General features: G+C 39.9%; 1 pseudogene; it reads left to right on the forward strand.

Moving 5' to 3' along the window:
* Positions 1-7,149: 7,149 nt before the first annotated feature.
* On the forward strand, positions 7,150-56,186 carry LOC127421650 (eukaryotic translation initiation factor 3 subunit H-B-like; annotated as a pseudogene).
* The last annotated feature ends 15,903 nt before the right edge of the window (positions 56,187-72,089 follow it).

Below are 72,089 nucleotides of genomic sequence, written 5' to 3' on the forward strand. Positions count from 1 at the left end.
AAATACACTGAGCCTTTAGTCTTTACTACATGACAATTTAAAAGTTTGAAAAAAATTTGACCCTTTTGCAGAAAAGCTGTTTTATTGCTTTACAAGTTGGTTTTGTTCTGATGGTTAACTGCAACTTGACAGCAGGAAGAATTATTTTGGTACTTTCCACTTACGTTAAGCTGGAATGAGCCTGGTCAGTATAGATGGGAGACCTCCTGTGGAAAAGGATACTATAGGTCTTAGTGAGGCCAGCAGGGGGTGCTCAGCCTGCAGTCTTTGTGGATTCTAATGCCCCTAGTATAGTGATGGAGACATTATACTGTAAAAAGGCACTGTCCTTTGGATGAGATGTTAAACTGAGGTCATGAGTCTATGTGGTCATTAGAAATCCAAGGGCTTTTTTTTTTTTTTGTAAAGAGAAGAGGTGTAACCCCAATGTCCTGGCCTAATTTCCCCATTGGCCCTAATCAATTATTCTCTTTAGAATCCCCATCCAGTAATCGGCTCTATCACTCTACACTCCCCTCTCTACCAATAGCTGGTGTTTGTTGAGCGGTGTATGCTGCACACTGGTGGTGGTTGAATAGAGTCCCCTGTTTCCTATGTAAAGTGCTTCATGTCAGAAAAGTGCTATATAAGTGTAAAGTTAATTCATTCATACTTCTCAGGTTGGAGTCAATACAAGACCCTCTAAAACCAGACTTCCTTAGACCCAGTCCCAACAAGACCACACCCCCTAAGGCTTTGAGCAAGACTAGACCCCTTGAAACCCAGACCAAGGACAACAAGTAGTGGGACCGAGACTACAAGTTCAAGATTATTCTAACTCTAGTACTTCCTCTAGATTAGAAAGCACTCGCAAAAGTTCTTTTTTACCCTTTTTTGCAGGATAAAATCAATTTATTAGATTATAGAAAATGCTTCCAGGGTACAGTGTAACAATGCTGGAAACAGGCAGATGAAGAGACGATGGTGAAGTGATGAACCCAAGTGCAGTTTATTTCCAAATGTGAGATCCAAAAACCCTGACTACAAATGTGAACAAAACAAAACATGAACGACTTGACATGACTATAGATTTGACAAAGTTACATGCACAATACCTGACACTAGACAATGGCAAACATGAGGGCTTAAATACAAGGACATGTCAAATCACATGACAGGAACTAAACTTGAAAATAAAAGACATGAAAACAAGAACACATAAACATGACATATCCCCTCCTCTAGGGGCGGCTCCCGACATAATAACAAAAGGTAATTAGGGAGCTGGGGGGGGGGGTGTCCTTGAGACTTGGCCTGACGAGACAGGGCATGGGATGTGGCCTGGGGAGACAGGGCATGGGGCATGGGAACAGGGCAAAGCCAATGGAAAGTGGGGCCCTGAGAGAGTCGATGGGGATGAGGACCAAGGCGGACCTGGACTGTGGAGCAGAGGCAGGCCTGGACTGTGGAGCAGAGGCTTGCTTGTGACATGGCATGGAGCAGACTGAAGCTTGGCTTGTGACATGGCATGGAGCTGACTCTGGCGTGGCGGTGACATGGCCTGGAGCTGACTCTGGCGTGGCGGTGACATGGCCTGGAGCTGACTCTGGCGTGGCGGCTGTGACATGGCCTGGAGCTGACTCTGGCGTGGCGGCTGTGACATGGCCTGGAGCTGACTCTGGCGTGGCGGCTGTGACATGGCCTGGAGCTGACTCTGGCGTGGCGGCTGTGACATGGCCTGGAGCTGACTCTGGCGTGGCGGCTGTGACATGGCCTGGAACTCGGGCTTGGCGGCCGTGACATGGCCTGGAACTCGGGCTTGGCGGCCGTGACGTGGCCTGGAACTCGGGCTTGGCGGCTGTGACGTGGAACTCGGGCTTGGTGGCTGTGACGTGGAGCAATGTCATGGAAGGCGGAGACATGGGAGGCTCCTGGGATGAAGCCATGGCAGGTGGCGCCATAGTAGGCTCGAGGAGCGAAGCCGTAGAAGGCAGAGACGTGGTAGGCTCGAGACTAAGAGTCCTGAATGACTGGGAAAAGACCTCAGTGGTCGTGAACATGAGCAGAGTCTTGGGAGTGACCTCTGTGGTCTTGGGCATGGACTGAGACTCGGGAACAACCTCTGGGGTCGTGGGCATAGACAGAGACTCGGGAATGACCTTCGTGGTCGTGTACATGGACGGAGACTTGGAAACGACCTCCGTGGTCATGTACAGGGGCAGAGACTCGGAAATGACCTCTGTGGTCGTGTACATGTACAGAGACTCAGAAACGACCTCCGTGGTCATGTATATGGGCAGAGACTCGGAGACGACCTCTGTGGTCATGAACATGGGCTGAGAGGTTGGCAGAAACCTTTCTCCTACTCCTCTTCCGGGAGGCCGAAGTTGGAAATGCTGGCTCTGGGACGGACGAGGCTGGCAACGCTGGCTCTGGGACGGACGAGGCTGGCAACGCTGGCTCTGGGACGGACGAGGCTTCCAGCTCGCTGGCCGTGGCAGGCGTGGGCGTTGATTCGTTGGCCATGATGGGTGTGGCCGTTGGCTCATTGGCAGTGGCAGGTGTGGGTGTTGGCTCGTTGGCCGTGGCAGGCATGGGCGTTGGCTCATTGGCCATCTCCCCTATGGTGATTGGAGCACCACCCATCAGTAGGGCAAGGTCGATATACCGAGCAAGGCTGTAGGCACACCAGCCGTCAGGCATCAGAGGAAATTGGCTCATTCAGCCCAAAACGGAAACTGTCCTTGAGGGCCACCTCATTAAAATCCACCCTGCAGGCCAGAGCGAAGAATTCCTCCACATAATCCTCCAGGGGACGACTCCCCTGGCGTAGATGAAGGAGCTGAACTACTGGGTTCATTATGGGCAGTCAGGTATTCTGTAACGATGCTGGAAACAGGCAGACGAAGAGACGATGGTGAAGTGATGAACCCAAGTGCGGTTTATTTCCAAACGTGAGATCCAAAAACCCTGACTACAAACGTGAACAAAACAAAACATAAACATGAATGACTTGACTAGACTTGACATGACTTGACATAAAACATGACTTGACTATAGACTTGACTATAGACTTGACTTGAAAAGATACAACAAAGTTACTTACACAATACCTGACACTAGACAATGGCAAACATGAGGGCTTAAATACAAGGACATGGGTAACAGGTAAACAAGACAACTAATCACTAGACTAAACTATAAACAAGATAACAAGACTAAATGAATTTTAACCAATGATAAGACAAGACTAATAACAAAGTAATCAAACAATGAACCAATGAAAACAAGACACATGAACAGGCGAAACACATGACAAGATCACACGAGGGAACAGGAAATCACATGACATGACAGGAACAGGAACTAAACTTGAAAATAAAAGACATGAAAACAAGAACAAAACACATTAACATGACATCATCTTTTGTTAACCCTACATAATCCTACCCACAACCAGTTCTTTAGAATCCTAGAGTTTTTTGTACCATCCAAGCTTTCTAACAGTTTATATATCCAAGACTTTAATTGCTTATTGCATATTATGAGAAGTCTGCTGGTGTTGTAAACTTTCTAGTCATTCTTGACTATAACATACCCTTTTTCTGGCGCACCCTTCTTTCTTCACAACCCTATTTTGTGCTCTCCAGGGCTCCTTGCCGACTTTGTGGGTCTTGTCATATTGGCTCTGCTCAACTTAAGTGGGCTGACGGAAGGGCACAACATTCTCAAAAAACAGGCTTACCGCCACAGGGGCCCCTCCCTGCCTTCCTCACCATAGGCCTCTCTCTTGCATTGGAACACTGCATGGTGTGTGATTCACTGTTTTATTTTTGAGGGATCCCTTGTTCCATAAAATAGGGTATCTTTCTCAGTGTCTGACAGAAAGCATCTACTAAGTGATGGATATGAGCTTTTTGCTGAGGCTCGCTTTGGTCATTCTTGGCAAGATATCAGCACCAGGTTATCTCTTTAACATCAGGGAATCAGACATCCTTCATATGTCTTCCTTATCGTCCGGATCTCTTGTCTTCCCATTTGCTCTTTTGTGGTCCCCCAACATAGTGGCTTTCGCATTTTCGTACTTATTTTGTCCTCATGCAGACCAGTTTTCATTAATCTCTTATAGAAAAAACCTAAGCTACCCACTTTTTGCCTGTAATATATAATATATAGTTAAGCTGGGCAATATATTGAATACTATGCTATATTTGCAATGATTTTACTGGATACGTAAAATTAAGCAACATTTTAAATATCGTGTTAATGAGCTTTTTTATTTCTACATCCATTAAGTTTCCTTAAGAATATAAATGGAAATCGTTGCAGCGTCATTGAATGGTAGCCCAGTAAACGCTGTCAGAGTATTTTAGTACAGTGTTCTGCATATACATAAGAATGTACGTACGTTTCACAAATGTTAATGGAACCGTAAGAACAATTAAAAAAAACGTTCTGAATAAGAACCGATTCTTGGTTCCCAACCCTACTTAAGAGCGTTATTAGTTTAGTCCTGGGAGTCGCAATCCTTGTCTCGCAACTTGTGTGTATGAGTGCGTTAAGTTTAATGGCATTTCTATTCAAAGTTCAATTAATTTCCGTGAATCAGTTCAAACCGTCTGTTTCAATGAATCGATTTAAAACTGATTCAAGGATTAATTTGCATCATCACTCAAAAATGTTCACAGATGTCTGCATGACTGCTGTGTTTCATATATTAAAATGTTTTAGTAAAAATAAATGCAGGTACAGTACATATTGCTGTTTATTTGTGTGTATTATTATATATGAAATACAAATTTTAATTATTATTAAAATAATAATAAAAAATAATTCACTCTCATTCTTTGTGTTAATTTAATGAAAAACATGCCTTGATTTTTTTTTTTTTTTAAATCAATTAAATTATTTTTGTTCTTTATACATTAAACAATCTAATTGGCAACAATGGCTGTTTGGTTGAAATGATGGTTCCTCTGATTGAAAAAAACAAATCACCCTGACATGCCAGAGCTAATACATAAATATTTGTGATATATCAAATATCAAAAGGCTGAACATTTTAAATATGCTTTTTTTTCTTTGTTGCTATATATCCCTGCCCTCCTATGCATTGACATGTGATGCAGGCATGTTTGATATATAGTGACCTTGAACATTGTGACATAGCTGCTTAGCACCACATAACAACTTTAACAGTACTATTATTTTATTTCAGCAGATGCATCTGCCTTCTTACCATCACAGAGTGAACACACACCCTCTGATTTATGAAGGGTACGATATTGAATCAATAAAATGAATATGACAAGATCGAACTGCAGTAGTGGCGTGAGCTACACACAGAGCTGGAGACACAGAGGGGGGAGTTTGAATGCACAAGCATGCACGTACCTCTTCTATCCAAGCTGACAGATACCACCAGGGAGGAGTAGATCTGCTTTAGCTCTCTTTTTGTCTCCAGCTCCTCAGGGTAGGAGAAACGCCCTGTTGCTCAGCGGAAATATGATTGACAGATCGTCAGGGACTTGTGATGTGAGGTAGATGATTTCTTTGCTGTAATTAAGAGGCAGGGACCATGGAGTAAGGGGGGAGAGAAAGAGTGAGAGAGGAAGAGAGAGAAACACACCTCCCACCCAAAGGGCCATAGCAATCACTGAGGTGGTCGGTTAGTTGAAGGGGTTACAACAGCTTAGTTCAGCCTGCCTAGCAGAGAGAAAGGCCTTAGAACATGTTACTGCTAAGCGTTGGGGACATACTGACACTATGTGTCTTTTGTTGAGGGGCACGTATGGTCTGTGTCAAGCTTAAGACTTACACAAATGGTCAATGTTTGCCTTAAAGGGACAGTTCACCCTAAAATTAAAACTGCCATCATTTACTCACCCTTATGTTTTCCAAACCTATAATACTTTCTTTTTTACAGTGGAACACAAAAGGGAGATGTTGGGCTGAATGACAGCATCAGTCACCATTCACTTTCATTGCAGAATTTTAATTTAACGTGATGTATAGAAACCAGTTACAAAGCTGTTTGATTTATTTGCTAGCCTGATTCCTTGTTTGTTTCTGCATTTATATGTGTGCATTTATGATTGCCTTCAAATCAGACAGATTTGAAAGTGGGTGTTTAGATTCCATAAGCACCCCCCAAAAAAAAAAAAAAAAAAAAAAAAAAAAAAAAGTGCTTACACTAGATGGTGCCATAACTCTTTAGCTAAGCAGTGTTCATGCATGCTGCTTCTCGGCAATGGCTGTGTGCTTGTGTAAAGCATGAATAGTGTATTCAAAGGTGAAGTGCGTATTTTCTGACCACCACCGAGTCACAGTGTTCACATTTTTCAAGGAATTCAACCTTTCAATTGGTTTCTTTTAGATGTTTTTGCATATTAAACTGGGATATGTAGAAGTATTTCTTCATCGAAAATATTACACACTTCACCTTTAATCCTCTACATCCCTGAAGGGGTGCATCATACAAGTACGACTTCAGCTTTGACATAAACTCAGAAAAAAAGAAATGTCCTCTCACTTTCAACTGCTTTTATTTTCAGCAAACTTAACGTGTAAATATTTGTATGAACATAAACAGATTCAACAACTAAGACATAAACTGAACAAGTTTCACAGACATGTGACTAACAGAACAAAGGGGGGGTCAAAATCAAAAGTAACAGTCAGTATCTGGTTTGGCTACCAGCTGCATTAAGTACTGCAGTGCATCTCCTCCTCATGGACTGCACCAGATTTGCCAGTTCTTGCTGTGAGATGTTACCCCACTCTTCCACCAAGGCACTTGCATGATCCTGGACATTTCTGAGGGGAATGGCCCTAGCCCTCACCCTCCGATCCAACAGGTCCCAGACGTGCTTAATGGGACTGAGATCCGGGCTCTTTGCTGGCCATGGCAGAACACTGACATTCCTGTCTTGCAGGAAATCATACACAGAACAAGCAGTATGGCTGGTGGCATTGTCATGCCAGGATGAGCCTGCAGGAAGGGTACCACATGAGGGAGGGGGATGTCTTCCCTGTAACGCACAGCGTTGAGATTGCCTGTAATGACAACAAGCTCAGTCCGATGATGCTGTGACACACCGCCCCACCTCCAAATCGATCCCGCTCCAGAGTACAGGCCTCAGTGCAACGATCATTCCTTAGACGATAAACATGAGTCCGACCATCACCCCTGGTGAGACAAAACCATGACTCATCAGTGAAGAGCACTTTTTGCCAGTCCTGTCTGGTCCAGTGAAGGTGGGTTTGTGCCCATAGGTGACGTTGTTGCCGGTGATGTCTGGTAAGGACCTGCCTTACAACAGTCCTACAAGCCCTCAGTCCAGCCTCTCTCAGCCTATTGTGGACAGTCTGAGCACTGATGGAGGGATTGTGCATTCCTGGTGTAACTCGGGGAGTTGTTGTTGCCATCCTGTACCTGTCCCACAGGTGTGATATTCGGATTTACCGATCCTGTGCAGGTGTTGTTACATGTGGTCTGCCACTGCGAGGATGATCAGCTGTCCTTCCTGTCTCCCTGTAGAGCTGTCTTAGGCGTCTCACAGTACGGACATTGCAATTTATTGCCCTGGCCACATCTGCAGTCCTCATGCCTCCATGCAGCATGCCTAAGGCACGTTCACGCAGATGAGCAGGGACCCTGGGCATCTTTCTTTTGATGTTTTTCAGAGTCAGTAGAAAGGTCCCTTTAGTGTCCTAATTTTTTGTGACCTTAATTGCCTACCGTCCGTTAGCTGTTAGTGTCTTAATGACCGTTCCACAGGTGCATGTTCATTAATTGTTTATGGTTTATTGAACAAGCATGGAAAACATTGTTTAAACCCTTTACAATAAAGATCTGTAAAGTTATTTGGAGTTTTAAAAAATTATCTTTAAAATACAGTGCCCTGAAAAAGGGATGTTTCTTTTTTTGCTGAGTTTATCTACTATTTCTGTGGTATAAGATGGTCGAATGATCAATATTTGAAAGAACATCTTTGGATTGACAGTCAACGCTAGGCATATGCTGTGAAATTGGATTCAGGTAATAAGAAAAAGCAGAAACCAAGGTCCTTGAGCTAAAGTAATCTTCAGTGTTAGCCTAGTCCTTTCCTGATGAAGTCTGAACTAAGGTTTTATCAGCTGAAGGCCATAGACATAGCATCATGTCAAAAGAATAACTCCTGCTTGTTCAGTCTCAAGAGTTAGCACAATGGCTTGTGACATCCTTGCGGTAATGTAGTGCCACAGGAACATGGAGTATATGGGCCTAATCTATAACTTATGAAATGATCTTCATTATTGAACAGCTTTTATCTCTCATAATAACACAAGGGTGTCCACACCAATTGCAGAAACAGTTTTCTGGTGTTTTTAATGGTGGCCACCTCCTTGAAGCCACAGCCTAAATTAAATTATCAGTGTTTGAACATGAGAATAAAAGAAATGACACACCATGGTTCAGGGCTGTCAAATTAAAATTAGAATATTCGTTGAATTAAAAAAAGAAAAAAAAAAAAAAAAAAATAAATGCACATCCGAATGCTAAAACTGTGCATTCGAATTTTGGATGTGTGCCAAGAACTGAGAAGAGTTCAGATCAATCGCATTCTTGTGCTAAAAAGGCTAGACACAGTGCAACAAATACAGTTTAACAGAAAGCAAGTGTCTCAAGATGCTTTTTAAAGTTAATTTTAATTAGACACCACATTTAAAAACAGTGCTACTGCACGAGACGCAAAATAAACCAAAACAAAATGAAACAAAAATGTTCATCTAGCGCACGTTTACAAAGAAAAACAAATGGATGGCTGCAAAAGTAATGCGTTCAGTGTGAACAGCCCCTTACAGTAGGTGAAGGTAGTTGGCCGTTGTGTCTTGCTATCTTAAAAGTGATTCTCAGATTAAGAAATGAGTTTTTTAAACACTTTGTCAGAAAAGATGTTCAACCTGGAAATGTGTGTCTCAAGATCCTTGCGTTCGGTTCCATTCTGTTGTGTTCTGTCTGTTTGAACAGCCCCTGGCCTGTGCTCATATTCTGAGCCGCTTCACCACCGAGTTCAGCCGAATACCTCTGCTATCTGGGAATATTGCTACCCTACATACAACTGTAATGAATAAAAAACAATGTGGTATTTCGCTGTTATAGCTTGTGTCTGGGTAGTATACTGTGACATCAGTGCAAGTGTAACACCATGTGGACTGCCTATTGAAGCACCCCCCCCCCCATTTTACTTTTGACTTAACATTTGAGAATATGGACAGACTAAAACTTTTTATTTATTTATTTTATGCTCATTAGTTGAAAATATAATGCTCTTTTTTAACCGCCAGGAATGTTCTTTGCAATAATATAATGGTGCTGAATGGTTTATGTATTTATTGTGCCCTCTTGTGGACTAAGGAAACAACGTCAGTTTAAAAATCAGCTGACTTTGAAATTCGAATATTTTTCTAATTTTATAAATATTTAAGGTAAAAAATTCAAATTTAGTTTCTCTGCTCAATTGACAGTCCTACCATTGTTGTTTTATTGTTGTTGTTGTTGTTGTCAACATGAGGGTGAGTTAAAAGATGTTGGAATTTTCATTCTTGGGTGAACTATTCCTTTAAGTGTGCTGAGATCTTGAATGTGCAGCTGTCAGAGATTTTTGGTGAGAAGGAAGATCTTAATTTATTTATTTTTTTTCAGGTATCCAGTCGCAGGGACCTGACAAGCTGTCACTGGCCGAATTAATCGAACAAGTCAGTGACACTTGTTTCAGAGGAGAAAGAAGAAATAATAATAATGAAAAAAGGACCAGGAGATGGACACCATGCAGGTGCATTAACAGAGCCAGAGTGAGATAGGGCCTCTCATTAGCACTCCAGGTGCTTAGATGTGGAATCAAGAGCCGCTACCCAGGTTTCAGTCAGTGAAGAAAACACATCGTCTTGACCGCAGATAGCACTAGTCACCTGTAATCCTGCCTCGATGCAGGATTTTATCCAGGATGCAATAAGAAAAAACACATCTATTAAAAAGGAGACAATATAATGCCATTGTGGCCAGGTTCATTTTACGCATTTATATCCATTTTATTCATTCAATTATACGTTTTATTTATAATTATTTTTTTCAAAATGTTAAAGGTAAATTTTTGTTAATTTTTACATATTAAGCTGGGATAGGAGAATAGTTTTTTTTTTTTTTACATTAAAATGAATTGATTAAAAAAAGAAATAATAAAAAATAATTTTAAAATAGTTATAATAAAAAATTAATATTTACTTCAGTTGTTTGGGATTTTTTACATTTTTTTATTTTTATTGCATTTGCTGACTGCCATTGAAAATGTATCACTAATTATGATAATGATTTTGTACTATTTAATCTTACTTGTCTATGATTTGGAATTTCTATTTTGGTACAACATTTACGTTAGCATATTGAAATCGATGAGCCAAGTTTTCTTGTGTAAATTTGCTGTTTTGGGTGTCCTTGTTTTTGTTTATAAACCACAGCATTTGAATAGTCCACAGTCAAAAAGTTAATGTGAGTTTAATGCGAAAAGAGACAGTAGTGCCATGGGGGCCAGGTTCATTTTCCACATCATAAACCATATTATTCAGCAAATCTTTTAAGGTGAAGTGTGTAATTTCTGCATATTGAGATGGTATAGGAGAATACTTTAACATATTTTTTAAATAATAATTAAAAAATAATAATAATGATTGAATAATAAAAATATGTATAATAATTAAAGATAATTTTAATAAAAATTATAACTATTAAATACTTAATATTCATTTTTTTGGGCATTAATTATTATTCTTATTCATTTGTTTGACTATCATTAAACAATTATCACTAATTATCATTAAGAATTTTCAGTTTTATTTAGAAGAAAAGAATCGTGACCTACAAATTTTGATGTAATGAGTTGCTTGCGACCTGTCTATTCATCAGTAGCTAAAATGAAATCTCTTCTATGTAACCTATATGTGTCTATCCCAGACAGTGTATGTGCTCACAGACCTGAGCCCTTTCCATAAGTAGGGGTCCCAGTGTCTCAGGCAGGGACAAATTGAGCTGATTAGCAAAATACAGACCTGGTTTTAAAAGATACACCCCTGTCCTTTGAGTTCCTCTTCATGGCACTGGAGTATTGAGACATAAGTAACACTCACTGATCTGCAAGCTGTAAGCTGACTTATGCTGGGTCTGGTCACTTTCTTCATTCGCATCTGTTGAGGCATTACTTATGTATAAGGCCTAAATTTAGATTGGGGTTGTGTTACAATTACTTTTAGATGACTACAGTTGTAGATGGGTTGCTGTGCACTAGTGGTGGTTTCTAGGTGGTTGCTTACTTGCCAAAGTGAAAAGAGCCAGCCCTTAAGTCTCTATGATATTCTGGTCCTTAGATTTGTCTCCGACCCCTTCTTCAATCAAATATGGGATTTTATGGTTCGGCAAGTGAAAACTGCAAGTTCTTTTACTTGGAATAATAACATACTTTTCCACAAAAAGCTGCATGATTTGAGGTATCATTTGTGTCCTTAGCACAAACTATACTGGACAAGTGACATGCCATAGTTTCATATATAGGATTAGGGGTTTGTTAAAATCCGTAACCGCAAATATGTGCAATCATAATAGTAATGCTTGCTTTAGCAAGCACTACTAATTACATTTACACAAACGTCACAATAAATACATTCTGCCTTGCTACTTTGACCTCGAGGTGACAGGAAGATGATAATGTTGTGCTGTTTAATCTTACTATGATCAGTTGAAATTTCTTTTTTGGTACTTCTTTTACATTAGCATTTTGAAATCAAGGCGCCAAGGCTTCTTGAGCAAATTAGCCATTTTTGGCCTTCATTTTTATGTTTCTAAACCACAACATTTGAAGTGTACACAGAAGAAGTCAAAAAGTTAGTGCAAGGTCTCAGAACGTGCAAAAAATAAAATAAAAAAATAAAAAATTCTTCCATGCAAAAATCTGGTGGGTTTGGCCTTGTTTTTATGTTTTTTTTACCGTGGTGTTTTTTCCCTATGAAAATCCATTTAATTACAGGATGCCATCAGCAAGACTCTCATTATCTTGTTTTTTGTGTTGTTGTTTCAAATGTTTTAGGGGCTTTGGGTTTGTGCTTTTTGTCTTTTTCCTTTTTACTTCTTTTCAGTTTTTTTTTTTTTTATCCTCATGCAACTCATTTGTCCTTGCGAAATCTGGCTTGTGGTTAAAAACTGTACCATGTACTGGAATGTGCGCATTTCCCGCTGCTTTTGATGCCCGTTTTGTATCCACTCTAAAAGAGACACTGTTTTTGTCCCCTCCAAATCTTAAAACACAAATTTCCTCTTAGAGTCAAACTAGAAGTGTTACTTCCAGAGGATTTACCATTTGATTAGTTTACTTTTATATTCCTTTTTTGTGTGTGTGTTTGAGTTACTGATGCCTTGAAGAATTCCATCCCGCTGCTAGTCTGCATATCTCACAGATGTTTTCTCGTGAGAGAAGACCACTTCTTATTTAATGTATTTTATGAGAGCTAAGAGTCTCTGGTTCTTTTAATAAAATTTGACTTGACTTGTTTCCTTTCAAAATAATCCTGCTATCTTCCTTTGCAATTGGGATAAAAGTAAAGGGCCTTTGAATTGTCAGAGGGGGTAATTTCAGGACATTGAGGTTGTAGCTTGGCACACAAGAGTGGAAATTGTCCAGCAAAGCTGAGGAGTAAATATGTCTGTGTTCATGAACTTATTACATGCTGTTGTTACTCGTGCCCATCCCTACTGTGTTTGCATACTTGCTTGAAGTTTATTTCTGGCCTTACACATGCACATATACAGTACTGTGCAGAAGTTTTAGGCACTTGTGAAAAATGTTGCATAGTGAGGATTTCTTCAAAAATAATGCCATAATTAGTTTTCATTTTTCAGTTAACATCATCCAAAGTCCAGTAAACATAAAAAAAAGCTAAATCAATATTTGGTGTGACCACCTTTGCCTTCAAAACAGTACCAATTCTCCTAGGGACACCTGGACACAGTTTTTCTTGGTTGTTGGCAGATAGGATGTTCCACTCTTCTTGGAGAATTTGCCACAGTTCTTCTATCTATTTAGGCTGTCTCAATTGCTTCTGTCTCTTCATGTAATCCCAGACTGACTCAATATTCAGTGGGGGGCTCTGTGGGGCCATGCCATCTGTTGCAGGGCTACATGTTCTTCTATTCTATTCTATTCTATTCTATTCTATTTGCAGAAGGAATGTTTGGGAGTCTAAAATGTATATTACCTACAGCTACACACTACAGCTAAAGATATAAATAACCATCTTAAGACAAATGTTTTTGTTAAACATCTTATGTGCCTAAGACTTTTGCACAGTACTGTATTTTCACACAATGTAACTACATACTACATACTTCTCATATCCAATTGTCACAGCTTTTGAACAAGCCCCATCTTTTCATGGCTTTACTTTGAACCTGCCCCTGCTACTCCACAGCTACTCCACAGTGTCGTCTCAGCCTGTTGCCTTTATCATCCATCCCATCCCATGGCAGACTGGCCATAGGGAGAACTGGGACTTTTCCCGGTGGGCTGGCCGCGAAATGGGGCCGAAAGGGCGGCGATAAGCTGATATGGGCTGGCGCATTATGCTGAACGTGCCGTGACTGGCTGAAGAGGGCTGCAAAATGGCTTCGCGATATGCAGAAAAGGACATTGACCCCGGTCCTTTTTTTCGGTCAACATATACTGATTTTGACGAAAGAAAATTCGGTCTACTCTTACCGATTTCACTGTGCGATCAGGCTGGACTAAGAAGCCACTTCATTTAAATGTTAAAACCCCCATCATGGTTGACTAGGTCTCTCAAATAATATTTTAATGGTAACATGTTGTTACTTGTCAGTGGGTTGTCAAAGGTTTTTACTGACTAGCTTATTATAGTCTACTAAAACAGAAGCACAGGCACATTGGGAACAGTGATAGCTAATAATTTGTGGATTCAAATAAGATTACCTGGTTCTTTCTTTGGTTGTTTTTATTAAACAAATTTATCCTAAAATCCCTCGAATATTACATAAAAAAAGAAAAAAGAAAAAAATCTGTAATTATTTGCTCATGGTTACATCCTTCCATATGGTTACTATGTTCAAAGTAATTTTTCAAAAATGTCTAATTATTCAAAATACATTATTGTAAAACAAGTTTAGACGGACACTGGTTAAAATCAAGTCTATGATTTTGTGCACAATAATAAGCCCAAAATTCCAATTAAGACATGTACATTTTTTCTTTATTTTCTTTATGGTTTATATGGTTATATTCTAGAAATTAATGTTATTTGTTTTTGTTAATGATTTTCAAGTTCAGAACAATTACTTAATGGCCAAAATATCAGCTTCAATTAAAAAGAGTGATCTTCACCACTAAAAGCCACCCAAATTGGTTGAAAATCTGTCCCTAGACTCAAGATCAGGTGGCCTTAATAATTACCATTAACTGCTCTCTAACTGACAATTACTGAAACGTTAAGGACATGATTTAATTTATAAAAATGTTTTTTCCTCTGGGCACTTTGCATTTTCTTCTTGATTGCTGTGACTGTGACCTATTCTTCAAGCGAAGAGCTGCTCTGAGCTCCACATATTGAGAGACCATAATCATCAAGCAAAATGCACTTTTCTGCAATTTAGATATCATATCATCAGCCTTTTTCTACCATTCTGATTCCTTGTCTTTCTCTCTTCTCTTGTAGTTCAATATCAGATGGAGATGATGAGTCTGCATCAGGTAAACATTGATCATCTTCATGTGGGTTGGTACCAGTCAACTTTTTACAACTCTTTTGTCAGCCGGGCCCTTCTGGACTCTCAGTTAAGTTACCAGCATGCCACTGAGGAGTCCGTTGTGCTCATTTATGGTAGGTTTCCCTTTTCCTTTTTCCTTCCATACTCCTTCCTCTGTTTGGGCTAATAAAATATAGAAAAGACAATGTCTACACCAAGGGTCTTCAAGAGGGGATCCGCAAATTATTTTTTAATCCACCATTGGCATTTGTAATAATCACTCACTCACATGCGAACGATAGTGAAAGAGAGGAGTATGCATTTTAATCCATCTACATGTTATTGGCAAGTCCCTTGCACCTGCATGCCAAATCTTAATGTGTGACTAAACTGCGCTTGTCAGCAGAAGCGTGCAGTGTGGATAAACCATTCATGCGACCACTGCTCATTATGAGCCGCTCAAAGCATACGCACATCAGGTTCAGCGGCGCTGCAGTGGAGGCTCGCGTGAGTAAATGTGTCTGCTTGTGTTGGTCGCGTTATGCGGTTGAGCAGATGACAGCCTAGAGTTTATTTTATTATTAGTTACTTTTTGTTTTCAGAACAATAGCTCACTTGTCTGGTGTAAATTTACCACTGAGATTATCAAGCTGGCGTACATGACCTTAACGTTCCACACACACAAGATGGTGACTCCAAAATCAACATAATTAAAGGTGCACTCAGTTATTGATTTCCTCATTACAAATGTTTACTCAATGAAATGAACAGTAATTTTGAAATATATGTATAAAACCGACCACTCAAATGAGATGAAGACTCCATTTTAGTAACCTTATAAAAGTTGTTTTATTCTGCATGGACAGGGTTTGTCTGTTTTTCTGTCTGTCTGCCTGTCTGTCTAACTATCTGTTTGTCTTTTTCTTTCTTTTTGGAGGAGGTTTGGAACAGGGATTAACATGGAAAATTGAAAATGTCACTTCATGTCAAAAATGTTGCAGACCCCTGTTATACACCCTGCTGAAAAGACCAGCTAAAACCAGCCTAAGCTGATTGGCTGGTTTTAGCTGGCTGCCCAGCCTAGCCAGGTTGGTCAGTTAGCTGATTTCAGAGAGGTTTTGAAAACTTTTTAGCTGGTCAGGCTGGGAAACCAGCTAAGACCAGCCTGACCAACTAAGATCAGAATGACCAGCCTGACCAGCTAAAAAAAAGTATTCAAAAACTACTCTAAAACCAGCATGACCAGCTATGACCAGGCTGTGTGGTCTTTTGAGCAGGGCAGTTTTTAATTATTATTTCAATGGCTTTGCAATGTAAACATAATGAAATATGTATATACACTAATATGGTAGCCTACCATACATGCTTTTATAGGCATTAAACAAAACACATTTTATACAGTATGTAACGGGGGTCCCGGCTCCATCTACCAACCAACTGGTCCTTGGCCTGAAAATGGTTGAAGACCCCTGGTCTACACTAATATGTTCACTGAGCCTTGGTGCTTATGTAGGAGATGCTGTTTCGAATCTGGGCAATGTAGTGCCTGATCCTATTCCCGCTCTCTCTCCCCAATAATGACCTGTTTCCTCTCTAGTGTCTCTATAAATAAAAAGAGGTAAAAAGGTAAAAAAATAAAAATACAGATCTTTATTTGTCTCTACATTAGCTCAACCAATGGTGTTGGTTTTTGAGCAAGACTAACTGTTTGATCAAACAGTGGCAGATGTAACTTCTTCTAAAACAATTCTGTTTGGTGATGTTAATGACATGGAAAAAACAGTTTACCTCTACCATTCTTTGTAGGGATGTATCGGCTGCGGATATTTATCAGAGAATTATTGACCAAATTAAAACCATCGGCATGTCGGTTATAAGCATGAAAGTTTAATTATAGTTAATTAGTAACACACATCGTGAAACTCTGTGAATTTAAATGAACAATCCAGATATAATAACATCCACAATATGTTGAAAGGTTGGCACTCCTATGAACATTTCATATAAAATTTTTATTCTTTCTTGTTAATGTGAAAAACCGGCATATACGGACATGACAGTTGTGAAAGCGGCACTTAGCTATCGGCCACAGGCTGAGGGAAATCATCCAAAATGCTTTGAAACCAGCAGACTTTGACTTCTGAGACATTGGTATAATATCCATTAATGCTGTATGGTTGATTAAATTAAGATTGAAATCGGTTATGTTTCAAAATAAGGGCTGAAACATGAGATCACATTAAACTCTAATGATGGCACACAAGAGCAGCACTGCAGCTCGCGCCTGACTGAGGAGAGGAAGAATTACACAGCTCACAGTCCAGATGCACTCTAAACTTTCCAAACAGCTTCAGGTGATGTAGATCGCAAAGTATGAGGGAATTGTACAAAATAAGCGGAGCCGGAAGTGCAGCTCTGCTTAAGCAAAACTTGTGTGTCGAGCCTCTGTAAAGGAAACATCCCAGCATTACATCTTTAATGTAGTTATATTTAATGCATTAGAGCTTAATGAAAAAGTTCAAATAATAAGGAAGCAGGTCATGTAAATAACTACAAACTCATACATTTTTCAGTGTGGTCAATGCCTCTTCTATGAGTTGTGCGAATGTCCCGATCTAAGGAGGAGAGATTGAAACTGCACCTGGCTGATGCACACTCTGTCGCGGGGACACTCATCCCTCGAGCACATGCGCTTAATGCAGCTAGATTATAACGTGATGGCTCACGATTTATTGAATCATAATATATGTGTCACTGTGCATTTCTTATCATGAAGAAAACTGGCAATACACAGCTTTATTAATAAGAGAGAGTTTGTTTTTTGTAGAGCCCGACCGATATGGGATTTTTGAGACCGATGCCGATTTTAGAGGGGGAAAATTCACAGATTACCAATATTATGGCCAATATAGTTAATTTTTGAGCTGGAATGAAAACAGACCTTTTCTATGTGGATTGTTCACCGATTTTGCACCGATATGACTATGCAAAGGTACTCAGAAGGTTGCTTTCTTAAACACTTTTTTTTAATTTTTTTTTTTTTATCAAAGAATATTTTACATTATTATTATACATTGTCAACAAATTCTAGAAATGAACACTGAGAAAATAAAGAAAAAAATACAATAAATAGCTTAAAAAACATCAGTACTGTATGTTCAGTATCAGTCAGTTGCTGACCATTTAAATAAAGTATAAATTCAAATAAAATAAATAGCTAAATAAACAACAGTACTGTTTTGTATCAGTCAAATGGTGACCATTAAAATAAAGAAAAATACAAATAAAATAAATAGCTAAATAAACATAAGTACAGTTTAGTATCAGTCAGTTGCTGACCATTAAAATAAAGAATAAATTCAAATAAAATAAATAGCTAAATAAACATCAGTACAGTTTAGTATCAGTCAGTTGCTGACCATTAAAATAAAGAATAAATTCAAATAAAATAAATAGCTAAATAAACATCAGTACTGTTTAGTATCAGTCAAATGCTGACTATATTAATACTGCCGAGTCAAGATAAACAGCGGCAGCGATGTTACACTGTATTCTGCTATACAAGTTCAGGGGAAACTTTCAACGGTGGAAAACCAGACTTTTAAATATTACATTTTATAAATGCAACAACTAGAATTGTTTGCTTGAAGGGGGCACCAAACTGTGAATCCTGAATGAAACAGTTTGGTGAATACATGTTTACACATTAGCTTCCACTCAGCTGGCAAGCAATGAAAGTAGCTACATGGTTAGCTAGTTAGCTATAAGCTCTTTGTCACGGAGAGTAAAAGATGGACCAGCATTGCGTCTCACCAACTAGGTAACTATGTAGCGTGAAATTAACACTTAACAGACACAATCCACCACCGCACTGTTGTCTTCTGAGCTGCAAAAAGATGCTCTGATGTTTACCTTTCAATATACTACATTACTTACTGCACTGACCAACTATAGCTGGTTAACAGCAAACAGACATGAGTGACGTGGTTGTCAGGGACAGGGCTAACATTATGTTAGTAATATTGAAAAGGGAAAATGATGGGGTCATTGTTTATTAACTTTCCAGTATGTATTTCACAAACTAGTTAGCAACTTACTGAAAAGAGATCGCTCAACTCCGCCCTGTCTGCAGAGCCACTGTCAGTTCAGAGTCAGCTCTGTAAACAATGGAGTCAGAGCGCGCTCTGCTGGACAAACTACGTAACGATACCAATTGTTTTCTGCATTATATGTTCTGAAAAAAGTTTTCATATCTGCGCATATCGGTAAAATATCCGCCGATACCGATATATCGGTGTAAGGCTAATACCGGCCGACCAATATATTGGTCGGGTACTAGTTTTTTGTGAGTTAAAGATGGATTGAAGTGAACAGAAAGGTGAGAGAGGGTATTCCTTGCCCATTATACACTTCAGTGGCTTGTTTTCCAAAATAAATATCTGAAACTCCTTTAAAACAACGTATATTTACTTTAGCAGCTATACTGCAGAAGAATTTTTTTTTTTATCTTAGAATGTTGAATATGATATTAAAAATACAAATATTTTTAAATATCTAAAAATCTTTTAAAAAAGATGCATTCACCTGAGAAGCAGCATATGAGATATTTAGACATACTTTTAGAGAATAGATCTTGAATATAAGTATGTTTTGTCTTTACTACTCTTTACTCTCTATTCAAGATACGGTCTCTTAAAGCATGTCTAAATATCTTATATGTTGCTTCTCAAGTAAATGTATCTTGTATTAAGCTAATGATTAATAGTTGCAATAATCGCCCGAATAGTCAAATAATTGTTCTAATAATCGCTAGATTAGTCGATTATCAAAATAATTATTAGTTGCAGCCCTATTCAAAATACACTCATGGTTTGTGAGCAAGCTCTCTAGAGGTCTGGATGGCATTATCCATTATACCAATATAATACAGAATTTATAATTTTCTTTCTTTGGTTAAAACTTTTTATTTTTCCATGATGTGGTTGACATTTCCATGGAATTGCCCAACATATGAATAGTATGAATTTGTAATGTTTTATCATACAGTACATATGTTTAAAATGTGAGTTCTGTTGTTTTTAACTACAAAAAACAGAAGTGCAAAAATGTTTTAGAAGAAAGAAAAACTTAAAAAAATATATACTGTGTGTTTATCTTATATTTATCTTTTATTGCTGGCTCTCTTTAAAATTTTGGCCTGTCATGTGTCCAATAGAACTAATCAGTGTTCAATAGAAATTATTTATCGTTAGAACAGTAAAAAAGATTTTGTACATTTTTAAAGCAAAATTCCTAAGTAAAACAGTGATCAGATGACAAAATAAGGTGAGTGGCAAAATATCGGTATCGGCCTATAGGTTTTTATTTTATTTTTTAACTGGTATCGGCCAACATTTTTCATATCGGTGCATCCCTAATTCTTTCCTTCTTTCCTTCATCTCGTTTCCTCCTGCATTTTTCACCATCGTCCATGGAGTTTTCCGGAAAACTTTGCTGTCCTCTCTGGTATTTTTTTTTTTTTTTTTTTTTATATCTTCGTCTCTATTTCTTTTATACTTGCTTGCTCACACAAATACACACATAGACGAGCACGTTTTTAACCCCCTAACACACACACTCCTTTCCTTCTGGACTGTATTTCTCTACCACTTTCCATTCTCTCTCCCTCTCTCTCTCTCTCTCTCTCTCTCTCATATTCCCCCTGTATTCCTCTCCCTCTCTCTACCCCTCTCTTTCTTGGCTGTGGACAGCGTTCCCCCCTTGTGTAAACAGGAGGCTTGTGTGTGTGTAGCAGGCCCGGCAGCAGCCTCGTCTAGACAGGGTTTCCTCCCCTCTGTTTGTTTAGCCTTCTATTGGAGAGCTGATGTGTACCTTCAGGAGGGCCTGGACACCCCCTCATGCACCAGCATAGGCGCGACCCATCCCAGATGTCTGTGGGTTGATGGCTGCAGAGGGTGGAGAAACTGTCAGAGAAGCTGCGTTAACAATAAATTTGTCCCTAAACCCACAAAGGTTTTTTTTAATTTTTTTTTTATTGACTAGTTGCCTGAACAACTAGTCGACTAATTGTACTTACTTAATGAACACAGATTGTTGTGTTTAAATTTTTTTGACTATTTTTAAATTGACACAGTCTCAGTGCTCATGGTGGGGTGCTCAAAACACCAGTGCAAGATGTGACACAATGGCCAGAGTCTGTCTGAATTTTTATGGCTGCAGCAGCCATGCTTCAAAGGGATGAATTTGAAGACAGTTTAAAAAGACTTCTTGAGAGGTTTTTACCGTGCAATCTGTCTTAAGGGGCTGTTCACATTAAACATGTTTTTGTGTCCATCCAAGCTGTTTTTCAATTGTTTTCCAATGTAAACATGCACTAGGCAGCCTTCCCTGAGCCTAACACTACATCTCGCTGTATTTTCAGGGCCTCACGCAAGAACGCGACTGATTTTCTGATTAATCGGCATTTTAATTTGAACGATCCCAATATCGATTCTTAAATCCCAAGACTGATCTTTTGCTTCAAAGTTTACTGCTGTTTTGGTTGTGTTGATTATTATATCTGTTAAATATATAGCAATTGAATTGCATAGCTTGGGCCCTGTTGTGAATTTTTTTAATTAATATTGTCCTAATGTACCAAGTTTGAAAGTTCCCTGCATAATTTACAGCCTTAGCTGAAAATTTCTTTCATATGTAAGCAAAATTAACATTGTAAATGAAATATACCTAAATGGGTCAGAATCTAGTCAAATCATTTCAAATCCGAATAGAATTGAGTGCTTCTGAATCAGAAATAAATCAAATCAGAAAATCTGTATCGATGCCCAACTCTATTCTATTTGTTGCGCTGTCTTGCTTTTTTGTGTTTCATCTTGCGCTGCCTCTAAAAGCTAAAGCACAGCACCACTGCTACAACATAAAAACTTCAAATATGCAAGAAAAAAATCTAGATAACCTAGTTGACCTCACTAATTGTCTTGTTGGTTGTTGTACACAGGCTCCACACACCCCCCTCACTCACCTAACAGGGATGGTTGTGCCGTAAATGATCTTTGATTACAGCACAGATTGGACAGAGACATAAACATAAAACTTTAACTGTTCTTCACACCCCTCCTACATTCACACCCCCTTTCATCTCTTTCTCTCTCTCTTGTCCATGCTGTCTGTAACTTTACTCAGACTTCCCCTCACACCAGATGTGTATCCCTATCAGAGTGTTTGGTCAGTCTCCTCCTTGTGGTGGAAGGCAGTCCCTCCTCACTAAAAATATATCAGACACCTAGCAGCTGCCAGAACCCCACCCTGCACCAAGCAGTCTCTCCACATGAACAATGAAAGCATTCAGAGGGCTGATGGGTGCACAAATTGTGGCTTGAAGGATGTAGTTTCATATGTTGTTCTGGCTCTCAGGACAAGGGGATTGGATAAAAAAAGTACAAAAAGGAAATGTATGTCTTAAAGGTATAGATCACCCCAAAATTAAAATTATGTCATTACTTAACCTCATGTCCTTCCAAACCTGTTGTATTTAACAACAATACTTCATAGTGACCAGGGGCTGTCAAGCAAAATGGATGAAAACAGTATGAAAGCTCCATTAAAGTACATACAACATGTGCGCTATATTTCAAGTCTTCTTAAACCATACAATAGATTTATGTGTGGAACAGACCAAAATTTTACAAGTTTGGAACAGCATGATTAAATGAAAGAATTGTCATTTTTTGGGTGAACTATTCCTTTATCTTTGAGTCAAATATTGTTGTACCACTATTAGCAATTTTACCTTTGTTGTTTTCATGTCCTTTTTTCCTCCTCTATGCACAAATTATGAATATTTTTGTCTGAAACAAGAATAGCTAAGTTCAGGCTGTACTGATTCCCCATCACATTTTTATTAAGCCTACCTTAACCTTCACTTGCTAGTCTCTGTTCACCTAAACACCCACATCTTTTCCTTCCACCTGTTCCTCATCCTTTCTCAACTCTTGATTTATTTATTGATATTGGTAGCCCAGTTCTGTTTTTTCTTTCTTTCTTTCTCTGAGTTAACTGTTTTTTTTTATTTTATTTTTTTTTTATTTTTCTGTTCTGTTCAGTTTTATTATGCTCGTCAATCAGACTGTTAACTGTGAAGTTGCTTTGTGTGTGTGTGTGTTAACTGCAGGTTGTGTACATTTTTGCTGCAAAAGGCACTGTGGCTAATTTTGAGAGTATAGTTGAGGATGTTGCACAAAATCTCAAATACAGTATTATAATTTCTGTTTCAGTCCGATCGCAGAGATAGCCTTTCATCTGCTTTTAAAAATAGCTGGACAATACTTTTGTTCCACTCTTGTGGTAGTTGAAGAAGGCTAACTGAATCTTGCCTTTGTCTGAGTAGATCTCGAGATCTCCTTGAGTTGCCTTTAGATCAACGCTCCTACATCTTGAAACGTCCCCATAGGCAGTGAGAAAGACAGAGAATCTTCCATCCACAACATCTAAATGTATTTAACATAAGCGAACAAGGACAGAACCATGCCTGAAATTCTTTGGTAAAACACTAATGAAGACCTTTTGACGCAAAATATCAATCTACTCACAGTAAGATTAATGGAATAATTCACCCAAAAATGAAAATGTTCTCATCATTTACTCACCATTATGCCATCCCAGATGTGTATGACTTTCTTTCTTCTGCAGAATGCAAATTAAGATTTTAAGAAGAATTTCTCAGCTCTTTTGGTCCATACAATGCCAGTGAATGGGTGCCAAAGATTTGTAGCTCCAAAATTCACATAAGTCAGCATAAAAGTAGTTAAATCAGTGGTTAAATCAGTGTCTTCAGAAGCGATATGATAGGTGTGGGTGAGAAACCCATGGAGATATGGACTCAATATTTAAGTCCTTTTTTACTATAAACTTTCCTCCCTGCTCAGTCAAACTCCACTTTAGCTTTCACTATCACATTCTTATTCTTGTGTTTTTGGTGATTCACATTCTTCATACATATTGCCCCCTCCTGGGCAGGGAGAAGCTTCTGAAAATATGGATTAAAACACTGGTGCTGTATGGATTACTTTTATGATGCCTTTATGTGCTTTTTGGAGCATCAACATTTCGGCATCCATTCACTTGCATTGTTTGGACCACCAGAGTTAAATAATTATTCTAAAAATCATCATTTGTGTTCTGCAGAAGAAAGAAATTCAAACACATCTGGGATGACATGAGGGTGAGTAAATGATGAGAGAAATTAAATGTTTGGGTGAACTATCCTTTTAATCCACTCTGACTAGCTGAAAAATACTTTCCTTGAGTACTGTATGTTAGCATTTAGTGCATTTAGTTCATCTTTTCAAACGTCATAGCTTCAGTTTTACCTATCATACAGTACATTGGTGTTTTTTTCTGTACTGTTGTTATTTTCTGGTCTTCCTATTGATTTGTAATTTCTGAAACTAAGAGACAGATAAATACACTGAGAGGTAAATTGAGGAGTTTTGATTGATGGATTGACCTCCTCATGGACACAGTAAACTGATAGCATGGTTTGACTTGATTTGATTTGAAGATGGTAAATGGTACTACCTTTACACCATGTCGTAACCAGGCGTAGAACGATAAATCTTTGTAACACTTTACAATAATGTTCTATTCATTAACATTAGTTAATTACATTAGTTAACATGAATGAACAATGAAAAATACTTATACAGCATTTATTAATCTTAGTTGATACACATTTTTGTATAGTAATAATTAAATTGAAAGATGTTAACATAAGTTAATGGATTATAAACTAACATGAACTAACAAAAAACAATTGTATTTTCATAAATTAACCAAGATTAATAAATGCTGTAAAAATGTGTAATTTTGGTTAGTTAATGTTAGTCCATTACTCATTAACTACTAACTTTTATAAAAAATAATAAAAAAAATAACCTAAATAAATAAATGCTTTAAAAATATTAATTATTTTTAGTTCATGAGCCTAATGCATTTATTAATGCTAATAAATGGAACCTTATTGTGAAGTGGTACAAAAATCTCATTCATGTAAGTCAGTTTTTGTTTTTACCAGCCATGATGAGCAACAGCACATATTGATGATCGCTTGGTTTCTATATTTGTGGTGTCACTCTGGGTAGTCTTGCCCAAAGTGCGATCTCACTGGTTCAAAATCCAGCTCCACAAGGTTGTATGTTAGTCATCAAATATCTTCTGAATTGCTGTGACACATCACACGGCAGTTTCACATTCAGTGTGGACAGACAAATTGCTTGTCGCTGGAAACTGGTTAGAACATGAAATGAGAAAAGTAATAAATGTTTTGTTTTTGGTTCTCTGTATATCCCTTAAACACAGCTCAGGGTTCTCTGTGTCTCAAGGTCTACAGACTGACCCCCAAACTCATGGAGTTCTGTAAAGAGAAGGACTTCTCTGCAGATGGGTAAGCCTCAAAACAACACACAGACAAACAGACTACCATCCCCTTATTTACTCCAGCCTCCCTGACTCTTTGCTTGAGATATTTCCTAAAAACTGAGATCTAAAAAAAAAAAAGAAAAAAGAAAAAAAAAAAACAACATAAAAACAAAATTTGTATTTGAAATAAGTTGACTAATCAGTCTTGAGTGCTTGTCTAATGGACCGATCAGTGATGGAGAATTTGAAATCATCCAATCATTTAATTAGAGTGAACTGCTCATGTAGTGTCTCTCACTCCCACATTGTAGGACACTTAACCACAAGCAGTTTTAGAGATCTAAATGGGGGAGCTAGAGGAAGAGACAGAAATTAGAAATGAGTGGGAGATTGAGGGGAGATGAAGAGGGCTCCAAAAGAAATATAGGAAGAAATAATTTTTGTGTGAGAGAAAGAGGGAGCTTTTAAAGGAACAGTTCTCAAAAAAATGAAAATTCAGGCATATACTCATCCTCCTATTGCAGTGTCAGAAATGAACTTTTCTGTTAGAGGGCAATATTTGCTCCTTGGATTTTATTTTCAGGGACATTTTTACCGCTATGAGGGTATATTTCTTCTGACCAAATAAAAATATAGACATACTTATACTAATCAATTCATTAACATATATTTCCTGAGTGAGAAAGACATCAGATGCTACAGAAAAATTCAAAAGATTCATAAGAGGCACCCCCCCATCCCCCCCCCCCCACACCCCATTTGAGATCCAGCCACATTTTTGTCACTATTGTTTGAATATTTGCCCCGAGCCCTTGTTAATTTCTGACGCTGTCACATTGTAACAAACATGTATGACTCTCTAGTCTATCTTCTGTAGAACACAAAAGCGAAAAGTGACTCATGCATCAGATTCCAAGTCTTCAAGCTTGTTTATATGTCTTCAAAAGACTTAGAATGTGATGATATATAAAATATTGGGTCCTTTTTTTATCTTTAAAATTAATCACTATCAACTGCCATTGTACTGATATTAGTGAATGGGACATCCTATAAAATTCCTCCTTTTGTGTTCTGCAGAACTAAGTACACGAGGGTGAGTAAATGATGACAGAATTTCAAGTCATCCATTCAGGTCATCTGAAAGTTTCAGTTAGGGTCATTTCTAGAGCCTAATACTTGTTGATGAATGGGAAAATGTCTTGTGTCCGTGCAGGCTGAAAAAAGCTTGTGTGGCATATGAGAACATGTTCGAGAAGGTGCTCATCATCATCAAAACTCCCATCTCATCAACGTTCTTCTGTGGGAGCTTGAAGATAAGTCCACTGTTGCAGACAAACATGTGCTCCTCAAATTTTCCAGCATGTATGACCATGTTCACAGCACATTACAAGTGTAATATTTCAAAAATGAGAATGAGGACAAGAGTAAATTTGTACTAGTGGTGAGATATATCTAATTATGCTTGCTCAAATGAGCAATAACTTATCATCTGTGATGAGGACTAATGGAGAGGTCAGTGCTGCCTGGTGATTTGTTCCTACAGGATGTCTGCTTTTAATGGCTTTCACGCTAGACTTTCTGTAGAGGAATCTGAATAAAATGCTTTCGGTAACTCTGAAACAGTAAAGGGTGTTCATTAGACAGTCCTCAGGTCTTTTACCTCTTGAACTTGAAGTGAGTTTTCGAAATATTACAGTTTAAAAGTGAATTTATTCTTGATTCTGACAGAAGCTAGACTTGTCTTTTATCTCTTAAAAGAGAGATAAATATTATTTTTTATTGAAGCAAAAAAGTTATCCAACACCTATATCACCCATGTGAAAAACTAACTGCCCCTTAAACTTAATAACTGGTTGTGCCACCTTCAGCAGCAACAACTGCAACCAAACACTTCCAATAACTGGAGATCAGTCTTTCACAACACTGTGGTGGAATTTTGGCCCACTCTTCTTTGCAGAACTGCTGTAGTTCAGCCACATTGGAGGGTTTTCGAGCATGAACTGCCTGTTAAAGGTCCTGCCACAGCATCTCAATCGGGTTCAAGTCACGACCAGGCCACTCCAAAACTTTCATTTTGCTTCTTTTGAGCCATTCAGAGGTGGACTTACACATATGCTTTGGATCATTTTCTTGCTGCATAATCCAGTTGCGCTTGAGCTTCAACTCATGGACTGATGACTGGATGTTCTCCTTTAGGATTTTCTGGTAGAGAGCAGAATTAATGTTTCTCTCAATTATTGCAAGTCACCTTGGCCCTGAAGCAGCAAAGCACCCCCACAGCATTACACTACTACCACCATGCTTGACCATAGGTATGATGTTCTTTTTGTGGAATTCTGTGTTTGATTTACACAGATGTAACAGGACCCCTGTCTTCCAAACAGTTCCACTTTCAACTCATAAGTCCACAGAACATACTCCCAAAAGGTTTGAGGATCATCAAGGTGTGTTTTGGCAAAATTCAGACAAGCCTTATTGTTCTTCTGGGTTAGCAGTGGTTTTCGCCTCACCACTCTTCACTCTTCGACCTTGGCATAGTATGGTATTGGGTTAGACCTTTTAGCCAACTTCATGCTGCTGAAAAAGTTCTATTTAGGTGTTGATTTGATTAAACAGGGCTGGCAATAATCAGGCCTGGGTGTGTCTAGTCCAGCTGAACCCCATTATGAATGCAGTTTCATAGATTTGGGGATTTAGTAACTAAGGGGGCAAATACATTTTCATACAGGCCCAGTTGGTATTGGATAACATTTTTGCTTCAATAAATAACATTATCATTTAAAAACTGTATTTTGTGTTTACTCAGATTGCCTTTGTTTTATGTTAGATTTTGTTTGAATTTTTGAAACAATTTAGTGTGAGATATACACAGAAAAACATAAGAAATCAGGAAGGGGGAAAATACCTTTTCACAGCACTGTACTTGCAAAGCAAAATCAAACATTGAGGAATAGATGTTAATATCATGAACGCTTTGAAGAAGAGCCAGCTCGGGCTATAAATAATCATTTTGTATAGATAACTGTGCTGGCAAATTTTCTTCTTCAATTCCCCTGTTTGTTACGGTGGGCCCTCGGTGATTTTGCAGACAATACATCAGATGCTATCAGCATTTCACACATTTCTTAATTTAAATTCACATGCCATGTGCAGCTTGTAATAAACGGTTGGTGAAGGAACGGGAGGTTTGCGTTTCCAATTATCATTTTAATTTATTAATAATTTTCCAAGCAGCTATGGTTGAGATGATGCTGTTTGGGACTGAAACATTATTTTTTGCTGCTGCGTTTTGAATTGTCAAAGGTCCAGAAGGGTTTGAAGGTCTCTCTTGGCTGACTAGAAAGGGAATTTTATCTTGTCTCTTTTAATTCGGTCTGCCAGATTTAGTTATTCTAGATGAAAGGAGGAACCTTCGTTGCACTGCTTAGGACTTGAAAGGATACATTTATAATGAACTCCCTGTCTGAATCTAGACACACACACACACATGTTAGTGCAGCTGTCATTATGAGGACTCTCCATAGACATAATGATTTTGTATTGTACAAACTATAGATTCTATCCCCGACCCTTTTGTATTGTACAAACTATAGATTCTATCCCCTAACCTTAACCCTACCACTAAACCTAACCCTCACAAAAAACTTTCTGCATTTTTACATTTTCAATAAAACATAATTTAGTTTGTTTTTTAAGCAATTTGAATTATGGGGACACTAGAAATGTCCTCGTAAACCACTTAAACCTGCCCACACACACACACACACACACACACATGTTGGTGCAGCTATCATTATGAGGACTCTCCATAGACATAATGATTTTTATATTGTACAAACTATAGATTCTATTCCCTAACCCTAACCCTACCCCTACCCCTAAACCTAACCCTCACAAAAAACTTTCTGCATTTTTACATTTTCAATAAAACATCATTTAGTATGTTTTTTAAGCAATTTGAATTATGGGGACACTAGAAATGTCCTCATAAACCACATTTTTAGCATAATACCCTTGTATTTACCAGTTTGTAACCTTAAAAAAAAGTCCTCACATACCACTTAAACCTGCCCACACACACACAGCCAAAGATGCATTTGCTGTCAGTTGATACATTTTTTTAATTGCATAATTTTAATTGTGATTAATCGCAGATTTGGAAAGTGTTCAAATTTGACTATTCCTGTTGAAATTCATTTTTTTCTTTCTTAGGAAAGAAAAAAGTTATATGTTACAATAATGTTTTATTAACATTTTCCAAACAAATCCTTCCACAGTAAAAGACAGAAATGCTCATAACATTAAATGTTTCCCAAAGTCTAACTGGGAGGTTGACTAATTTAACTAGTCCCCATAGGTTGCGAATGCATTGCAATGCACATTAAATCTCATAAAGGTTATGGAAACATTCTCCGCAATGCTGACAGAGGAACAGGCTTTTAGTCAATGGAGAAACGTTCTAAATGTTCGCACAACACATTTATTACGTGAGAGTTTTGAGATATGCTTGAAGCCACATTCACGATTCACATCAGGGCATCAGTGCCAGCGTCAAGCACCGCTTTGAACTCCATATGAAAAGCACTTGCAGACAATGTCTCATGCCTTACAGAGACTGCAAAGTACTAGATTTCTGTCACAAGTCCCATCTGGGCTTGTTTTGTACAACAAACAGAGTGAACAGGTTCTTTCTCCATCATTTGATCATTGACATGGAATCACTGTTGTGTGTGTATTGTGGTGTGTGCATTAGTGTAGTGACCCCAGGCGGACACATCGCATAGGTTCCACCCTAATCCAACCAGCATTGTCCCGACTCACATGGAGCTAAATAAAATGTCTGAATCGAATGTCAAATTGGTAAATGCATTAATTGCAATTAAGAAAAATAAACTCATTAAACATTTGAAATTAATTGCATGCATTAATGCATTAATTTTTACAGCTGTACAAATAAAATTATTTTTCAATATCAACAGGGAACATTTTTTGGTTCAAGTTTATATGAATATATAAGGGAAAGTATACACTCAGTGACCACTTTGTTAGGTACACCTGTAAACCTACTTATTCACAAGATTATCAAATCAGCCAATTGTGTGGCAGCAGTACAGTGCATAAAATAAAACATTGATCTTTGACCATGGCATGATTTTTGGTGCCAGACAGGCTGATTTGAGTATTTCTGTAACTGCTGATCTCCTGGGATTTTCATGCACAACAGTCTCTAGAGTTTACTCAGAATGGTGCCAAAAACAAACAAAAAAAAAACATCCAGTGGATGGCAGTTCTGCGGTTGGAAATGCCTTGTTGATGTGAAAGGTCAACAGAGAATGGCCAGACTGGTTCAAGCTGACAGAAAGGCTACGGTAACTCTGATAACCCCTCTGTACAATTGTAGTGAGCAAAATAGCATCTCAGAATGCACAACATGTCAAACCTTGAGGGAATGGGCTACAACAGTAGAAGACCACGTCAGGTTCCACTTCTGTCAGCCAAGAACAGAAAGCTAAAGCTGCAGTGGGCACAGGCTCACCAAAACTTGACAGTTAAAGAATAGAAAAACATTGCCTGGTCTGATGAATCTAAATTTCTGCTGAGGTACACAGATGGAAGGCCCAATGCAGCCTCAGCTTTCTGTTCTTGAATGACTGAATTGGAACCCGACACGGTCTTCTGCTGTTGTAGCCCATCCACGGTTCGATGTGTTGTGCATTTTGAGTTGCTATTCTGCTCACTACAATTGTAAAGAGTGGATATCTGAATTACCGTAGCCTTTCTGTCAGCTCGAACCAGTCTGGCCATTCTGGTGTTTCCGATATAATTGCTTTTTCGGGGATCGAATTGCAGTCGGATAGCACTTGACCACATTAAGTGCCAGGTGTAAATACACCCAAGCAGGGCTCTACAGTGCGACCATTTTGCATTTGTGACTGAAAATTACTGTGTGAAAAATATTTAGCTGCACCGGTGCAAGTGACCTGAATGAAGTAGGGGTGGGAGAAAAAATCGATTCTCCGATGCATAGTGATTCTTTCTCCAACATCCTACAAAACTGATTGCAGACTGGATGAATCAACCGTACACCATTCATCTCCTAATGAAACTACGATCCCAAAATTAACTGACAAACTTGCTCACATGGCAACAGGAGAGTTGATGTCATGATTAGGCTACATGTCAGCAAAGAACATGAAATATGAGCTCGCGACCATTATTGCACTAATTTGCACAACAAGGAAAAAACACCGGAAAATAATGATGAGTCAGAGGTTCGGGAGATGTGTGCGATGTTTTTATTTTCTAATTATATTTTGTCTGCTGCTTACTGATGTCTTTTACTCCTCTTGCGCTCTTTCTTTTGCTGTTGCACATTGCCAGTCTCTCGCTCATTAGGAAGAGTGTGCGCACCTGACGGCTCGTTAGATAAATGTTAAGCAGGCGAGACTTCTACTTGCAGAGCAAACAGATGGAACAGCGCATACGAGATTCTTGATAGATTTTTTAAAATAATAATGCTGCTTTATCACCTGTGGTGAGGAAATGAGAAGCTGACATCTGCACTCTCACAGAAGCAGATATCTCATATAATCAACCTGGACCACCAACCTTAGTTATAGCCAAAATAAAAAATAAAAAGACCTCGGATAGATTTATTCTAATTAAAATGTATACTATTAAATAAAATGATTAACAATGCTTTAAACATACTAATCTGTTGAATTATTTAATTTGTGTTTTGAAAACCAATATTTATTTTCTTTAATATATTTTCTTGTGTAAAGAGGTCAGTGTTTATCACTTTTTATGATGACAATACTGCCATACAAAGGCTGCACAGTACACCATCAAAACAGTTATTTGATTTGAGTGTGGATTTTGTAGTTACTGCAATTTTCTCAAGAAAACTTGCTTATGGTTGAGCGCAACTTGTCTGCTACAGGGCAACTTACAATCTAAACCCCCGAATTTTGTTTAAAATGTAAAGTTACTGTGTTTTGCCTTTGCACAGCAGAATAATCAATAAGAAAAAAAATGTAGATGTGTCAGGAATCGTTTTGAAATTGGATCATGACTCCCAGAATCAGAATCGGATCGAATCGTGAGGTGCCTAAAGATTCCTGACCCTGGATTGAAGTGTTGTATGGTACAAAAATATAAATTACAACTACCAAATGCATCTACACTGCGCAATAGTTACGTTTCACACTGCGAGTGGCTGCTTTTTATCCCTTCAGTCAACCAAGCAAGCGCACAAAAAGTTGTGTGAGAAGTTTTAGTCAGCTTGAATGAAATGAAAAGAATCAGATTTTACTTTAAAAGTTAAAAGTTTACAAAGCCTGGCCAAGTGAAATATGCAGCATCTGATTGTTGTATTGTGTGACAGGAACATTAATTGTGTTCAGCAGTGCCAATTTAGAGTTCTTAAATACATTTAAGAGGACCACACTTCAAAGACTGAACATTGTGTTTTTGTATATTTATGTTCAGGTGAAGCAGGTTAACATAAGCTGCTGTTTTTTTTTTTGGTTTTTTTTTTGCAGACAGCCTTTCAAATTAACTGAAAATATTACATTTAGTTTATAAGAATTTAAACTCCTTTGTCATGACACACTACTATGTCATAATTGATGAGCTCCGTTTTCTCATGCCTTTTTGTGCATGTTATATTGTGGCATATTATCTAAAAAAAAAAAAAAAAAAAAAACTGGTCTACAACTGTGCTTCAAAATTTTTGACTGCTCCTAAAAAAAAATAAAAAATAAAATAAAAAAAGCAAGTGCAGAGCCCTGTCAAGACACATTGTGGTGAGATCACTGTAACCACATTTGGAGGTGGTCACAACTACACAAATGATTAATTATGTAGTGAGTTTACAGTATAGTCATCTGTTATTTAAGTGCTGTGATCAAGTTCTGGCTTTTTCTATTTACTCTGCCATCGCAATGTGAAGAACATAACAGACACCTCGGTCTAGTGATTCTATCACCTGATTTAATGAACAATATCCCATGAATTATTGCATTGGAATACACTTGGAATCTATTCAAATCCCCACTCACGCCTCTCTCCTAGTCTGTTTTCTAATTGCTATTAGCATACTTTACTGCGGAAACATTTCTAAAGTAGAGAGAAATACTTTATTGTTTAACTGTCAAAGTGATGGAAAGCATTTGAATTATCCATCAATGTTTTTAAAATTTGCTAAATGACAGAGAATCTTTTTGTGACTGTGGTTTCTGATGCATATGTAAGTAACACTTTCCATTTTGCGCGGGTAAGTGATCACATATCTATTCAATCACACTGGAGACACATTTGTCTGCAAGGTGTAAATGCAATTCATTTAAAGAATATCGAGATACTATCCAGATATGAAATGCATGTTAATGCCAGGTCTAAAGGGGGCCTTAGAAGCTGTAACTGGTGACAATTAGTATTAAGTTTTTCACCATTTTAATCACCTTTTCGCTCTCAGCTGTTTAGTTTAGGTATATCATCTTTTATGTTAAAATGCCTCCCATCTCACTGATAGATGGGGGAGTCTTTGTGAAAACCTCTTTGAAACAATCATTATATTTGTGATTTCCTTCACCTTTAAATGGTCCTGTGGTGAGACAAATACATTTTGAAAAGTGTAAGTATTCAGTGTTGTCTCTCAATTAATACTGAGGACAAAAAAAAAAAAAAAAAAAAAAAAAAAAAAAATATATATATATATATATATATATATATATATATATATATATATATATATATATATATATATATATATACTGTATATAAATGCTATCGATATCACTGATGTAGCATGTCACATACCTTCACTGGTATTTTTTTGTGTTCATTATTATTATTATTATTATTATTATTATTACTTTTTGAATCAGTAAAAAACATTTGATTCTACATCTCCTATTTTTTTCTCATTCTTCATCACCATCTTTTAATCTCTCCTCTATCTGCCTCTGGGTGTGATCTGCTTTTTCTTTAAACACCAAAATACCAGAAAAGCACTCAGACAAAGCGGATTTATCTGTGGCTTTTCTGTTTCATTATTTTTCCTGATTTTTTTCCCTTCTTTTTGCTCCCTCCCTCTATGCGCTTTCTCCACATCTGTTTAAGTTATCTCTTTGCAGTCTAGTGTTACCCTAGAAACCAAAGCAAACACTGGGCCACTGCAGTTTCACTAACACAATACCTCCCTGTCTTTCCTCTTACTCTCTTTCTCCTTCACATCCTTGCATTCACTTTGAATCAGCTTTCCTCATTTAGGGGTTAAATTGAACTGCACTTTTCTTAGCTTTATGAAAAAAGAATTATGAGTTTTACAGTATGTTGGTTTGGGGAGGTGATTTGGGTGGGTAAGTGGGAATCTGTAATTCTGGGGTGACTGCAGCCCCAATTTTAAATGAGCTCAGCCCTCTGGAGGGTCCAGTGCTAACCCTTTTCAATTCCTTTTATTATTTTGTTCTCTCTCATGTTCTGGGCGCCCTGGTTCTCTGGCTCTCTTGAAATATTGTGTTTTAGGGTGTAGCAGGGGGTATTCCAGATCCACAGCAACATCTTTGGTAACCATAGTGATTTAGACTTGTGTACAGTTTATATATCTCCTCTCTCTGTAGCAACCCCCCTGCAGACTTGTGCATAAAGTTTCTTCTTCTTTGTTGTTGCTCAAAGCTTGGATACCCAGGATGTGGCTCATTGGTAGGAGTTGTTGCTTAATCTACAAGCAAAGTCAACCCCCTTAGGATTGCACCAGATCCATCATGGCTGTCATTGTAATGGTGTAAGAGTTCCATCTGGCCTCAATGTTTCTCCCCAAACCACTAAACACCATGATGTACCATACCAGACTGTTCCAGTGGACTTCATTGATTCTACTCAATGATCTGGACACATTGTTGGAATCTGTTTGGCCCAAAGCCTTCTTTTGATTGGCCAGGAATGAGAGCGGGCGCCTCTGATCATTTCCTCCACATAAATCCAACCATTCGTCACTCTGGTTGACTCCAATAACAAAACAGCATTGTTGATCTTGTAGAAAATGTGGTGTCTGTGAGCCACAATGTTTTTCTGTTTATCTGTGCCAGCCTTTTAGAGTACACCATGTCTTTCATCATTCAGTGCTGCAAACTCTTTGCCTTTTGTGTGTAATTCACCATTTTGAATTCAATATATGTCATATAATGGTAATACTTTTGAAATGGCACAATTAATTTTATTATTTTAGGCAAGGCACATTGGCTAGCCAAGAAAATGTTTGTGTGTGTGTGTGTGTGTGTGTGTGTGTGTGTGTGTATGTGTGTGTGTGTGTGTGTGTCATTTTCTTCTCCAAGTGCTGTAGAGTGATTCATAGTTCATGTTTAAAACACAGAAATTTTATTTTATATACTTGGTGCGCTATTTCTGGTTAGGATACAGTATAAAGGCCTAAACAATCTCTATGCAAGTATGTGAATGCAGGCATTTCTAGAAACTCAAGCTCGATTTTGTGCTTTGTTGCATTCCAAAATGTGTCCGACCACAATTCATAACTCAGTAACTGCGCAGTGACGTGTTGCATTCTCAATGTTGCCACAAGGGGCAGTTAGTGTGAACTGTCCGCTTCCAAGGTGGGCTTTCTCTTTCAAGCCAAACGCTGTCATGACGGAGTAACAGATTGAAGAGAATTTTTCTGAGCAAGTAAGTTAAAGTTAATATAGTCATAGCAACTTACCTGAAAAACATATCCAGTTTAATGACAGACTTTTGAAGGTAACTCTATCGCCCTCTTTAGTACTGAGGTTTGTTACTGCCACATTAATTCAAGAACGCATATTAAGCATGTTCAACCAGACCTCGCATTGGCAATTAATTGGTCATGCACTCATATTTGCTTATGCGTGCTTGCGAAAATTATGTTTCTGGCCTAAGGCTCAGCCTCTCATTCAGAAGGTCTCTCTCAAATCTGCTGCTTTGCCATTGTTGTCCTAAAGCACAAGTTCTCCACCATTGGCTGTAGTTCTCATTGTCTGTTCTATTTAACTGTCATATGTTGGATAAGTGGTTAACATTGTCTTATGCTTCATAATTGTTCTTTGTATGTTTTGGCCTGTGCGTGTTGTCTTATGCTGTCTTGGTGCACCGTGAGTCCTGATGACCTAGACCTTCCATCAATTGCGCTCCAAAATAGAAATGTGTGATTTTAATGAGTCACCTTTCTCCTGCTGCTCCTTTGACTGGGACACTGCGGTTCCCCTGCCTGACGCTTGACTCTCTTAAAAGATTCCACTTACCATCATGGAAGGTGTTTTCCTGCCTAATGAAATGAAAAGATAAACAACTTCCAATGTCTTTTCAGGGGATGTTAATTATGTTCACTGACTCATTGGAGACCGCAGTCACTAGTGGTTTATTTATGAAGACAATTTTAGATCTGCAGAGTTTTGATTTGTTTGTTCTTCAGACAGAGCGAGAAATAGTAAAAGATTATTATGTATGCTAATGAAAGCCAGGAGATGCAGATAGAGGGTGTAAGTGTGTCTGTATTACTGAGCTGTGTGTGTGCAGGGGCGGCTTAGCCCAGAAACATCCATGTATGCATCATAATACAAGGGATACACTTTAAAATGTGTGCATGGAAAATAATCCATTTTTAAATGAAGTAAATCTTTCAATATTGTTTTCTAAAGAATACAAAAAATTAAATAAAATTTACATATACATATACATATATATATATATATATATATATATATATATATATATATATATATATATATATATACATATATATATATATATATTTACACTGTTTTTCATATACATGCAGTTTTACAAATTATTATTTGAAAAAGTCATGGCATTGATAGATATGTTTTTATTAAATAATTTCAAACAACACACTGACAATGAAGAATTAGACAATTTAATCAAGAACCTTTGAAAAATAATGCACACATATACAGTTGAAGTCAGAAGTTTACACACACCTTAGCCAAATACATTTAAACTCAGTTTTTCACAATTCCTGACATTTAATCGGAGAAAACATTCCCTGTCTTAGGTCAGTTAGGATCACTGCTTTATTTTAAGAATGTGAAATGTCAGAATAATAGTAGTGAGAATGATTTCTTTCAGGTTTTATTTCTTTCATCACATTCCCAGTGGGTCAGAAGTTTACATACACTTTGTTGGTATTTGGTAGCATTGCCTTTAAATTGTTTAACTTGGGTCAAACGTTTTGGGTAGCCTTCCACAAGCTTCTCACAGTAAGTTGCTGAAATTTTGGCCCATTCCTCCAGACAGAGCTGGTGTAACTGAGTCCGGTTTGTAGGCCTCCTTGCTTGCACACGCTTTTTCAGTTCTGCCCACAAATTTTCTATTGGATTGAGGTCAGGGCTTTGTGATGACCATTCCAATACCTTGACTTTGTTGTCCTTAAGCCATTTTGCCACAACTTTGGAGGTATGCTTGGGGTCATTGTCCATTTGGAAGACCCATTTGTGACCGAGCTTTAACTTCCTGGCTGATGTCTTTAGATTTTGCTTCAATATATCCACATAATTTTCCTTCCTCATGATTCCATATATTTTGTGAAGTGCACCAGTCCCTTCTGCAGCAAAGCACCCTCACAACATGATGCTGCCACCCCCATGCTTCACGGTTGGGATGGTGTTCTTTGGCTTGTAAGCCTCACCCTTTTTCCTCCAAACATAATGGTGGTAATTATGGCAAACAGTTAAATTTTTGTTTCATCAGACCAGAGGACATTTCTCCAGAAAGTAAGATCTTTGTCCCCATATGCACTTGCAAACTGCAGTCTGGCTTTTTTATGGTGATTTTGGAGCAGTGGCTTCTTCCTTGCTGAGCAGCCTTTCAAGTTATGTCGATATATGACTAGTTTTACTGTGGATATAGATACTTATCTACCGGTTTCCTCCAGCATCTTTACAAGGTCCTTTGCTGTTGTTCTGGGATTGATTTGCACTTTTTGCACCAAACTACGTTCATCCCTATGAGACAGAATGCATCTCCTTCCTGAGCGGTATGATGGCTGCGTTTCCCATGGTATATATACTTGTGTACTATTGTTTGTACAGATGAACGTGGTACCTTCAGACATTTGGAAATTGCTCCCAAGGATGAACCAGACTTGTGGAGGTCTTGGCTGATTTCTTTTGATTTTCTCATGATGTCAAGCAGAGGCACTGAGTTTGAAGGTAGGCCTTAAAATACATCCACTGGTACACCTCCAATTCAGTACACCTCCTATCAGAAGCTAATTGGCTAATTGTCTAAAGGCTTGACATCATTTTTTGGAATTTTCCAAGTTGTTTAAAGGCACAGTTAACTTAGTGTATGTAAACCTCTTGTGATATAGTCAACTAAAAGTAAAACAATCTGTCTATAAACAATTGTTTGAAAAATCAAAAATCTAAAATGAAATCTGTGGAGTGGTTAAAAAATGAGGTTTAATGACTTCAACCTAAGTGTATGTAAACTTCTGACTTCAACTGTAGCTACAGCAAAAAAAAAAAAAAAAAAAAAAAAAAAAAAGAACATTGTTTTAAATATTTAGAGAACAAATAATCTTGATTCAAACACATGGATGGTTACAGGCAGGTGCTTAGAACACAGTCAGATGTATAGAAAGGACATACCGCCATAGATTGCAAAAAATTATTATAAAATACATACTTCTGCAGGTGTAAATATCACTGGCAGACCGAATGTTGGTATATCAATAAATAAAAGCAATCTTACAAGCTAAATTATTCTCTCGTGTCTTGATATTTGAGAGACTCACAAGTATTCTAAAATCCTCTTTGAAACAACAATAGCAAAGATTTAATGTTAGGTTACTTTTATGAATGTAAAAGTTCCCCAAGAAAAACTATTCAATAAACTGAAAAGGAGTAATTCCATATCTCTGAAAAACTACATAAAACATAGTTTTGAACTTGTTCTACTAAAAAGTGATAATATATACACATAAGCAAGTGATCAGGTGTTGAAAATCAGTAAAAACAATTATTAAAATCAATATTTAATCAGCGATTGACATGGCCTCGTCCACTGTGATTGGTTGAGAGGATCAGCAGCAGGGACTGTTAGGTAACAGTTATAGTGTGCATTGAGGGTGAAATTAAATGTCAAATGGGACACCCTACGGTCTCGTGGACTTCGCAGGAATGCACAAATAAAGGCCATGAGATCGCAAGTCCACATGATGCGTGCAATTTGGGACAGGGCTAAGGATTAATGTGCACTACTGCAGCCATTGAAGAGAGGAAAGTCAGTCCATTCCTCTCTGATATTATTTTGATTGAATCCCAACTTCTTTCCAACCACTGAATTTTTAGAAGCTATTTTTTTTTTGTGAGAATAAATAAGGATACTTTACCCATTCGTAAAATACATATTCAATTTTAAATAATCTATTCTTATTATACACAAACATGTAGACACACACACACACACACACACACACACACACACACACACACACTTGTTTAAGCATGAAGAAAAGTCTTGCACATACAACATTATGCATCCAGATCAGATCAAGTGATAGCCTGTTATAGGCAACAGATTTAACGGAAACGGAGCGTTATAATTGCGGTCAATAATTAATATAATTAGTGTGTGTGTTTTGGGAAGACTGCAGCTGGGCGAGGGCTAGTCAGAATCTTTGCCATCTTTTCCTCTCACAATAGGCAAATCGGAGACGATTAAATAAAAATTACACAAAAATAAAAACATAATGATGAAATGTATAATTGTCACTTCACAGTTACAGGGCTGTTAAGTGAAAAATAGTTAACCTCATTTGACAATGCAATCAAGTTATATGTTTGTAACAATTAAGAAGGCAAGGAGGAAGCTGGGACTGGCTTGACAAACACATAGATATTTAATGACACTTTTCAGTGTACAAAGAAACAAAAACATGCACTGCTTTTCAGCCAGCTGCGTCAAATCATAAAAACATTCAGACACGCGGACAAGCTTCGTACATCTCTCTCCCGTCTGCTGCTGTCTCTTCTCCTTAAATACTCCCGCCTCCCCTCGCTCTGCCCAGACACCGCTCGACTCCGCCCTGCTCACCACAATGTTATACAAATGATAAGTTATAACTTCAACATCGTTGAAGTGCCGATGCCGACTGAGGCTGTTTTACTTCTTTTTTCTTAACAAATTTTGAAATGTTCATTTCAATATTCTAAAAAATCTCCTTACCAAGACAAGTGCACACCTACAAAACGTCAGTCTAAAGCCGTCAGTGGAAAACAAACAGTCTGATCAGTATAGTCCGATTCCCAAATAATGACTTATGATCTGGTTCTTTTAAATCTACAGCGTGACCAGTGTAGTTTGATTACCAAACGAAATACTCTTATGAGTCTGTTCTTTTGAATATACAGCATGGAACATGCAGTGCGACCAGTGTGGCCTGATTCTTGAACATATGACCTTTATGAGTCTGTTCTTTTTCATCAAAACTGCAAAAAATACCACACTAGCTCCTGAAAGAATCATGCTCTTTAATCAGAGTAATTACTGGATGGTTGTTGATATGACAATGTGTAGTTAAAGGTACAGGTGCATCTCAATAAATTAGAATGTCGTGGAAAAGTTCATTTATTTCAGTAATTCAACTCAAATTGTGAAACTTGTGTATTAAATAAATTCAATGCACACAGACTGAAGTAGTTTAAGTCTTTGGTTCTTTTAATTGTGATGATTTTGGCTCACATTTAACAAAAACCCACCAATTCACTATCTCAAAAAATTAGAATATGGTGACATGCCAATCAGCTAATCAACTCAAAACACCTGCAAAGGTTTCCTGAGCCTTCAAAATGGTCTCTCAGTTTGGTTCACTAGGCTACACAATCATGGGGAAGACTGCTGATCTGACAGTTGTCCAGAAGACAATCATTGACACCCTTCACAAGGAGGGTAAGCCACAAACATTCATTGCCAAAGAAGCTGGCTGTGCACAGAGTGCTGTATCCAAGCATGTAAACAGAAAGTTGAGTGGAAGGAAAAAGTGTGGAAGAAAAAGATGCACAACCAACCGAGAGAACCGCAGCCTTATGAGGATTGTCAAGCAAAATCGATTCAAGATTTTGGGTGAACTTCACAAGGAATGGACTGAGGCTGGGGTCAAGGCATCAACCACACACAGACATGTCAAGAAATTTGGCTACAGTTGTCGTATTCCTCTTGTTAAGCCACTCCTGAACCACAGACAACATCAGAGGCGTCTTACCTGGGCTAAGGAGAAGAAAAACTGGACTGTTGCCCAGTGGTCCAAAGTCCTCTTTTCAGATGAGAGCAAGTTTTGTATTTCATTTGGAAACCAAGGTCCTAGAGTCTGGAGGAAGGGTGGAGAAGCTCATAGCCCAAGTTGCTTGAAGTCCAGTGTTAAATTTCCACAGTCTGGGGTGCAATGTCATCTGCTGGTGTTGGTCCATTGTGTTTTTTGAAAACCAAAGTCACTGCACCCGTTTACCAAGAAATTTTGGAGCACTTCATGCTTCCTTCTGCTCACCAGCTTTTTAAAGATGCTGATTTCATTTTCCAGCAGGATTTGGCACCTGCCCACACTGCCAAAAGCGCCAAAAGCACCAAAAGTTGGTTAAATGACCATGGTGTTGGTGTGCTTGACTGGCCAGCAAACTCACCAGACCTGAACCCCATAGAGAATCTATGGGATATTGTCAAGAGGAAAATGAGAAACAAGAGACCAAAAAATGCAGATGAGCTGAAGGCCACTGTCAAAGAAACCTGGGCTTCCATACCACCTCAGCAGTGCCACAAACTGATCACCTCCATGCCACGCCGAATTGAGGCAGTAATTAAAGCAAAAGGAGCCCCTACCAAGTATTGAGTACATATAGAGTAAATGAACATACTTTCCAGAAGGCCAACAATTCACTAAAAATGTTTTTTTTATTGGTCTTATGATGTATTCTTATTTTTTGAGATAGTGAATTGGTGGGTTTTTGTTAAATGTGAGCAAAATCATCACAATTAAAAGAACCAAAGACTTAAACTACTTCAGTCTGTGTGCACTGAATTTATTTAATACACGAGTTTCACAATTTGTGTTGAATTACTGAAATAAATGAACTTTTCCATGACATTCTAATTTATTGAGATGCACCTGTACATGTTTTTTTGTTGTTTTTTTCTCCCCTTTTATTCCCCAATTTGGAATGCCCAATTCCCAATGCGCTCTAAGTCCTTGTGGTGGCGTAGTGACTCGCCTCAATCTGGGTGGCGGAGGACAAATCTCAGTTGCCTCCGCGTCTGAGACCGTCAATCCGCGCATCTTATCACGTGGCTTGTTGAGCGTGTTACCGTGGAGACATAGCGTGTGTGGAGGCTTCACGCTATTCTCCATGGCATACGTGCACAACTAACCCACGTACCCCACCGAGAGCAAGAACCACATTATAGTGACCAAGAGGAGGTTACCCCATGTGACTATACCCTCCCTAGCAACCGGGCCAATTTGGTTGCTTAGGAGACCTGGCTGGAGTCATTCAGCACACCCTGGATTCGAACTCATGACTCCAGGGGTGGTAGTCAGTGGTTAAAGGTACATGTTGAGTTTTGTGTTAATTTATGTTTTTTAATAAATATTAATAAATGAATCAAATTTCTTTTACATTTCAGTTCCAAATATTTCTTCCTCAAAAGTACGAAATAATCATTTTAAGGATCCGGAATCGTTAAGAGGAATGTGAACCGGAATCTGTAAATTCCTTGCAATTCCCATCCCTTCTACTATAAGTGGGTTTACAATATGTGAATGCATAATATAGGTATGTGGGTGTATACATTTGTGTGTGTGGATCTGTATGTGGGTGTGTGCTGTAGGTGTGTATAGGTTGGTGTTGCTGTTTGTTTGTCTGTGTTTACTGTAAGGGTGTGTGTGGTTTGTATGTGGGTGTATACAGTAGAGCGTGTGTGTGTGTGTGTGTGTGTATGTGAGATCCAGATAGCGTGGCGAGAGGAAGATCCATAGAGCTCATTGGACTCTGAATAATGAGGTGCATGGTAAAAGATGGAGGTCATACAGGGATGCGTGCCATCATTCATCAGAACTGGCGCGCTTCCACAGAAAGGCCCTTCAGAAACATAAAAAAAATGCTTCCAGGGCCACACACACACACACATCCACCCTTTTTCTTTTCTCTCTTTTACTCTCCACAAGCTTGCTTTGTTGCCAAAACCTGCAGAGCCAGCAAACTCTATAACTTGCCCTGTAGGGGCACTTAAAGAAAAAAAAAAGTTCAGTGTAGGTGATTTTATTTATTTTATGCTGTTCAGAGTCCAGTTAGGCTGTAGTTTACGTTCTCTACAAATATACAGAGAGCAGATTTCCTCAAGTTGTGATGTCTTTGTTGTTTAATGCAGTTTTTTTCCGAGCTTGCGTTCCTTCAGAATCCGCAGGCCTTTGGGTCATGTTTTGGAAAAGTAGTAGTGCAAGGCGTGTTTACGCTTTCCCGTGCACCGCTGAAATGTCACAGCATCTTGTATCAACTGTACATCAACATTTTGCTAAGCAGCTGAATCTGGCTTTTGTTGAAAGTATTTTTATTTTTGTATTCTGGTAAGGCCTGGAAACTGAACAGCCAAATGAGCTGAAGACCTGCTTGGCCATCCTGGGAGATGAGACCAGAAAACCACCTTAAAAAAAAAAAAAAAAAAAAAACAGATAAAAGCCATTTCCTGCTGATATATCCAGATTAAGGTGGTATTTGGAACAAGGTTGCTTGTTTGTTGCTCATCCAAAATGGCTGTTAACCCAGCTTGGACCAGGTAATGACCAGATTAGACCAGTTACAAACCAGCTGCCATGTTCCAAAAGTTACCACCTTTAGCTGGTTTTAGCTTAATTTCTAGCATCTAATTTTGGTGCCAGATTGTATAATAAATTATTAATGACAAAATGTATTTTTGTTGTTGCATTCAACGATGTTGAAGTTATAATTTATCATTTGTTGTTGCATTTAATTCATAAATCTATAAATTTCCATGTGCATTCCGTTGAAGATATACGTGGATGTGCACTAGGGTATACACGTTTATGTGTGACGGAGATGCTTCTGGTTTGTCCGCACCCCTGGGATCTCTTTTCCCCACATCAGCTTGCATTTTTCTACAAGATTAATGGAACATGCTAGTGAGGCTAATTCGTTGTTAATAGGTTTTACCAAGAACAGATAAACTACTTATAAAGACATTTCACCCATCATAGTCCTAGTTCTATGGGCTGCTGTCCTGCCATTAAATATGCTTATCATTCTACAACATTTAGAGTGGGACTCAATTTGCATATCACATGATACATGCAAATGTTCTTCATGTATAATGAATTATTTATGAGGAATCCATGTTATCACCATCTGTCTATGGTTACTCTGTTGATGGCCATATGCTTTGATTATTTGCAATTCCCATAAGTTTTTGGGGAATTTCAAAAGATCGCTTAGAAATTTGGACTGGTATTATATTCTCCCTGACATCCCAAATGTGCCTTTTAGACTTAACCCCAAGATACTGCACAAGATGCTATCCCTGGAATTAATGTACTTATGGGCTGTACAACTAATCAAATAACTGTTGATCAATTCCAGTGTACACATTTTCTGACTTTGTCATTCCTTTGCAGTACTCACCCGAAGAAGAGCTTGCAGATGTTGATGGACCGGGTGGATGACTGTGGCAGCGGGGGCGTGGTCGAGCTTCTGCCCGGAGAGAGAGGAAGCGGTAAGGGTGCATACACCTGAGCCAGATTATGATTAACACCTGTTTCTAGTTGCAGTGAGCTTGGGGAGAGCGGTCTAAAAGGACCACGCCGCCAACAAGAAGGAGAGAGAGAGCCAGAGATCTAGAGTCCTGCTGGGTTGTTGATGTGTTAATGTGAAGGTAAAGAGTTAATGTGAAGCTGTAAACTCTGAAAGTTGACCATTAAAAAGCCTTACCTGAGACTGAAGAAGCTTGGTTCCCTGTGTCCTCCTTCCCTCCCTGTGTGAAGTTTTGCTACAATGACATGAGTCAGGACATTGTCAAGTACAACCACTGCCGCAGTCTCCGCAAGCAACAGCAACAGAAATGTCAGGTAATCCGTTAAATGACTACACCTTTCTTTTTGTGTAGAGACTCACTGTAACCTTCCTAACCTTCCTCACAGCAATGCAGTCTTTGAAATCTCAATTCTTTGCTAATGAACTAAATTGCTATGATTTATGTCTTATATTCTAACATTATTTGCCAATTAAGGATTTAAGTAATGAATCTTAAAAAAGAATCTTCATGGATTCATTCTGGTGCAATGGAAATAATTAAAATAAAAAACAGCTGAACTGTCAAAATGCTTTAATTTGTGTTGATTGTTTTCTTTTTAACACAGTTTGCACCATCAGCCCTTTTTCAGATGGACCGGATGCTCCAAGCTAATTCCATTAGTCTTCTGGCACGTGAAAGCAGTACATGTGCAGCTACTGTACCTTTCATGACAACTGTATGGCTGATAAAGAGGGAACCAACACTCTTAAATGCTTAATTTGTTGGTTGCATGAGAGTTCATATGCATTTAAATGCTAGTCACTGTTATTGGTAGCTTTGTCATGTAATGTCTACTTGCAGGAAAACAGATTGTCACTACAAAGATCACAATAAGGGACTCACTGAATGAGCATCTGATGAGGCTTGATGCTTTACTCTTCTCTATATAAGATATAATTATGATACAGTTGTAGTTGATGAAACATTAGCACCCGAAATACAGGAATTAGCTCTGAGGCTATAATTGAAGCTTTGTTTAAAAAACACAGGGGGCACAATCTTCATGTAGGAGAGTTGCTGTTTTTGTTTGAAGCCATGTTGTGTTGGAACCAATAAAATGGCCTGGCAGTTTTAGCTGTTAGTACAGATTTGTAAATATACATTATTGACATTAAATGAGTGAATGACACAACATTTTCAAGAAAATGTTTGAAATGGAAAGGAAATTCTTCAAATTTGATGAATCTCATGAAGAAATGGACAGGCTGTGACCGCTAAATCTTAATTCTCGGTAGCCTATTGTAATGTGAAAAAATGTAATTCTCATTACTGTAATGGGGGAAAAAAAAGAATTCAATGAATTGTAAAGAACATTTCTAAAGTACAGTTGTAAGTATACATCATAGAAGTATTTATTAATGCATTTTTACAGATTTCAATTAATGTTGGGGGCGGTGATTTATTGTCATGAAATAATGGGTAACTCTTTGGTTTTATTCATGAACATTAGTTAATGCATTAGGGATCATGAGGTGACGACTATTTTTTTCAGCATTTATTAATCATGGTTAATGTTAATTTACAAATATAGTATTTTCATTCTTAGCTATGTTACTTCATAATGTATTAAATAACAAAAATATTTATTATTCTATGTAGAAATTGAAATTTACCAAGATTAATAAATGTTATACAAGTTTTGTTCATTCATACTTCATATTTACTATAATGTTAGTGTTCCCTATCTGTCACTCACTTGATGTTGTGTCGATGTAGTGACACTAGGGGTCACTCTTGGGAGCCCGAAACACCTCTGGTCTTTGAAGAAAGGCCAATGAGAATTGGCGAGTGGTATTTGCATACCACTCCCCCGAACATACGGGTATAAAAGGAGCTGGTATGCCCCCGCGGCCCCGGTGTGGAGCCCACCGCAGGAAGCAGACGCGACCCGTCTCACGGCCGGCCGCCAAGAACCCGAGAAAGGCTTCGCAGTGCCCCTGAAATGGGCGACCCAAGGGCGAGGAAACCCGCTGCTCTGGAGCTGGTAAGCAGACCACTCCATCCCCCAGTGGAGGGCCGGGAGGAGAATCTTTTGTTACCTTTTCATTTAATTTCGCCGCATGCCCAAGTGGCTGCGGTACCCAAGAGTTTAGCAAAAGAGCGGTTTCCTTGTTCCCTGGGTCACATACCCGGTGCGCACGGCCGTCATCACGACCACTGTCCACCATTCCATTTCGGCAGGTTTGGCGCTCCAGTGGCGGTCTCCCCACCCCTGCGCGCCTAGCTGTGGCACAAATCTGCCCCCGATGTGACGGTCTCCACGGGTCACGAGGACAGACCTCTTCCTCTCCCGTCCCAGGCTGTTCCAGGGGTGGTTACAAGGAGCCAGGTAAGTGCTTCGATGTCCCTGAACTCAGCACGGCCACGGCACGACGTGGCACCTCAGGCTCCACCCCACGCAAGGCCCCACCCACCGGTATGTCCAACGAGATTGTCCCCTTGGTCCCCCTTGCCCGGACGCGTGGCTTGCGCTTTCTAACCCGTCGTGATAGCTGGTCCGGACCGTCCGACTCGGCTACGCGATTCAGTTCGCCAGGCGTCCGCCCAGGTTCAGCAGCGTCCACTTCACCTCGGTGAAAGGCGAGAACGCCACTACCTTGCGCACGGAAATCGCTACCCTCCTACGGAAGGGTGCGATAGAGCCTGTCCCTCTGGCCGAGATGAAGAAGGGGTTTTACCCCGTATATTCTACTTCATTGTACCGAAGAAAGGCAGTGGGTTGCGGCCAATCTTGGACCTGCGAGTACTGAACCGGTCTTTACACAGACTCCCGTTCAACATGCTGACGCAAAAACGCATTCTAGCGAGCGTCCGACATCAAGATCGGTTCGCAGCGGTAGACCCAAAAGACGCGTACCTCCACGTCTCGATTCTACCTCGACACAGACCCTTCCTGCGGTTTGCATCTGAGGGTCAGGCATATCAGTACAAGGTCCTACCTTTAGGCCTGTCCTTGTCCCCTCGTATCTTCATGAAGGTTACAGAGGCAGCCCTTCCCCTGTTAAGGGAAGTGGGCATTCGCATCCTCAACTATCTCGACGACTGGCTAATCCTAGCTCGCTCTCGGGATGTGTTGTGTACGCACAGGGACATGGTGCTCTCGCACCTCAGCCGACTGGGGCTTCGGGTCAACTGGGAAAAGAGCAAGTTCCTCGCGGTTCAGAGCATCTCTTTTCTCGGCTTGGAGTGGGACTCAGTCTCGATGACGGCGCGCCTCACGAATGAGCATGCACAGTTGGTGCTGACCTGTTTGAAGGCGTTCAGACAGAAGACAGCGGCTCCACTGAAACTGTTTCAGAGGCTCCTGGGGCATATGGCATGCTCAGTGGTGGCCAATCTGCTTGGGTTGATGCATATGAGACCACTTCAGCACTGGCTCCAGACTCGAGTCCTGAGATGGGCATGGCGCTGCGGGACACATCGCATGGCCATCACGCCAGTCTGTCGCCACCTCTTCAGCCCTTGGACCGACCTTACATTTCTATGGGCAAGCGTTCGCCTAGAGCAGGTCTCCAGGTGCATTGTGGTTATGACGGACACCTCCAAAACAAGCTGTGGCGCTGTATGCAATGGGCACGCAGCCGCCTGCTCCAAGTTTTTGGCAATTCTGCTCGCCCTGCGGAGGTTTCAGCCATTGATCCAGGGCAAGCAAGTGTTACTTCAGACAGAAAACACGGCAATGGTGGCATACATCAACCGTCAAGGTGGTTTACGCTCCCGTTGTATGTCACAACTCGCCCGCCGTCTTCTCCTCTGGAGTCAGCAGCACCTCAAGTCGCTGCGAGCCACTCACATCCCGGGCGACCTCAACAGTGCAGCGGACACGCTGTCACGACAGGTCACCCTCAGGGGAGAGTGGAGACTCCACCCTCAGGTGGTCCAGCTGGTTTGGAGTCGATTCGTGCAAGCACAGGGAGACCCGTTCGCTCCCCGAGAATCCTCCCACTGCCCGCTCTGGTACGCCCTGATCGAGGCACCTCTCGGTATAGATGCGTTGCTGGCCCCCTGGACTATGCAAATATGCGTAACCTCCGTTCCCTGATGGAGGGAACGAGACATTGTGTCCCTCCTTCCACAACGCTGGACTACCCGCTGAAATGTCTGGGACCTTGTCTCAGCTCCTCAGCACAAAACCTGAATGAGTGGTTGCATACCAGCTCCTTTTATACCCGTATGTTCGGGGAGTGGTATGCAAATACCACTCGCCAATTCTCATTGGCCTTTTTTCAAAGACCAGAGGTGTTTCGGGCTCCCAAGAGTGACCCCTAGTGTCACTACATCGACACAACGTCTCGTTCCCTCCATCAGGGAACGGAGGTTACGAATGTAACCAGGACGTTACTGAATACAACCTTATTGTGAAGTGTTTCCAAATAATGCCACAATGCAAAAAAAATCCCAATGGTCTTGAAATAGGCTAAAATAGGTACTTTTTTTATTTTGTTTTGATTCTTTGTGAGGGTCACTCAGATTAAAGGGTCATGAAATCCACCAAGTTCACCCCAATTTTTTACACCTCAGACTGAGAAACCACTCTTGAAATGGGTGGGAAAATATGTAAATATTTGGGTGGCAAGAGGGAAAACAGAAGGGGGACAAGAGCTACTTCCAAAAACACACGCACAACAGAGATGTTCAACCTCACACTATGAGTGGAGATGAAAACAAAAGAGTGTGGGTCTGTACATTAATCATGGGACAAAAGTGTGAAGAATTAAGGCGATAGAGCAGTTTGCAAATCTGTAAAAAGGTTTGGATATTTTGTTCAAACTTTTGAGAATGAAGTGAGAACAGCACCCAGAGAAGACATTACCATCAAAACCAGCACTGCTTTAAGCTTTACAATAATTCATATATATTATAGATTCATAGATTTCTTACATGGAGTATTTCGGGTTTAATTCAAGTTAAACTCTATAGACAGCATTTGTGGCTCAATGTTGATTGCCACAGGAAATAATTTCAACTCATCCCTTTTTTCTAAAGAAACAAATCAGAATCAGCTTTATTGCCAAGTATGCTTACACATACAATGAATTTGTCTTGGTGACAGGAGCTTCCAGTTTACAACAATACAAAAACAATACAAAAACAGCAGCAAGGTATAGACAATAATAAAAAATAAAAAATAAAAAATAAAAACGAATTATACACATACATACAGACACACATACACATGGGTAGTGCAGTCGTGTGTAGTATGGCACAGACAATGAAAGTAAACTGGTCTGATACACAAAACATATACACACTGTTTTTTAACATAAAGCCACAATACTTAAGAATAATACGTTTTAACATGACTCTGGTGTTATAAAATCGCTTACTAACCTTGTCTGTGTAATGTTATCCAGAATTTCAACTCTACTGCCATGACGACGTAACACCTGTTAAACAATGGGGGTAAATCCCGGAAACTTAATGTAAAGTAGATCAAAAATAGAGTTGACATGACTTTGAATTTTTGGTTTTCATCATTGTCTTCTGCCTTCAAGCCGTCATGTTATCCTGTTTATGATCAGATGCACAGCGAGAAGACGCAATCGGTCATTGGCGCCATCTAAATAGAACAGCCTCCACAACCTGGAATACAGCGCTGCATTGTATTTGAAGCACAACAGTGGCCGGCCAACAAACATGCTCACTTCAGTGCGGTTATGAAGTGGACTGTGGTCCATTCTGGCATGTGATTTCAGTCTTATAATGTCCATTATCCGACACACAAAGAAGCGATGGAATCAACGCTCGTAACATCCCTCCCTCATAAACAGCATGTTTGGAGCGTGACTAGCACAACTGCAGCCAAGAAATGCTCGCGCTGGTCTAGTGACGGACTGCGTTTTGTGGAGAGATTTCGATCTGACGATGGTGTTTAGTGTAAAAGTCCGCTCTCATGTCTGTTCCCCGAGTGCTGTTGAAGTCTCGATCTTACCTCCATGAGTTTTAATTCTCTGCTGTTGCTGTAATGCCAGCTCATGCATGAGGCAGCACTGTTATTGGAGTGTTCCTTATCATGAATAATGTGGAAAAACGCTCAGAATCTGGTGACGTAAATACGTACTGTCGTATTACATTTTTACCTCATTTTTGTGAAGTTGCTTCAACTTTCGTTTTGAAACCGAAAGAACGAAGTGGCTCAATAAAACAAAAACAAAAATAACCACTTTCCTCTTAAGAACAAACATAATAAGTGCTATCATTGTTTTCAGTGAAGTGCAACCTGTACATATCTGTTCACATCTCATAAAATCTGTTTTGGGGTTTCATGACCCTTTAAAAAACATTCTATCTCACACAGATACAAGGCTAAAAATCTCCCTCCTGATGCAAGAATATCTGGGGTTTTTGTGCCATGCAACCAGCTAAGGCAATCACTGGCATCAGCCAGAACTGGCCTGACTGACTCAATAAAGTCAGTGAAGTTAAAAGAGATTTATTGAGTAGCTGTGTATCAAGGTCTGGATGGGACAAGAGAGATGAGGTGGTAATGGCCTTCCTCAGTGCTGGACTCTGATGCCCTAAACTTCATGATTGATTTAGTTGAATGTACATGTGACCTCCCGAATTCCTCTGATACTGAAGCAACACTGTGGATCTCATTGTATTTACTAATTTCTTTCCTCTCGCATTAAAAAAAAAAAAAAATAAATAAAAAAATCCAAAAGTTTCATGCCGTTTTTGCAGAGGATTTTCTCATTTGGAACCCCATGTGATGAGATGTTAAATCAAATTTTGATGCATACAATCTAATTCTTGATGTAGAAAACATGATTGATTGCTGTCTAACACAATAAGTCAAAAGTTTCAGAACAAGTACACTTTACAAACAATGAAAAAAATGTAGGTGCAATATCAGTGATTAGCTTGATTAGATGTCATCGGAATTAAGCAGTTTGCCACTTTTAAGACCCCATGAAATCAAAATGAGACTATTGATTATTAATCCATGTTTTTAGGTTTGATGTGCTATACCAAATGTGCTCCCAAAAGTTAATAAAATTGACTTTTTGCAGATATTCACATTTAAAATGTACAGTTTTCCAGAGAAACAAACCAAAAATATTGATGACTTATCTTGCACTACACAGTTTTTTGTGCAAGCAAATGCTCTCTAGAATGAGAATGCCCGCCTCCTAATACCACTTGCAACGATTTAGCAAGTAGCAAATCATGGTTCATGACTGTGATGTAAACCATTGGCAATTTAAAAAAGGGAAGCACCCCTCTGATATTTCCTGTCTGAATTTCTGTTTCAATAGGTGAAATGCCAACCCAGAAAAAAAACTGTCTTTAAATACACCATCTCCCTTTTCTTTCCACCACCTCTCCTGGCCTGTCATGGCCAGCTGAAAAGTTTCCCTCTCTGGACATAATTGCATTAGGGATATGAAGTTCAGGATAACCATGTGCTCTATTCCTCTACAGTATATTCTAAGATGTCAGCAGGAGAACGCCCAGAGACAGAGCCGAGGAGAACCTCTGCTTCCTGAGGAAGACCTCAGCAAGATGTTCAAGCCCCCTTAACCACCTCCACGTATGGACACACTGCTCATCACCAGTATGTATCTTTCCTGCAAGCAGCTGTTTGATCTTTGAGTCTCTATGAACTACTGTACCACAACAACAAAAACTTTGTGATATAAACTAACAAAATAGTCCAGAAGGGTTGGGGGGAGAAAATCGATTCACGGATGCATCACAATTCTTTCTCAAACAATTCTGGATCAATCCACAAAAATTCATAGTCAGGGTTTTAAATGAACTATTAATGATTATTGAAAAGCATACACAGGACAAAACATCACAGATGAGTACCATGCTGTGTGCAACATTTAAAAAACTGCATGGAGTATGTGTCTACAGCGACATAAATACAATGAAATGTTGCACTTTGTGCAAATCAGCAAACGTGGGAATCTTAAGATGAGTGTAACTGTCAGGGACAACAAGGCTGAATAAATATTATTTCATAAAGAAAGAAGAAAACAACCAACCAGTGTTCCACATCATGAAATCTTTATTTAAAGGGATTTAAAGGTAAATGTGTTTACACAAATCACAATCACGAGATGCAAAGTTGATCACTCTTGTGCACATCTACAGAAAGCAAGACGTGTGGTGATTGACAACGACAAAGTTTAAGGCATTTCTGGCTTTGTGTAATCTTTAATTATCACATGACAACAAGCCACCTTAAATCGCCAATGATTTGTGCCTCTACACTGTTGCTTAAAAACTGAGATGCATCGAAAGTTGTTTTGGAATCAGATTGTGACTCCCTGAACTGAAAGCAAATCAAATAGTGTGGTGAAAAAACTACCCCTTGATAGTGACTCCCAATTCTTCAGATAAAAGCTAAAATGTATCATGACTAAAATGCCTACTTAAAAGGCAAAACAACCATTATTTAAGATGTGTTGACTATCTTTAAGTGCATGATTAGTGTCTGCTCAGGAATGGAAGCCAAATCTCCGCTAGTGAGCGATGTGAGACATCCCAACACCACATTAATCATCTCCTCCTCATTTCATCTCATTTGGGTCTGAAAAGATTTTGGACTTATCCCTTTTCTCTCTCCTGTGGAGTTGAGAAGGGAGGAAAGAAGGAGGTACAATTTATGAGGAACATTAAGTAGGCCTTGCCAAAGTTTGATTTAAAGCAATTTTTTATAACTTGTTATGGAGGTAGTATTTTATAGATGTTACAATATTTTTTTCTACTTTGGCAACAAAATGTTCTCTCGTTGCACTGTCAAACAAACAAGTGATAGCCAATGTTGAAGCATTTAACCAATCAGAAATTAGCATAAATAATTCTGATACAAAGTAATGGCCAGCATCATCCAATCACTGCCAACCATCTAATTACTGTTTACCATTGTCTCTTGTCTGCCAAATATGTTGAGTGGTGCAAACATCATCTCCAGCCTGAAACTGAACTTCTGATCAGGTTTTGGGAGTGAATGCACTTGGCTTATAGGAAAGCTATAGGATGCTCCCTTGTTCCCTATTTAGTGAATGACTTAACCTCCAGTGTCCTGTCTGTCTGCATTGGTCTTAGAACAGTTCAAAATGCACTTTATTTTCATCCTAACTACATATAAAGCCTCTGTAAGCAACATTTGAATACCGTGAATATAGGATTTCTAAGGTAAAACTAGCGCTAAAGTCCACTATATTGGTCATTGTGTTTAACAGCGTGCCATTTCGCGATAAATCGCTAAAATGATCAAAATGACATATCGGATGAAACTAGAGACTAATCTTTTGGTTTCAAAATCAAACAAGTTCAATGTTATAACTTAATTTGGTTTTTTGTCAGATGTAGATTTGTTGGCATTTCTCCTAAAGACAAACTCCTCTGAGATCGGTGCCATGTTGTTTTGTCGCATGACTCGGTGCATCAAAAGTTTAACGCTTTACTGACAGCTCAGAGTGTCAAGACTGAGATCAGTCGGTTTAAATGAAATTAATTGATGCATATCGTATAGCGAAGACAAAACACAATGACTATTTGGTTCTATATGCAACTCTTTGTAATGGTGTGGAGCAATGGCTTGGTCTTTGGCTGAATTAAATGCTTGTAGGTTCTGGGGAGGGGAGCACCTCATCTCTCACCATCTTTAAAGGTCTTTTAAACTCTATACCCCTCACTGGCATGTGCACCAGTGCTGCCAAGCAGAAAATCAATCACCTAAAAGCACAGGAACCAGCCTTCACTACATAATGGAGTACATTAACTAAGTCTCTTCACCAGACAGCCCACCTTTCCTCTCTGCCTTATTCTGTATTCTTTACCTTACCCTCTTCCATCAAGACTTGTTTTCTGTCTCTTTTTCCCCACTTCGTCAGGCAAAGTGGGCCCTAAAGGTATTTGGACACTTGAGCCAGACTTAAAAATGTACAAATGCCTTTGCATTACATTACAAAATATCAAACTAATTGGCATTAAGAAAGATAGCACAGACGTTTTTCAAGCAAAATATTTCAGAAAAAAATGTTTGTTAGGTTTCAAACTATAAAACAAGTTATAAAGCAAATTAAGATATATTTGGTCAAACATCCACTAAAAATGACATTGGGACCAGTTGGTTAAAAGTCATTGCAAAAAATAAATAAAAATAAAAAAAAAATGAAAAAAGGGAAGGGAAGGGAAGGGAAGAAAAGTGACGTTAGTTCTAAGTAAAAAAATGTCACTTGGTTTGATATTTTAAGCTAATGCAATGATGTTTTGGTATTTGTAGGTGCAACTTGACTGTTCAAAAGTGTCCAAATACTTTGTGGGACCATTATATCAACTATATAAACTGTTTTGAAAACAGTGATGGTTTGCCTCCTAAATTTGGTTTTCCATCTACTTTTTTAGGTCAAATCAACACGTACTGCCAAACTATTAAGGTGTTCACATCTCAGAACCTGGGCAAGCTTTTCATGGCCGAAGCTCTTCAAGGACCAAGCAGTTAGATTTCAGCCAATTAATAATTTTTGTGAGAAAAGTCCTACTATTGGTCAAGAGTCATCTATTCCCTTTAGCCACAAAAGAACATTTATTGCTTTTTTTATCTTTCTTTTTTTTTTTTTCTGATGGAAGGCCCCTGTTAATATTTAAACTGTTCAGTTTTTTTTCCCTATTGTTATTATTTTTCACATTTACTATACTTTTAACAAGTATAAGTTTAACTGGTGTATTACTTCCCCTAAGACAGGTCATTTAGTTTAAGCATTTATAAGAAAATATAAGTCACTTTTCAGCCATCGGGCCAAATGGCTTTTGTTGTGGAATCGTGCCATTCCATAACGATTCTGGCTTGTTGGCACAGTTGCAATTTTTTCCATTACAGTGCTGTGAAATAAGGATTAGAATGGACTGACTGGGCAAGTGACCAGCCGTGAGTTGTCAGGTCACTACAGGCATTCCACCACAACGGTTTTCTGTCCTCATCGTGGTTAGCTAACCCAGCTGAGAATTCCGGGCCAGAAAGAGTTTGTAATCTAACCATACCGAACCGTGCTCAAGTGGAAATGCTACTGGATCCCCTGCTTACTGTGCTCAGAGCTGTTTGGCATGATGGTGAAAAAGTGCTTATGGTATGTGGATCAGAGAAAATAAAATAGTATTTTTGAGAGGAAACAAATGTACCCGTCAATACTGTACAAAAAGGGATGATGAAAATGTCTTAATAAATTCGATCTTGTCCACTATATAGTGTTTCTGGCTGTGTTGATTTCGAATTCTCATTCCAGAGAGAGATTTGCTGTCCCACTCCTGCAAAAATGAGTATGACTGGACTGAAGGACGAGCCGATGTTATGAAGCTTCACAACTATCTGATTTTTAGCCCAGTAGCTATTTACCACCTGCCGCCTTGACAGTCTTGCCTTTCTCTCTCTCTCGTTCTTTGTTTCTTAAAGGGATAGATCACCCAAAAATTTTAATTCTCAAATCATTTACTCACCCTCATGCCATCCCAGATGTGTAAGACTTTCTTTCTTCTGCAGAACACAAATGAAGATTTTTAAAAGAGTATCTTAGTTCTGTTGGTTTTCACAATGCAAGTGAATGGTGACTAGAACTCAGAAGGTCCAAAATGTACATAAAGGCAGCATAAGCATAAAAGTAATCAGTATGACTCCAGTGGTTAAATCCATGTCTTCTGAAGTGATATGATAGATGTGGGTGAGAAACAGATCAATATTTAAGTCCTATTTACTATAAATCTCCACCCTTGACCAGCCCCAACCATGTCCCTTTTGGACCTTCAGAGTTCTGGTCACCATCCTCTTGCATTGTGAACAGAGCACAAATATGCTTTTAAAAATATTTGTGTTCTGCAGAAGAAAGATAGTCACACACATCTGGGATGGCATGAGGATGAGTAAATGATGAGAGAACTTTCCCTTCAATCAATTGTTTTCACAAAAAATTTTTCAATAGTTCTGTTCCATCTTTTATTTCTCTTTCTGCAGAAAGAGGTTAACTTTTGCCTTAATCATTAGTGCCTGTAATGAAAGGCATAAATCCCTTTGCCAATCAGTGACTGTAATTCTCTATTCCTTAAAATTATTTGGTTGAAATCACTCACTAATTATGTTAAATGGGAAAGGAGCCATTTCTGGCATCAAAACACTCAATTTGTATGGGCCACCGCATTCTTTCAGACAAATATGGATCGCTATGATCATAATTACAGTAAATTGCTGTAAAACAGCCCCCTTCCTTGTCAATTTACACCATGAGTCTGTCGGGTGCTGGACATTATGTATAATTTCAACCCACTGTTCCCTGTAGTCGAGTATAACTGGGGTTCACATGGCGTTTACCTCCCACCTCCTCTCCGCGGTCCACCCACAAGTTATTCACTCCAGTCATTAGCCTTCACAGAATGTATTTTTAATCAGGTGATTAAAGTAGATAAACTATGACAATAAAATTCTTGAACTCCAGACGCCCTGATGAATGATTGCGAAGATAATTGCAGCGATAAGTAATTGCAGCGATGCGCTTTTGACATGCCACAACATGCCCAGCCTTTCAAAAAGGATTGCGTTTGAGCGCACCATTAAAATATATAACGGCAAAATTTCTTTAGCTTCAAAGTTTTTATGTCCTTTTCTCTCTGGATAAATTCCCTGTCACTTTTTTTTTTTTTTTTTTTTTGCAGGTAAATAAAAGTAAGTGCAGTACAGGCCTTGTAATTAAATATTATATCCTATCATGATGGAAATTCTTGCATTTTACAGAAGCAAGAAGCATTTTACTTATCGAGGAAAAAGAGAGACTGATGTCTGATCAGAATTTCAGGCAGGAATCTGAAGCACTTATGTTTTCTTTCAAAGTCAGTTTCTTTGGGATATTAATTGAATCACTAGGAAGCATCTATCCCAGTCTGTAGAACACATCAATTAACCATTGCTGTGCTTTTATACTGTAAATACTCATTTTAGAATTCACCACTCTTCCCATTATGTGATCATATTAAAGTCTCAGATTCTCATGGGACTTAAAATCTACCATCAAGTAATAGCTACATTAGCTACTAGTGTGTGATTTCAGTAAATTATTATTAAGGATAGTTGTATCTCCTGTAAGGTTAATCTAGAGTTTAGCTTCCTCACATGTGTTAAGCTGTGTTTGACTCTACAATAATGGTGGGACGAATTTCTCTCCAAAGCCTCATTGATCTGGGTGTGCGTGAGCGGGCAGCTGAGAGGCCATTGATTTTAGAAGTAACATTACCAAGGTTGGCTCATTAGGTGTTCTTTGAACACTACCATTGTGTTTGTTTTAGACTGGTAGGCTGGAGGTGCTACAGCTTTTGTTCTATTATTGACGAAGTCCCAGTTGTTTCCACACCATTCAATGACAATGCTCCACAAACTAGCCAAGACGGTTGTAATTGTTCTATGAGGCAGAGCCATAAGACGGCAGTGTTTCAGTTTAAAATCCCTGTGCAATGGTTTGAAAGCCCAGTTTTCTTTCTTGTGTTGATGTATTTTCTGTTGAAACAGGATTTTTGGGGAGACATATTGAAGGGCTATTTAAATGGCCAATAAGCTTTCATTACGTCATGAAACATGATTTGCTACTTGAATAGTCGGATGCAGGCGGTATTAGATTAGGTATGTGATTGGACTAAAATCTGTGTAGTGCAAGATGTGTCATCAATGTTTTTGGTCCATTTTCATTGAGACTCATTAAGATAAATCAATTAAGTAAAGTAAAAATATATTTTTAGTTCTATTCCTAGTACATATTTTACAAAGCAGCTTTACAAAGAATATTACTTACAAAGGCAACATTGAGCATGTTTACATGCACTGTCTTACACTGGTTTTGCTTAAAGGGATAGTTCACCCAAAAACAAAAATTCTCTTATCATTTACTCACCCTTGCCATCCCAAATGTGTATGACTTTCTTTCTACAGCAGAACAAAGATTTCTAGAAGAGTATCTCAGCTCTGTAGGTTCATACAATGCAAGTGAATGGTGATCAGATCTTTGTAGCTCCAAAAATCACAAAGGAAACATCAAATTAATCCATATGACTCCAGTGGTTAAATCCATGTCTTCAGAAGCAATATAATAGGTGTGGGTGAGAAACAGATCCACTTTACTCTAAATCTCCACTTAGACTGAAAGTCACATGTGGTGCCTGCCTGTTTAGTTTCATTTTCACATCTGAAAGTAAAAGTTAAAGTGGAGATTTAGAGTAAAAAAGGACTTAAATATTATTCTCTTTCTCACCCACACCACTTCTGAAGGTATGGATTTAACCAGTGGAGTTATATGGATTACTTTTATGTTTCCTTTGTAATTTTTTGAGGTACAAAAGTCTGACCACCATTCACTTGCATTGTATGAAACTTTAGAGCTGAAATATAAAAAATAAATAAAAATAAAAATAAAAATTGAGGCAGCAATTTGCACCCAATTTCTTTGAGTACATTTTCTCAATTTTAGCATGCAGTATAGGTTAAGTACACTATATGGCCAAAAGTTTGTGGACACCCCCTTACAATTATCGAATCTGGTTACTCCATTAAATCCAGTAAAGAGAAATCTTAATGTTCCTTTATGTAATGGCTTGGGCTTTGTGTGCTTCCAAATTTGTGGCAACTGTTTGGGGATAGCCCTTTTCTGTTCCAGCATGACAATGCCCCTGTGAACAAAATGAGGTCCATAAAGAAATGGTTTACTGTGTCTGGCATGGAAGAAATTGACTGGCCTGCACAAAGCCCAGACCTGAACCCCACTGATCACTTTTGGGGTGAACTGGAACAGCAACTGTAAGTCAGGCCCCAGCGACCAACATCAGATCCTGCCCTCACTGATAGCCTTGTGTCTGAATGAGAGCAAATCCCTGCAGCCATGTTACTACATACAGTATAGTGGAAAGCCTTCCCAAAAGAGTGGATGCTGTTATTAGAGCAAAGGGGGAAATTGATGCCAAAGGTTTTGAAATCAAATGTTCATCAAGCACATATGGTCTCCACAAACTACTGGCCATATAGTGTATATCAGGTGAAGTCTACCTAATATAACTTAGATTGTAAGTGCAATTTACCTTTGTAAAAAAAAAATACTTTTAAATATTGGGTAAAATTAAAAGTATTTTTATACCTATTTTTTTTTTTATTGTAGATTTTTGTAGAATACACTTAACTAAATCTATTTCAACTACTCACAGGAAACACAAAAATAATTGTTAATAACATTTATTGACCAACATGTGCACAAATGGGTTGACACAAATCTCAGAGAAACAGAGATTCATCTATGAATTTTTAAATGCACAATACAGAAGAACTTCAAAACATAAAAATTACATCTGATCTGGCATCCAGTTCTTTTTCTTTTTTTTTTTTTTTTTAAAAGCCCTATTAACAGTGCACAAGCCTTGTTGCTGCATTTAGTCAGTACTTCATTGTCCTAAAAATGATAGCAAACATTATTCCTATTTAAGTCCAACAGTGGCAGAACAATGATTCCTTCACTGTGGATATGAAACACATACCTGAGCCTCAGTGAGATGCTGGCAACTTTCTGTGATTACGTGAATGAAATGTATTTTAATAGATTTTATGAGGCTTTTGTATGTGGAACTTTTTAATTAAATTATTAGAGGACATGTTGTGTAATTTTATCAAAGGAAATTTACTGGTTCAAGAAATATTTTACTGTTAATTATTAAGTAAATCTACCTACAATTAGGTAAACTGGAGATCTTATTTCCTTGGGTAAATTTTAACCAATGTGCAGGAATAGTAATTAACACCCCCCAAAATCTTTTTTTTTTTTCTTTTTTTTTTTTTCAGTGATTCTTCTTAAAATATTCAGTTGTGTTCAACAGAAGAAAGTCATGCACCTCTGCGATGGCATGAGGTTGAGTAAATGATGATAGAATTGACATTTTTGGGTGAACTATCCCTTTAATAAGCTGACAACGTGTGTGGTTATGTAAATGCTGAAATATATTTCCTTTATTGGGGTAATGCTGTTAACGGTTTAAGCAACAAAAAAATAAATAAAATTAAAAATATCAACACAGGTAGACATTTGCCCATTACCCCGATTTATTCTGCATGTAAACACCTTTACCATTGTTCTGACTGGCTTATCTAATGTGCGCAAATGTTGTGTGCACATTTTTATGTCAAAAGCATTTTTATGTTAAACTGAGTTTGTAACGTTGCTGTTGTTTTTGTTTTGTTTTGTTGTGTTGTGTTTATTGATTTTTGGTAGTTGTCAATGTATTGGTGTGCATGTTCTGTAAATACACTTGGTGGCAAGGGAAACTCCCTAAGGGGCCATTCATCCCGAACACGCTCTTTGGTTTAAAAAGAGCCAGAGACGGCACAATAAATGGAACAGAATGCCTGTCTGTGTCTCGAATTGAAGTTCTTTTTAACCTGACACAGTGTCTAAAAACCTGTGGCTCATTTATGAGACGCTGAGAAAACAGTGAGATGTGGCGCAACAGTCAAAGATGTCCGTCTAGCACATTTACGTAGAAAAACAGCGCAGATGGACACAAAAACACATCTATCCTGCACAAAGCCCAGACCTGAACCCCACTGAACACCTGTGGGGTGAATTTAAATGCTGACTTTAAGCCAGGTCCCATAACCCAACATCAATGTCTGACCTAACTGATGCTCTTGTGTCTGGAAGCAAATGCACTAAGCCATGCTCCAACTTCTAGTGGAAAGCCTTACAAGAAGAGTGGAAGCTGTAATAGTAGCAAAGGGTGGACCAACTTCCTAATGCCCATGGTTTTGAAACTAAATGTTCAAAATGTACATGTGGGTGTGGTGTCAACATATTTTGGCCTTGTTGTGTTTTAGGAGCATAATTAATTCCTGGAAATTTGCTAATTAAATGAATTCTGAATGTGACAATTTCTGAGTTGCTATTAGCCAAACACTGCATTTGAAGTTTGGAAAATGTTCTTTTGTCATTTATTTCTCATTAAGCTATGTAATGTGAATTTAACAAATTATGTATGCTCGTAAATGTCATTTCCCATTAATTGAGTGCTTGTTATCGGGGAACACCTGTACTTAATAAGCCACTATTAAAAGAGCTTGTGATAAGAAAAATTAACAAAAGCTTTGAAATCGCAGCAGGCTTAATAAAGTATATGTAACGTAAGAATTTATGGTGTAGGGTAAATAATTGAAAAAGATTCTAACCTGATACCTATTTAGACTCTTAATGTTGAGTTTTGCCTATAAATTAGCTAAATGGCTTACTGTCATCTTTGCAGATCTTCTTTTGAATCATTGGACTCAATTCCAATGACTCCCTTCATTGCTGATTCTAGTGTTTCTCTCACATGTCTGTCCTTCTTTTATTGATAGGTCAACAAATCTAGTTTGCCTAATGTGACTTTGTCCTTTGTCTGGTCATGGCTCATCATCCCAAGTCCATGCTAAATGTTCCTTGTGTGGGCCAAATTTAAATGCACAAATGTAATATTTGCAGTAAAGTTGCAGTCCCACTTGGTGACACCTGCAGTGGTTAATCACATTTTGGAAGTGCTTTGCAAGCAGTGATTAGATGAAGAAAAATTAAGGACAAAAGCAGTCATCTGTCTTTTTATACATCTACTGAATGCAACTGTAAGTTCTTTTGATATTTATGTGGCAATGTAATGTTTCCTATTATGGGAATTCTTTATTAACTTTTTAGAAAAGCAACTCTTAATAACAATATCTCCTAGTAGTTCAAAAAATGAAAATGTCACAGGTTGTCCACCACTAAACTTTGATGGATAAATAAATACAATAAAAAAATCAATGAAATATATTCTAGGACAGAAAATTTGACAATTTCTCAAGCTTGTTTAGGTATGTTCGAATAAATGGAGCTCCACTTTGAGACTTAAAATTTAATAAACATGAGAGGTGGTATGGGAAACTTTCTCCTGCTGATCAGGTTCAGGGTAACAAGAACTGAAATGTTTGCCGGTAAAGCTACGGGTTACAGGGAATCGACTAGATGAGGTCATAGTTCTAATGCAAATGTACCTCTGAGAGTTGAAGCAAGAAAACACACTGCTGGCTTTCTGTACAATGTTCACAGATGTGTGCAGCTCCAATGGGACAGCAATGGAAATTTAAAGGCAGCTGTTGGGTGACTTTGGGCAACATTTGCAAATACATAAAGGCATAAATTTGTTAGAGTTTTTTGTCTAGAAGTTCAAACCATGTGTGATGCTTTGGTAATCTGTGTGTCATGTTTTATGCTGTGAAAATAGCAGAAAACAATTACAGCTCTATTTTCTTATCACTGGCTCTGCAAATTGTAACCCAGGGACCAACAAATGCACATTCCATTTATAGAGCAGAATTTTTACACATAAAGCCAAGCTAGGATTATTCTATCGTTTGTTTAGCAAAACATGAATAGAAGTTCAATATGTTTGGAATAGCTGCAATTACTATGTTTCAAATTGTACAGGAAATCAGTGGTATCGCCCCTGTACGTTATAAGATGATAAATGATAAATGAGTAAAAGATCAATATATATATATATATATATATATATATATATATATATATATATATATATATATATATATATATATATATATACAGCCTTTTTACTTTCTTTTTGGAAAATCATATTTCTGTCCTTACTGTATGTTATAGACTAATTCTTATGATTAGTTCTACCTTTGTCTTAATTGAATTGAAAAATGGCTCATCTTACCCCAATTCCCCCCATTCATTGTTCAATTAGTTAAGACTAGCTAAAAAAAAACAAAACAAAACAAAACGGCATGCACTCACTACAGCACTCACAATTAACAAGTTTGGAGGGATTCTGATCCCCAACCTTGAACTATTTCACAGCCTTTCTCTGGCTCTCTCCCTTTCTTTGTACAAACAGGATTCAGCATGAGTCTCCTCATTTTTACATGAGCTATGTTCGTTTCCCCCCCCCCCCCTTTCACTTAAGATTCAGTCACCATGGGAATTGTTTAATGACAATGGTGATAGCTAAACTTTCCATGTGCTCCCATGCCTTTGGGTCTGGCGCTGGAGCAACTATAAGGAAAGGGAGGATTCTTTGCAATAAATGCCGTTTAGCTCGGCCCATGTTAATACCACCTGACAGGGCTGAGATTAAAGCTGGACAGAGGGTGGAAAAGCAGGGTCCTGCTTTCAGGATGGGGGAGGATATTAATGCTGGCTCGGAGGGTAATGACATGGGGTTTAGTGCAGGTCAGAGGGATTGGCTAATGAAGACTTATGTGTGGAGGAGAGGAACACATTACTTCAAATCAATGCCACCTAAGACCAAGCACCTGATAACCTTGGTTCAGAATTAGTTGGCAGACCGTAAATTCTGAGCAGAGGCAGGTGGAAACGCCTTTGACCTCTCATGCACAACACGGCCCTTATACAGACTCACACACTCTCTCTAAGCCCTCTGCAGGCAAAGTGCTGTTGAATATTAAAATAAGCCAGAGCAAATTGTTTTTTTAGAGGATGATACGGGGAGGATGGAATTTACAACTTAAATTAACAAACAAAGTCTGTGTGTGCATCTGAATTTTTAATAGAGAATTTGTTTTATAAATACATGCAGTTAGTTGACATGATATTTTAAGCAGTGTCCTGTGGTGTGACATGCAAAAAGTCAGATAAAAACTATTTGAAACTAATTATTATTTTGAATTTTTTTTTTTTATTCTTCTATATTATTTTACATGTAGTTTTAAAGTCTTCATAATAGAGAATTGCAATATTTTTCCTTTTAAATTAAAATAGATTTTGTGGAAAGAAAACTAAGAAATTGGGACCTTAAAACGTATGGGAGACTAGGGCTAATTGTCACACTTCTTACAGTGAGTATATCTCAGCGTGTTTTTTTTTTTTTTTTTGACAGTCAATAAGTCAGTAAGAGCTGAAAACACACATCTATGTAATTGGAGACTGCGGCAATTGGAAAGTTCATGGGCATTATTAGTACGCTTTCCATACTTGTTGAGTACTGACAAAAAAATAACAACCTGTAAATCCTTTATCATCACAGTTAGGTTCCCCTCACTCTCAGTCCAGCAGACATTATGCATGCTCAGCCACTCTGGAAGACACTCTTAGAGATTTCACTCTCAAGAGCAGAGGTCATCTGTAGTCTTTCAGCATGCTGTGTCAGTCCGCCGCAGATTTGATGGAAGAGAGCAGTATTTCATCGATAGTGAAGGCACTCTCTCTCTCTCTTTCTTTCTTTCTTTCTTTCTTTCATTTCTATTGCTGACTTTCTCTACCACAAAAACACTTATAGAATGTTTCTCCCCTCAACTGCAGTCTCTCTTTTTGTCTTTCACATGCACATTGCCATGGAAACTGCAAAACTCTAAACTCAGAGGGTCTGCGGGTTGTGCACTGTAAGTGATGTGCAAGCAGCCCCCTCACATCTCACATCTAAGTATCCAAAAACCTGCAAACTATTGATTGCTAGGGAAGAGAGAGGCTTGTGATCTAAGGGGCAAAGGAAACCATGGTTACGCATGTTTAAACTAAATCTTTGTACTCAAGGTTAAAGATACGACCACAGGGGAGACATAGAGACAGAATATCTCTACACAATATAATAGTTTTTCTCAGATCAGGACATCATAGCTGAGAAAGCTGCTGCAAAATCTCACTGACACCAGGAGGACCTCTTTGTAATATATATTCAGTTAGAGACTTGGATGGGTAATTTGTGTCTATAGCTTTTTTCATACACATGTATTACAGTAGCATCAAAGTGACTTTAAACATTTTCATCTATAAAATAAGGATAAATAATCTTTATAAGGAAATTCCACAAAATCACTTAAACCTTAATTTTTTTTGTTTTAAACTGTTTTAAACTCTATTTATTTAAAAAAATAAACAAATAAATAAAAAGATAAAAGAAAACCTTTATAGAAATAAATACGCTTAATCTTGAATTGCTGGTTTCTAAACTATTCCTTTTTTTTTTTTTTTTTTTACTATACATTTATGTGTTGTTATTTTTGCATTTACTATACAAAATTGTCAGTTTTCCGATTAAATGTTTTTGAACTAATTTAGAATATTGTTGGGTCTATATATGCAGTTCATGGTAAATGTATTATTGTTATTATTTTGAGGACATTTTTGTTTTTGTACAATAAACAGTTTTGATACTGTGTTGGGTTGCCACCTGATGTCCAATATAAAATCTGGGTCTTGAAGCAAACCCAGCTGAGAACCACTGATATAAAATCTAATTGACTGCATAAGATCCAGACCTGCCGACAATGTATGAGTGACAAGTCAACAGAGGTGGAAAGTAACTAATTAAAACTACTCTTGTTACAGTACTTTTCAAGTATAAATAAATAATAGTACTTTTACTTGAGTTGATTAAAGTATTCAACTTCGCTACAGTTCCCTATCTGTCACTCACTCGACGTTGTGTCAATGTAGTGACACTAGGGGTCACTTGTGGGAGCCCGAAACACCTCTAGTCTTTGATAAAAGGCCAATGAAAATTGGCGAGTGGTATTTGCATGCCACTTCCCTGGACATACGGGTATAAAAGGAGCTGGTATGCGACCACTCATTCAGATTTTATCTTCGGAGCCGAACAGTCCTGCTCACTGAGCTGAATTCTCACGACTGTTCATTCACCTCTGCTGGATCTGCCGGCGCATTTCAGCGGCTTCTCCCTCCTCTGCACTGGTGCACTGCAGAGAACGCCCCTGGGAGCTTCAGCAGAAAAAAGAGAGTATATTTTCCTGAAAAAGTATATTTCTCTAAAAGAGCGGCACACACGGAACGTCTTTTTAAAGACGCATCTTTTTAAAGATGCCTTTCCGATTGTGTGTTATTCCTGGTTGCGGTCATTACCTCTCAACTTCAGATGGTCGCTGTCCTTTGTGTCTGGGCGCGACCCACACGGAGGCAGTGTTCGTGGATGGTTCATGTTCTCACTGCGAGAACATGACCATGGCAATGTTGTGGTCACGGCTTGCTTTCGTAAGAAACCCCAGCAGCTCCCCGCCTTGGTCCTTCTACCTACGGGTTTGTGGCCAGCGCGGCTAGCACTGGGGGCGATTTGGGGACCCCAATGGGACCGCCTCCACCGGGTATCCCCCCGCAGACCTCCCATTTCCCAGCACGCTCGTCTGCCACGATCGGGCTTCCAGATGAATCCGCTGGCTCGTCTCACAGTGAGTTCGATCTCTTGTTCAGAGCCCGCGAAGCTGATGAGCTCTCGAGCGCAGCATCGGAGAGCGGGCTTGTACAGTTGGATGCAGAAGCCTCAGCTGGGCTCCCCCCTTCGGGGTCGATTGCCCAGTCACAGGCTGATGCAGAGATGATGGACATGCTTTCCCGGGTGGCCGCTAGTGTCGGGCTAGAGTGGAACCCTCCGCTTTCCCCTGAACCCTCACGGCTCGATGATTGGTTCCTGGGCTTGCCGCTCAAAGCAGCCACAACCTGCTCCAGTGCCTTTCTTCCCAGAAGTGCATGAGGAGCTGACAAAATCATGGGAGGCACCTTTTACTGCCCGGTCCTGATTTCTCAGTTCCCCCGCCCTCACTACCCTCGTTGGCGGGGCGGCCAGGGGCTATACGGCGATTCCCCCGGTGGATAAGGCACTCGCGGTGCACCTATGCCCGCAGAGCGCCAACACCTGGCGTGGACGCCCAAAGCTCCCGTCCAAGCCCTGTAGGTTCACGTCGTCCCTGACAGCCAAAGCCTACAGCGCTGCTGGACAAGCTGCCTCTGCCCTGCACGCCATGGCTAATCCTGCAGGTCCACCAAGCCAAGGCACTAAAAGAACTGCACGAGGGTAGTTCCGCCCCAGATCTGATGAAGGAACTGCGCTCGGTGACCGACCTCACTCTCAGAGCGATGAGGGTCTCTCGGGCGGACGATGTCCACATTAGTGGTCCAGGAGCACCACCTTTGGCTCAACCTGGTCGAGATGGGTGAGGCCGACAAGACACGGTTCCTTGCTGCCCCCATCTCCCAGGCTGGCCTATTCGGTGACACCGTCGAGGACTTTGCCCAGCAGTTCTTGATGGTGAAGCAGCAGACGGAGGCTATCTGGCATATCCTGCCCCGGCGCGGCTCAAGATCCCACACCCCGTCTGCTCATCGCCAAGGGCATCCCCCTGTGGTGACTGCACCGGCTCTGTCGCAGCCCGCCCCTTCGGCCCGGCCCCAGCGTGGAGCCCACCGCAGGAAGCAGATGCCACCCGTCTCATGGCCGGCCGCCAAGAACCCATGAAGGTCATCAAAGTGCCCCTGAGACGGGCGACCCAGGGTCGACAAAACCCACTGCATTGGAGCTGGTAGTAAGACCACTCCATTCCCCGGCGGAGGGGCGGGTGGAGAAACTTTTGTTGCCTTTTCATTTGATTTACCCAACAGTTCAGCAAAAGAGCGGTTTCCTCCTTCCCTGGGTCACGTACCCAGTGTGCACGGTCGTCATCATGACCACCGTCCACCTTTTTTCCCTTGCAGGATTGGCGCTCCAGCGGCGGTTTCCCCGCCCCTGCGCGCCCAGCTGGGGCACACATCTGCCCCCGATGTGACAGTCTCCATGGGTTGCGAGGACAGGCCTCTTCCTCCCCCATCCCAGGCTGTTCCGGGGGTGGTCACAAGGAGACTGGTAAGTGCTTCAATGTCCCTAGGCTCAGCACAGCCACGACATGGTGTGGCACCATGAGCTCCGCCCCGCCGCGAGACCCCACCTGCCGGTACGTCCGACAATGTTGTCCCTTTGGTCCCCTTTGCGTGGAACTCAGATGCGTGGCTTGCGCTTTCCAATCCGTCGCCATGGCTAGTCCGGACCGTCCGGACTAGCCAGTGGTATCCACTTCACCTTGGTGAAGGACGAAAATGCTGTTACCTTGTGCACGGAGATCACCACCCTCCTACGGAAGGGTGCGATAGAACCTGTCCCTCCGGCCGAGATGAAGAAGGGGTTTTACAGCCCCTACTTCATCGTACCGAAAAAAGGCGGTGGGTTGCGGCCAATCTTGGACCTGTGAGTACTGAACCGGGCTTTACACAGACTCCCGTTCAAGATGCTGACGCAAAAACACATTCTGGCGAGCATCCGGCATCAAGATTGATTCGTGGCGGTAGACCTGAATGACGCATACTTTCACATCTCGACACAGACCCTTCCTACGGTTTGCATTTGAGGGTCAGGCGTATCAGTACAAGGACCTCCCTTTCGGCCTGTCCTTGTCCCCTTGCGTCTTCATGAAGGTCGCAGAGGCAGCTCTTGCCCTGTTAAGGGAAGTGGGCATTCGCATTCTCAACTATCTCGACGATTGGCTAATCCTAGCTCACTCTCGGGACATGTTGTGTGCACACAGGGACTTGGTGCTCTCGCACCTCAGCCGATTAGGGCTTTGGGTCAACTGGGAAAAAAGCAAGCTCCTCCTGGTTCAGAGCTTCTCTTTTCTTGGTTTGGAGTTGGACTCAGTCTCATTGACAGCGCACCTCACGAACGAGCTCGCACAGTCGGTGCTGGCCTGTTTGAAGGCGTTCAAACAAAAAACAGCGGTTCCACTGAAACTCTTACAGAGGCTCCTGGGGCAAATGGCATCCTCAGCGGTGGCCACCCCACTCGGGTTGATGAAAATGAGACCACTTCAACACTGGCTTCAGACTCGAGTCCCGAGATGGGCATGGCACCTCAGGACACATCGCGTGGCCATCACGCTGGTCTGTCACCATCTCTTCAGCCCTTGGACCGACCTCTCATTTCTACGGGCAGGTGTTCCCCTAGAGGAGGTCTCCAGGCGCGTCATGGTCACGACAGATGCCTCCAAAACGGGCTGGGGTGCTGTTTGCAACCGGCACGCAGCCGCCGGCTTATGGACGGGCCCGCGGCTGCATTGGCACATAAATTGCCTCGAGTTGTTAGCAATTCTTCTCGCCCTGCAGAGGTTCTGGCCATTGATAAAGGGCAATCACGTGTTAGTTCGGACGGACAACACGGCAACAGTAGCATATGTCAACCGCCAAGACGGTCTGCGCTCTCGTTGTATGTCGTAACTCGCCCGCCGTCTCCTCCTCTGGAGTCAGCAGCACTTCAAGTCGCTGCAGCGGATGCGCTGTCATGGCAGGTTACCCTCAGGGGAGAGTAGAGACTCCACCCTCAGGTGGTCCAGCTGATTTGGAGTCGATTCGGACAGGCACAGGTAGACCTGTTCACCTCCCAAGAATCCTCCCACTGCCCACTCTGGTACATCCTGACCGAGGCACCACTCGCTGGCCTCCTGGCCTACGCAAATATGCATTTCCCCCAGTGATCCTACTTGCGCAGACTCTGTGCAAGGTCAGGGAGGACGAGGAGCAGGTCATCCTGGTAGCACCCTACTGGGCCACCCAGATGTAGTTCTCGGACCTCACGCTCCTCGCGACAGCCCCCCCTGGTGAATTCCCCTGAGGAAGGACCTTCTTTCTCAGGGACAGGGCACCATCTGACACCCGTGACCAAACCTCTGGAATCTCCATGTCTGGCCCCTGGACGGGACGCGGAAGACCTAAGTGGTCTACCACCCGCAGTGGTAGACACGATCACTCAGGCTAGGGCCCCCTCTACGAGGCGCCTGTATGCCTTTAAGTGGCGTCTGTTCTCTAAGTGGTGTTCTTCTCGACAGGAAGACCCCAGAGATGCGTAGTCGGATCGGTGCTTTCCTTCCTGCAGGAGAGGTTGGAAGGGCGACTGTCCCCTTCCACCTTGAAGGTGTACGTTGCTGCTATAGCAGCACACCACGACACAGTGGACGGTAAGTCCTTAGGGAAGCACGACCTGATCATAAGGTTCCTGAGAGGTGCCAGGAGGCTGAACTCCTCCACACCGTGCCTCGTTTCCTCATGGGACCTCTCTGTAGTTCTTCAGGGTCTACAGAGAGCCCCCTCTGAGCTTTTTCAGTCAGCTGAGCTTAAGGCACTCTCCTTGAAGACTGCCCTTCTGACTGCACTCACTTCCATCAAGAGGGTAGGAGACCTGCAAGCGTTCTCTGTCAGCGAAACGTGCCTGGAGTTCGGTCCGGGCCACTCTCACATGATCCTGAGACCCCGACCGGGCTATGTGCCCAAGGTTCCCACGACCCCTTTTAGGGACCAGGTGGTGAACTTGCGAGCACTGCCCCTGGAGGAGGCAGACCCAGCCCTGTCGTTGCTGTATCCGGTGCATGCTTTACGCATCTATTTGGATTGCACGCAGAGCTTTAGGATCTCTGAGCAGCTCTTTGTCTGCTTTGGTGCACAGTGGAAAGGAAGCGCTGTCTCCAAGCAGAGGATCACCCACTGGCTCATTGACGCCATAGCTATGGCATATCTCACCCAGGACATGCCGCTCCCGGTAGGGCTACGAGCCCATTCTACCAGGGGTGTAGCAGCCTCCTGGGCCCAGGCCAGGGGTGCCTCTCTAACAGACATTTGCAGAGCAGCGGGCTGGGCAACACCCAACATCTTTGCAAGGTTCTACAACCTCCGGGTGGAACCGGTTTCGTCCCGGGTAGTGGCACGCAATACAAGCGGATAAGCCCGGGATAGCCGGCCAGGTGTATCGCTTGCACATAGCATCTTTCACCTCCTCTGAGCAAAAGACGTGCACCATTAATTCCCAGTAGTGTTCACAAACTTTGTTCCCTTGTTGATTTCCTCCGAGCCCTGTGACCGTCGAGTGTTCGGAGAGACTCGCTGCTGGCCCAGTACACATGCTAACTAAGAGCCCTGTTTTGGGGTAGGTGCTCCACATGTGGCGGTTCCCTGTAAGGTAACCCCATACGATGTATATCTTCTGCTAATTCATTTCCCTGTTGGCAAACCTTGTCTTTCTTGGGCAGAGCCCCCTCTGCCACAGTCTCCATGTTTGAAGTAACTCCTCCCCCATTGGGTAGGATCTACCATGAGACTTCTCCACATGGTCAGCAAGACCATGTGACATATTTTCCACTTAAATATCCCCCCCTCTCTTTGGGCAAGGCTCAGTGGTAAAATACGCTGGCTACCACCCCTGGAGTTCGCTAGTTCGCTAGTTCGAATCCCAGGGCGTG

The sequence above is a fragment of the Myxocyprinus asiaticus genome, chromosome 30, assembly GCF_019703515.2.
Source record: "Myxocyprinus asiaticus isolate MX2 ecotype Aquarium Trade chromosome 30, UBuf_Myxa_2, whole genome shotgun sequence".
Lineage (NCBI taxonomy): Eukaryota > Metazoa > Chordata > Actinopteri > Cypriniformes > Catostomidae > Myxocyprinus > Myxocyprinus asiaticus.